This window comes from Euprymna scolopes, chromosome 20 (assembly GCF_053919585.1).
Source record: "Euprymna scolopes isolate OS-2025 chromosome 20, ASM5391958v1, whole genome shotgun sequence".
In the NCBI taxonomy this organism is placed as follows: Eukaryota; Metazoa; Mollusca; class Cephalopoda; order Sepiida; family Sepiolidae; genus Euprymna; species Euprymna scolopes.
This window is the reverse complement of record NC_136501.1, coordinates 39829791-39901879: the sequence shown is the minus strand read 5'-3', so window position 1 is coordinate 39901879 and position 72089 is coordinate 39829791. Positions and strand designations below refer to the sequence as shown.

Sequence of the window (72089 nt, the reverse complement as noted above, 5' to 3'; positions counted from 1 at the left end):
ACTTTATTGAAAAAAATCAATTCAGTTAACTTGATTATGTAGTAGAGCAGACATCTATCCAATGTCTCAATTACCATCTCAGTACAGGTTCGGAACTGGGAACATCTTTTTTCCACAATGCTGGCGGGAGCTCGGTAAATAACCAGCAGATGGCGGGGATCAGGCTGCATTTGGTGTTGTGGGAGATAATGTCGGTGATGTATGACCAAACAAAGTAGTCCAGTGGATTCAGGTCGAAGCTTGAGGAGGCCAGTGAGAAAACGGTACAAAGTCGTAGAACTCCTTCTGAAGCCAAGCCTGAGTTTCTTTAGCCTTGTGTGCTGCCGTCTAGTTGCACCAAGGGATCACCACACTCTCTAGCACATCCAGATATAATTGGTGTTGACTTTCAAACCGATATCGAAGATGTGAGATGGCATAACGTGGACCTCACTTGAACCCACAACAAAGACCATAATGTGGCCGAAAACTTTGTTTCCATCACCCTCAGCATGTTCCTGTCATTCGTGCATTTTGAGGGTGCTGGCAATGGTCCTGTTGTCATAACTTGGATAGGTAGAGAGCATGAGTTGTACACCAGCGCATTTCCGATCTCGCTCGTTGAACATTGTGTCACTTTCAGACATGATAGAAGGCTTTTGGGATTTATACACAACTGGCCAACTAGTAGATGATCTGCAGGAAAAATGGAAACCGTTTTTTTATCAAACGGAAATAGAATCATGTCGTCTTTTCCAAAACAACAATTTTATCGTTCTAGCCTGTAATGAAATGAAAAGTGAATCTGTGAATAATTTAAGCTAATATAAACGAATGTTCTGTGTTCTTTAAATAACAGATTGGCATCGGTAATCATCAAGAATTTTCAAGAACATGTTTGAAAAACAAAAAACGCTCCCACCCTTTTCAAAATATTTTAAGGGAAATGTACGTTCTGTATTTAAGTTGAAATGTAGAGCCGATAGCGAGTCGGAAAAATGAAATACTAGCAATGCAAAAAAGAAATAATGATTCTATAAAGAAGACTTTCCAATGTATGTAGTTGACAGTAGTAGTAGATCTGAGCATGAGAGTGAAAATTCTTCCGACTTCCTACGAGATTAAGTCATAAGCTGTCAATCAGAAAAAAAATTATTGAAATCGAATAGAATAAATGCATATTTTCCAAAAAAACACGCATCAAAAATTGACCTAAATATCTACAAAAGCAACATCGCATATGAGGCTTTTGGATAGAAAATATAGTCCTCAGGGAAATAGGTAAAAATCACTTTCTTTATGAAAAATAAGAAGAAGAAACTGTATATATATATATATATATATATATATATATATATATATATATATATATATATATATAGTCTTTGAAGTTTTTAACCTTTAAAACTATACAAAAAAATATTTTTTATCATTCGTTAGAAAACCATCTAGTCAGTAAGTCATTTAATCACCTGCAAGCACTGCATCAACTCGCTCTCGAATTTACTATAATGCCAATAATTTATTTTTCAAGGGATCATCAGTTGTTTACCATGAAACACTGTTTCGGGAATTTATATATATATATATATATATATATACACTTTCTTCTTATTATTTTTCATAAGGAAATATATATTTATATATATATATATATATATATATATATATATATATATATATATAGAGAGAGAGAGAGAGAGAGAGAGATAGATAGATAGATAGATAGATAGATAGATAGATATTCAAGACAATTTTATTAAATGCAACCGAAACACCTTGCCTTATGATTCTTTTTTTTAATTTTTCAATGTTCCATATTGTTGTGGTTGCAAGGTTGAACAATAATTAGTAAGGAAATACAATGAAGACGCAAACAACAAGATAACGCAATAATAAGTGTATTAAAGAAAAGGTATATTTACAATATGTACAAATGACGGTGTCGAGTCAGAGAGTCTTGGTGGGAGCACATGTACGCTCTTCGGCGTCACTTCCGGTGGCATTTGAGTAAGACACACCAAGGCCAACCTAGACTTGCCATTTATAGTGTTATGTTATTCGCATATGCAAATAAGTGGTTGCCACCACAACACATATAATGTTTTCTATATCAAAATCAAAAAAGTTCCATAGTCGTTGCTGTCACGAGTGCTTTTTTAATCGACTTTTCATCGACTCTATATATTTTTAATTATCATCACCTAACACCGTTTACTGTATATTTTAGTTTTCACTTTTAATTCTTATTTTCGCTTCTTCTCACTTTTACTTCAACACCTGATGATGAATCGATAGCGCTAGTGGCAGCAACAACTATGGAACTTTTATTAATATTTTTGATTTTGATATAAAAAAAGGATTATACAGAAAATCAAAAAATTAAAAAAGAATAATATAGCAAAGTATATATATATATATATACATATACATATATATATATATATATATATATATATATATATATATATATATATATATATAACTCTGAAGTCCTTGATCTAGAAAACCAATTAAAAATATGATTACCGTGATCAATTCACTTATATCCAACACAATCTCTCGGAAATTCTTAATCAATTTGAACTCTCACATAGAACCACTTTACAAAAGAAACTGAACACGTTGTACAAGGGCAACATATTACTCCCCCAACAAACGCAAAGTTATATTAATCTTTCCAACCAAGAACTAACAGAGCATCAAAAAGAATTTCTAGCACTCGGACCTAATTTTCATTTATTTGGCACTTACAACCACCAAAATAAAAAGGCAGAAATAGAATTCCTATATGAAAATCTTGTTAACCTAGAAAACGAACAGAAAATTACTACACATCCAGGTATTAAGGATATGCTTAGGGCTGAGGCTATGAAAAATAGATTTAAATAATCTAAAACTATTTTAACTGATGATTTAAAAAAGGCTGCAAATGAACTAAAAAAACACCCAAATTTAATTATTAAAAAGGGGATAAAACCAATGTGTATGTATTACTTAATAAAACTGAATATTTTTGTAAACTCCAATCAATTTTAGATGATCCCAGAAAATTTAAGGAAGTCAACAAAAGCTCTGTTAATGATCTTAAAATTTAAGTTAACAAACTTATCACCGCTAATAATGCTGTAATAGATAATTTAAAACTCCCCCTAATAATTGGAGATTATAAACCTGGCAACATAAAAACACATAAAACTAATTTCCCACCTCGTCCCATAATTTCACAGGTGACAACACCAATATATAACAACTAAAAAAATCAACGAACTCATCACACCGTATTTACCTTGTAAATACAGTGTAAAATCTATGGAAGAACTTATGCAGATTCTACAAGTAACTAAAATCGATAATAAAATCACTGCCTCTTTAGATGCTGAAAATCTGTTTACAAATATACCAGTGAACGAAATAATTGAAATTATCATAAAGAACATATATAACAATCCGACCCTTTCTCCACTTAAAATGAGTTCAGTAATCCTAAAAAGATTATTAGTAATGTGTACAACCAAAGTCCCATTCTTTAATCATCTGGGAAATATATACACACAGGTGGATGGCGTGGCAATGGGTTCCGTATTGGGACAAACATTTAGTAATTTTTATATGGCTGATCTAGAAAACAAGGTATTTAATTTAATAGAGAACCTTCTATTTACGTTCGATATGTAGACGATATACTAATTCTTGTCAATAACACAGATGAAATAGAATATTTAAAGGATATCTTTCAGAATAATTCAGTTCTTAACTTTACATATGAATTAAGTACTAATAATAAAATCTCGTTTTTAGACGTTCTCATTGACTCTAGTAGCGATGAATTTATCAGATCCGTTTTTAAAAAACCTAAATCCGTTAATTCCTGTATTTTCAATTTTAAAAGGGAATGTCCATTCCGCTATAAAACGAATATAATAAGGAATCTTATACACCGGGCAAAGGTGATTTCCTCCAGCAAAAAATATTCTTTAATGAATTAAAAAATATAAAACAAGTGTTAGTAAATAATCAATTCCCTAACTCTCTTGTAGATAAAGAAATAAAATTAGCCATTAGTAATTTGAATCAAATTAGTAATATTCAAGAAAATTATCAACCTGTTAATATATATTACGGTAACCAGTTACACAAAAACTCAAAAATCGATGAGAGTATTCTTAAAAATATAATCCGTAGATATGTGGCTCCCAAAAGTAATAAAAAATAAAATTTATTATATATTATGAAAAAATACAGACAACAAGCTTTGTAATGAAAAACAATATTTCGCAAACAAATGACCTGTTGGAAAGGAGCAATGTAGTTTACAAATTTAGCTGCCCAATAGGAGAGTGTATCTCCAATATTAGTAGCTATGTTGGTTCAACAAGTAACGCATTGTCGCGAGGATTAACTCTCCACCTCTCTGACTCTCGCTCCATATCACAACATTTGAAGGGACATGGCTGCCAACATTCGGAATTTCGAAGAATTATGGTAGAAAATACAAGAGTATTGCAGAGTGAGAGAAATGTAAATAGGCTAAGAATACTCGAAGCATTGTGCATTAAAACAAAAAAGCCTCAAATAAGTAATATTAATTATGAGTGCAGCCGGAACATTTTGAAATGTTTGGGATAAATGTTTAATAATGTATATATGTGTTTGTATATATAAAACTGTTTAATATATGCAAAAAAAAAAATTCTCCCACTTAACTTGTAACAAACTACCACGTGACTAGGAAATATATATATATATATATATAAGTAAATTAAAAACCAATCCCTACATTTATTTCTACAATATGCCTGAGGATGATAAAAGTACTTCTGTCGAAAGCGCTCGCGATTATGGATACAACATATACAATTTCGAGAAAAAGACAAAAACGACTATTCGGAGATTGGAGAAAATAAAAAGGAAAATTGTAAAACAGAATAATTCCGTGCTATTCAATAATATTTGTCTAAATGAGAAAATGCTGCCTAAATATACACAATATATATATATATATATATATATATATATATATATATATATATAGTTTTAATAAAGAAGAATATCAAAAAAGAAAAGAGTCTTATTAATACAAGTATGCTTTTTCTCTTATTTAATGATTTATTAATTCATTTTGTCTCTCTTTTTCTCTCATGTCAATATTTTTCTTTTTTTAAGAGAATAAAACGTTAACTTGCTTGTAATTATTAGTCGCGTGCAAGCGATTCTATAAGTCGGTCGGTCTGTCAGTCGGTATGTCCGTAACACTTTTGTGCTTGGCCTTTTTGGTTAAGATCAAAGGTCTATTATTAATAGATGCTGTTCTTGGCTTTTTAAGCTTTTCTTGGTTTTTTGGCCAGGATCAAAATGCAGTATCTGTTCTTACTACATGCTGTACTTATTGTGATATAAAGTGGAGGATCACTTTTCTATATTAATTTAATATAAAATGATCGCCCACTTTACAACCTGTCAGTCGCAAAGCCATTCAAGTCATTCTCCAGATCATTCAAGTTGTTTTTGAAGGATTCCAGTTATTTTTTAAACATTCAAGTCATTCTTAAGGTCATTCAATTCATCCTTAAGTTCATTAAAGTCATTGTAAGTCATTTACTTTTTATTTATTTAAGTCATTTCAGCCCATTTTTCGGTCATTTTAGTTTATCTTTAAGTATTTCATGTCAATCCTACATTTACGCATTCATTCAGTACACGAGAGAACGCGACTAATGGCTTTCAGCCTTGTTATATTTTATTCAGTGTGATGTTGACTATGATTGTTATTATTCAATTATTTCTATTATTAATAATAGTAACTATTAGCTAGTGTATTCAAATTTAGTCATGTGTATACTCTTTCCCTACATCTTAAAATCTAGCAATTCCTGACTGAATTTGGCAACAGACTCCCACGACCCAAACACGTTGAAAGCCATATTTAGCAGCAAATCGTCTCTTACACTGTAATGGGCAAACAAATTGCCATTTTAACATGCCAGAACTCTTTGTGACAACGCTAGAGAAAGCGATCACATTTTTGTGTGCACATCCTGAATTTTATCGCAATAACTATTAAGATGCAACGAGGAACTGTCTCTAATTTACCACAAAGGTTCACAGAAAAACTTAAAGCTACGTGTGTGTATGTGTGTGTGTGTATTCTCCGTCTGAAAATAAGACCTAATGGAGAGAAGATAAATCGTTTGTGAGTGCTTTTTCGACAGCTATATAACTTATATATATTATTCCTTAATTGGAATTTATTTTTTTGAGATGAGCATTATATGTTAATTTTATTTTATTTCGCGTGCCAGAGGTAATTAGTCAAAAATGTGGTGAGACGACAACAACTACGGATGGCAGTGATGGCTGAGAATGCAGTTAGGAGATTCGAAGTTCCTATCCGTCGCGGTTACCACCTGACGAAGGCCAGAGGAAGTTGGCTGAAACGTTGTGAACCAATAAAAAGATTTAAAAAAAAAAAAAACAACAACACTAACTAATAAAGATGAGACTAATAGTCCGAAATAAAATAAAATTAGCTATATAACTCTTACCATTTTTTGTCTCTAAATACTCATCTCCCATGAGCGATGTTTCAGACAAAGGGGGAGGTGTATGAGCTTAAACTGAAGAAGACCTTTTCAGTTATTCTTTTTATTTTTACTCCTACTCATCTGGACATGTCACTAATAAGGGTGGTAAAGTTAAATGTTATAAAATAGGCTAGTGTTATCCACCCGATAGTCAGGGATCCGAACCTTGGCTTAACTCCCAATCAGACTGCCCTATCAGCATGTGCATAGAACTGGGGCTGCTGTATTGCTATTTTTTATAGAAGGCATGAAGCCACCTGATGTAAGGAGTTAACAAGAACGAAATATGATTATTGCAAATACAGGAGATTCCTATTGATCTTAGTCTTGAAAAGACCAAAGCTACAGCAAAAAGGAAACAGTGAGCAGTATGAGAGTTCTGCAATTTTGCAGTTTTTGGAAAGAAGTTACTAGAAGCTGTATTACAATGAAGGATTAAAACAACGAATTGATAGAGACCTCTAGACCAACGAGTTAAACGAGCTGTAACAAAGGAAGCAGAGAATAGATCAGACAATTCTGAAGAACGCATGCCATAATAGTATTTGTAGAAAAGTCTGAGATTAGCCACATCACATCAGGTTGCAGTGAATAAGAAAGAATGGGGTTAATCAAATCACAGATTCGTTTCCGTAATTTATCAAGAACCTTCAACAGAATCCCATACATTGTCCGATAGTAGATTAATTTTGGGTGTGAGAAAGTGTTTAGAGCGATGGAGGGAACAGATTTTACGAGACGCAGAAAGAGCAATGAATTCAATATATGGACTCCAGAAAGATTTGATAAGGAAAAAAGACCAAGAAATTTTAGAGTCGATTTCTCATCGACAGCAGAACCATCTATAAGAATCTCAGGAAGAAAAGGGACACACCTCCGATTGAAGGATAATAGTTGAGTCTTAACAGGAGTAAACAAAACAAACCATTTCTTATCCCAGTTCATAACAGAATCCAAATCAATTTCTACATCATAGTGTAGGGGATCTTGATTATTTTTTTTGTTTTGGGGAACAAAAACAGTCCCAACATGTATAAAGGCTAGCAAATCTGAATTTTTGAGATGAGGATTGGTTATTTGTATTATTATTCATTAGACTACTGTTCTCATCCTAAGTGTGATTTTAACAACGTCTCCGTCGATATAACCTCCGACCTTCTTCAAGTGTATCTTATCGAACTCGGAAATGTTTCTGTCGAACTCGGAAATTTGAACAGAATTTCGAGTGAAACTCTTTATTTACTTCACGGGGGTAGCGTGCTCTTGATCCGTCAGCCATGATTGGATAGAGGTCCTAAGTAATTTGCAAATGTATATTTCGGTCGCCCACACTGAAGATGGAACCTTTGATTCTTTTTCCGCTTTTATATTTTCCTGCTCGATTTTTGTGTCTCCCGCCCTATTTCCAGTTGGTATTATTATTGTCTTTATTATACCTCGATTTTGATCTGTTCAGTGAGTCATCTAACTCTTTCACTTTTTACGTTTTAAATTCATTATGTTAAAATTTGATCTATATTCACCTATCATAAAATTCTATACCCCCCCCCTAAAAGATATTCATATATATATATATATATATATATATATATATATATATATATATATAAGTTACTAGCAATCAAGACCGGCTTAAGGCCCTATGTACTGTTCATAACTTTCCTAGCGTGGATGAAACGCGGAATATTCTGTGTAGCTTAATTGGCATATATATTTTATAACTTACTACCACACACACACACACACACACACACACACACACACACACACACACACACATATATATATATATATATATATATATATATATATATATATATATATATATATACGAACATGCGTGCCCGGCATTGCCAAACTGTTTGGAGGTGTGTGTTGAGAAAAAAAAAACCCGTACCGCGAAGGAGGAAAAGAACGGGAACAAAACGTGACGTCGTTTCTGTTACGACCACCGCCAAACCGGAAGTGACGTAGGTTTAAATTAAGGTTAGACAATCGAAAGAGGGAATATCGGCGAAAAAAGCGACCACTCCCTGTAGAAAAGTACCCAGTTTAAGGTGAAGATACTAATGTTTTTAGCCAATTTTTCGGTGTTTGTCGTCTGAAAGGTCGAGCTTCAAAACGATACTGATCTTGTGAAAATCCGTCGCCTCTGTCAAAAGTTTTAGGCAGACATGCAAACAGACATGCATACAATTATATATTGTAAGCTCATATTTTCGACTCAAACCGATTAAAAAGCTTGCCCTATCTCTGAATACCCTTTATGTAAAATTTCAAATGTTTAGACCGGAAATTCTCTGAGTAATTTGGTAGAGACCGCAGAAGTCAAATTTTGTAAAAACTTTGACCCCTATTATGCCCCTTAACATTTATTGTTTTGCGCTCAAATTAAGTTATTAAGTTAGATCCATGTCCAAGGAACCGATATCTAAAATTTTAATTGTTTATACCCAAAATTGGCGGAGGAGTTTGGTAGAGTTTTCGAAGATCAAATTGTTGAACTTTGACCCCTTAACAGCCAAATTTTCTCAAATCTAACTACCCTGTATATTAAATTTCCAGTCTGTAGACTGAAAATTGAGAGAGTTATTTCGTAGGGAAATGTACACACACACACACACAGACACACAAACACACAGACACACAGATACACAGACACGTTCACTTTTATAGATATAGATAGATTGGAAGAGGTTCCCTGGCTCAATAAAAAAACTGGATGTGTCTTCCACGGTAGCAAAATATGGTATAGATTAGTTTAATGTGGGTCATACTAAGTATTCCTATGATGCACGGGAAAATAGTATAATAATAGCTGTGATTGAACTCGTCTGTACTTCCTCGTAGCGGTGACTCAGGCAACAAGCAATTAACCAACACTATCCAAAGAAGGGAATAATACCTGAAAAGATGGCGTCCTTTTCTCAAAACAAACCATAGCTCATTCCGAAAAAGTAAGGTTCTCCAAGAGACGAATTAGTTTCAAGTGTGCTAGGAATATTACTTTTTAACGAATCGAAAACCAAGCTTTCATTTCATCATAATCGCGCTGATCCTCATCACACCTCAATTGAAATGAATGGCTCTCTCTTGGGGAAACTTCACGTTTTAATAAGCTTTTGGGGCTGACCTTCACTTTTTATCTGAAATGGAACACATACATAAAATCTGTTGCTTGAAAAATGGTTGGATCACGCTACCGCTCCAGTAGGTATCTCACTGCCTATGCAATCTTCTATCTGTATAAGAGCCAGATGTGCCCTGAAATAGAGTACTGTTGCCATATGTGGGCAGTATCTGCTCGGCACGCACTATCTAGCCTTGATAAAGTTCAAAACTGCTTTTAAAACCTAATAGGTGATGCCCTTTTCTCTTCCCTGCAAACTCTTTCCCACAGAAGAAGCGTTGCGAGCCTCTCTCTGCTCTATCCTTATCTCATAGCAAGTGTTCGAATGATCTCCAGTTTCTCGTCCCCCTTGCCAAACTTTCACAAAAACACTCGACTAGCTACAACATCTATATACAATTTCTCCCACTCTCTAACTGTGACAAAATCTAAACACAGTTTCCATGAACAAGGCTTCTTTCCCAGAACTGCCCGCCTATGGAACATTGCTCCACTGGCCTGCTTTCCGGTTAAATACAATATGGTAGCTTTCAAATCCAATGGAAACAAGTAATTGTTGATCTATTCCCATAAAAACAAATTCGACCTAATTTACAGGGTTAACAATTGCTACACTCACTGTGGGCCCAGATCGCCGATTTGTGGAAATAGAGACAATGGCAAGTCCTTGTCTAGTACTTGAGGAGTTTTTGAGGTAAAACGATGATTCGAATGCAGAAAAACTACAACATTTCGAAATTGTCAAATGTGGGGGTGTTTACGGCCCAAAAACATAAAGTCGGGAATTTGCTCCCAAAAGTGCAAATTAGATATTTGGGCATATCTTAGTGAAAAATGATCCACTGGCTTCTGTTCTGGGTGTGTTGTACGTCTAATAATGTGAATTTGAAATGGTATATATATTACAACATATCAATCAAGATAACTTAAGCAAAAGAAACCAAATTTATTTGATAGCATGAGATTAAATAGTATGATCATTTGCACCATATTCAGTGCAGTACTTATTAGGATGCAATTGATTGCATCGCAACACCATAATCGGGATGTTCAAGCAGTCTACGCATAACACCAGTAAACTGTTCAATTAGTGATGGTTTCCTTGAAAGGAATTGCAAATAATTACGGATGTCTGTATTGTTGGACTCCAAACAAACCTCGACAATTTTCCTAATCCGCAGCTATCATTCATTGCAATCAACTCGACTGAATGCTGACTCATTCCATGAAGACTGATTTAGCTTCACCCGTTTAAAATGATCACATATATTCCGAATTATACTTTGCTAAAGAATTTTCGTTTTATCAAGGTTAACTTGTCTTGATGAATATACGAGACTGAGGATTGTTTACAACTGGCCATGGAAAAGCAACAAATTATCCCTGTGTTTCACAGGTGTCAATTCTTGTATGCAATTAATAACCCGTTTTCCCTGAGGGTCATTTTTTGATGTCTCATCTTTTCCACCAGTATGATTACATCTATCCGGATAGAAACCTGTTTCCCCGTGAATTTTGATAAGGACTCTTTCTCTGGAGGCGCGAATTGGGTCACCTAACGGTCCATACTTTTCAATCTATTGTTGGTAGCCGATGTAGAAACGATAGATAACTTGGAGGAACCATGTAGGTTACATTGCTACATTGATGTAGGCATGGGTTATGGTGATACTTTTCTGGTCTGGTACAGAAATTGATTTCATTGTAACACCTTGTCTGGTTTAAAGTCACCAATTTAACTAAGAACCACACCATTATCATCAACTAGACTTTTCTTCAACTTCAGAATATCCTCAGTACATCTGTTGATTGGGAATCCATCAGAAATAAATTGTCTGCTTGCTAATAAAAAGAGTCCTGACACATGCTAATTAAACTTTAACTCTTTCATGGTGTTATCAATTCTTATCTTTACATTATATGTTTTATTGCCAACATGTGCACACAGATCACGAAAACGCTTTTTTTTTGTTATAACATCTTCACTTTCAACAACAACAACAACAACAACAACAACAACAGTAGCATCAAACAACTTTACTTTTGTGGTAGCAAATTCAAGCAGGGCTGCATTGCCTTTCTTCTGTCGACTCTTTAAACGAGTGAATTGCATCCATGATGATTTGAAGAATTAGAACTAGTCAGTAGAATCTTGGATTACATTTAATTCTTTTCCACATGTACTGATGCAAGCATCATACCAAGGGGATTTGGTTAGTAGAAACTGTGGTTTTTAATACATGATTACTTGGAAGATTTGTTTTTGTATAATGAAAACTTTTCTGGTTTACTCCTTCTTATGTAGGTCCTGGATATGACCTTAAACTATATCCGATGGTGAAGCCCCAGCTTGCGAGCTTTGGGCAGTGAGGAGCCACCCTTTAATTGCCATTGCTCCCAGGTCCTCTCTGACCCAGAGTGGTAGTACCTTTTAGGGTCCCAACTATGGGTTAGATAGAAACCGACTTGAAAAAAAATATGTTCTATTAAAAAGTTATTCTTCAAAATAACTGGATTCGGCATTAAATAACCTGAAAAGGGTTGATATGCCGTAAAACAAAAGCAACCAACCTTCTTGTGTAAATATATATCTGAAATGTAAATATTGACGTTATAAAACAATTACTGCAACAACAAAAAACATTGATGAAAGTTTAAATGATATAAAGAAAAATTTAAACAAAAAAAAAACAAGGAAATCCCAAACGAACACAGGGAGCTTCTTAATGGACAATTCTCAATTTTTGGTGAATAAACAGTAACAAGTAAACTAATAACGTAGGATGCATTCAATATCCATTTGCAACAAATGTATTAGATTTAAAGACATATAATGGTGAAAAGAATTAGGGAAATCTTTAAGTAGTTCTAAAATTTTTCTTGTAACCATAGAATATTTCAAAGTAAATTATTCTGCAAACAACTAAATATCACATAAATCTGTTTATTGCATTAGATAGTCCATAAACCAAGGATTTCAAAAGGTGTATATTTTAATATGTGAGCTTTAGTACTTTTAAAGATACTTTGCAATTTATGCAAAAACAAATCACCCGATTTGGGTAAAAATGCACAATTTTGACATGCTTTTTACAACGAAGAATGAAAATTATACTCAATTTTTCTGATAATTTTCATTTATGATCAATTTTATGAATTGATGAGTTAATTCTCAACATTAACAAACCTAACAAAACAAGTAAGGAGTGTGTTTTTAAGGATTTTCTTCTGTTTTTGAGAGTTTTTTTGAGGTTGGTACAATTTTGCTTATGAAAAACTGAACCTGACCAAGATTGCTGATTCCTGCAAATTCAAAATCTTATAAAATCGCTTAAAAGTATACAATTGACATTATTATTATTATTATTTTTATTTATTTATTTTTTTGTTTTTTTTGCTTTGTCATAAATTTATTTTACAATTTATTTATCAAATTCAGAAAGTTAAGAAAAAACATCAATTTTTTGCCTATTTCCATTACTGGGCCCTCTGTGTAACCCTTATCCTCGAGTGACTTTCAGGCCTTATTAAGTAGTAGCCCCCAAAGAATAAAAAAGATGCCAAGCATGCTGCTAGCTAATATATAATTTTTTTAAAAAGTGAACTTGCAAAGCAAGTTGAATTTTTTTTTAAGTAAACACAAAAATTAGTCTGTTTTATTTCAACTATATAGTAAATAGTATTAAGAATTTCAGTGATATTACCTATTGTGCACACTAGACTACTGCAATCTTCTATTTTAAAGTGAATATTATTACATTGAAAATTTAAGAAACAGAGAAACGTACAAGCGTAGAGTGGAGAGTGTTAAAGTAAGTAAACTTAGTAAGAGCAAGATAAAATTGCTGTGACGAGTTGGAACCACATCGAGTATTTAGCGAGAGAAAAATAAAAATAAATTGAGTTGACGTCGTTTGTGTCAGTTTATTCCATTGACGAGAATTATGTGTGTTCGATAATTGTTATTAACAATTCAATACTCGAAGTGAAGTAAGTGGTGATTAAATTTCAAATTACCGCTAATCGATTAAAATGGAGATATTTTCACATAACTCAATCCATATATTAAACAGCATATAAAAATTGTCCACGTCAATTCGGTATTTTGACACCTATTTGTAATTCAGCTTCCTATTCCAGCAGCTGAATCCAAGAATCGCAGGTTTGTGGAGCTCTTTTTTCTGCTGAATGTCCTTCTCCTTGCTCTATTCATGACTAATAGGTATTTTATGTATTTGCGATAATTATATTTTATTCTGATTAATTATTTACATCAAGTGGCTTTTTGCTTGGACTGGAACGATTTCAATAATAAATTAGCTCATAGTATTCCACTTAGAAGATAGAATTTTGTTATTTTTGTGTTGTGACAAGAGTTCACTTCTGCCAATTAGCATTGTTTCGCATGGGCGAATTCTCATTGAGAATAAAAAGGTGGAAACGTTCATCTTGTGGGGACCGATAAAACTGCTGTGACGAATTGGAACCACATCGAGTGTTCAGCGAGAGAAAAATAAAAATAAATTGAGTTGATGTCGTTTGTGTCAGTTTATTCCATTGACGAGAATTATGTGTTTTCGATAATTGTTATTAACAATTCAATACTCGAACTTTTGATCATTTTGTGCTTGTTTTAAACTTTAACTATTACATATAAAACGATAAATACATTTCGATTTTAAATTAACAGCAAAACTAAAATTTATAACGAATCCATATAAAAATGAACTAGTAAAACTAGCACAGCAAAAAAAAAATTTAGAAAAATATCTCGTGGTAAGTTTATCAAAATATTGGATACAATATATAATGGGTAAACATTAAGAAGTTTATTTAATTAAAAATAAAATTGTTATTTTCATTTAACAGTAGAAAGAAATCCTCCATTAACTCCTAAAATGGAATTCTTCTTTATTATGCGATTCTAGAATCAAAATCGATAATTCTATCAGAATCGGCAATTTTATCAGAATTGATAAAAATATTACAGTCCCTAAATACTACACTTTGAACCATGTATTTACATTAAATAAATAAAATAAATGCATAAAAAATAAACAACTTTTGTAAATTAAGCACAAGGCTATCAAAAGTGGATAGAGTGGGGGGTCATTGTTTATTTAGTTTTTATTTTATCCTACTTTTAACTAGATGAGAGGTTGACAACTCATTCGATCCCGCAAATAGCCAAAGGTAATTAATGAAAAATTAAGCAAGATTACATATGCAGATCCTTATCAACCCACATATTTAAAATCGTAATGTAAATGGGATTTGGTCGACATTCACCGATGCCTGGTATCACAGCCGTGGCATGGGTATACGTAAATGTTTCCCAATCCCTAACAAAAAAATAAAAAAGCTGTTAAAATCAGTATCAAGGTGAAGACGAATTTAAACGTTCATAATATGGTTTTTATTTAACGATAGAAACAAAAATAAATCAGTTTTTTTTTGTGTGTGTGTTATTGTATTTTTATATGCGTGTGCCGATTTAACAAGCGGAACGGATTTAATCGTTTATTTATGGAAATGTTCTTCTTGAAAGAAGCGTTCTGACTATGTTTGTTACTTGATATACAGTCGCTATGACTTTATTATATATTTTTTAAAGAGTCTGGTAGATTTGAATTAAAAAATGTAGTGAAAAGCAGGAGAGAGAAATCTTTCTCTAACTGAGCCAATCATGTTTTTTTTAAGATATAAAACATTTCTTTTTGTCTTTAGAAAAGTTATTAGTTCACTATTGTGACGATTTGGGCTCCATAAATGTCTGATGCGACACAAGGTCATTTTTTGTGTTAATTACCCAATGAGATTCGAACGTTAATATGAGAGACAAAAAGAAGCAAAAAAAGGAAAATATTAATTCTCGTTCCTATGTTACTTCCATGTTGAGAATTGAAATGTATGATGCGGGCGAAGTTATGTTGGTGGTTTTACGTCGAACCTCGATGGAGTTAGTCGGCGAGTTTCTTACTGCATCCTGAATTAAACTGGTTTGAGTTTGGTGCGTAATGTTTTTATATAGGTTCCAAACCGGCTCCAGCGAAGACTGCGAGAAAAATAGTTTATAAATTCGCTTTCTTTGAGTGTCAATTGATAAAAAGTGGACATCATGTCACGTGGTGTAGCTGTGTACTACATCCGTGCGAAAAAAAAGTTTTAGTTTTTATGTCCACAGAATTTGCGTGGGTTTGCATAGCTGAAACGTTCATTATTCATTCATTTTAATGTTTCTTGCGTGTCGCTACATAAGCATTAAGAAGTCAGAAAAACAAAATAAAGCCTAAAGTAAAAAAAAACACATCTAACAAAATCAGTTTTCCTCGAGGAACATCAAAATATTTCAAAGTGAAAAAAATTCAACCAAACTTCACATACACACGAACAAGACTGAACAGGGCTGTCTTACAAATGAGGCTGGAACACTAAACAAGCCTGTCACAGAAATAGCAAGAAAGAGTCGGCAGAAATATACCGAGACCTTCCCAAAGAGGAACCTTAAAGAGTGGGACCAACATCAGCGTGCAAAATATTTTCTGGAGGAACTTTCCCAGAGATACATAGACAAAGAAGGTTCCTTGGATTGGCTCAAAAGGGGATCCCTCCACCACGATCAGGAAATGGTTATAATGGCTGCTCAAGATCAGGGATTTATGACCAATGCATTCAAGAAGATGGCAACAAATGTAAATCCTGCCACATGGAATTGGAAAGTGTGAGTCATCTAGTATCAAGCTGCAAGGTTCTTTTAGGGGATCGCTACTACACTACGAGTACATCCACTGGACTATCTGTAAAAAAATTAAACATCCAATGTAACAGCAAATCCTTGGAATATCAACCTGAAAAGAACAGATGGAAATGACTTATATACCATACATTACGACCATGTAATCCCTACAGCCACCTACCTTGAAAATGCTGCTGTGAAACCTGACATAATTATATGGAATAAGTCACAAAGAGTTGCAACCTTGGTTGAAGTGAGTGTTCCTAATGATGGAAGTCTGAACAGAGCTGAAAACGAGAAACAGACCAAATACCAAGGTGCCATGTATGATATGAAAAGAAACTTGAATCTTAGAGAGATATCAATCATACCAGTTATTATAGGTGCCACAGTGCTTATGAAGAAGAACCTGAAGTCCTACCTAACTAATATTCCTGGTGAACCAAGTGCAAAATAGATCCAGATAATTGTACTTACGGGAACAACGAGAATACTAAAAAGAGCTCTCGGTTGGTTTCAATAAAAAGCAGGGCAATGTTGGCAGCTGGTTTGACCGCCCCATACCCAGCGTTACAATCTTTAAAGGAGGAAAATTTAAAAAAAAAAAAAAAAAGTACAAAGAAAACACGGCTTCTTCTCTCATAATATGGACTTTCAAAGTGTAGTATCTGTTCTGATGCTTGCTACACTTCAGCTATTCTTTTCTCAGTCAGCTGTTTTCTTCTTCTAGTCCGATGGAATATATACTTGCGTCCCATTTCAGAGTGGGGAGCAGAATTGTTCAGTTTTTTTTTTTTTTTTTTTTTTTTTTTAACTTGTTTCTAACACTGCTTTCGTGCGTGAGGGGAGGGGGCAACTAAATAGAGACGGTTTTCTGAGCAGTAATGACTACTAAGGGAGGTCACTCTAATGAAACCACTCAAGGGAGACAATTTACGTAAATAGGAAACTTAATTGTTTCCTTAAATCCTCGTTTTCTCTCATTTGTTGTTGTGTGGTAAGTTTATGTTATTTCGTTAAGGGAGTCAAAGTATGGATTAGAATTTCTCATTTACACGGGAATATTGAGTTTATGATTGTAACAAAATGTAGTATTTTCTATGTTTTTTTGGTATTATGTTAATTCACACGTGTTCAAAGATGTGATCGAAAAATGTTTTCGTTTTGTTGTCTCGATTCGAGGATTGAAGAATCCCTCAACGAATTACCAGTAATACAATTCGAATTTATATTTGGTAATCATTATTATTAGCAACATAAATTATTTTTAAAAAAAAAACAATACACTTGATAAATTAGTTTTAAAAAAACAATTTATTTCTGCTTTCTTATTTGTGACATATTTACGTAAAAAAAAAAAAAAAAATTTAATAACAGTTCTAAAGCAATTTAAGTCCCGAAATTATCGGTTTGGACCAAATTAACTACTTCTGTTTACGTTACAAACTGACTAAATAAAGATGGACACTTTGCTCAAACCCGATATTTACAAAACTTCCCAGGCTTATATCTACTATCAAATATTTATTTTTATTATGCAAATAGATCGCATAATCAGATAAAGACAAATAAATTGTTTTGTTTTGTTTTTTTTTAAATTAATTTCCTACCGATGTTTCATTTAAAATAATTTGATCCGTAATAGTAATGATTATTACATTTTCAATTGTTTAAAAATTAGAATAGCTTCCAGCTTGTTCATTTTAAAACTCCAAACATGTTTTGCGTTACAACTTTCTAAAAATGTGCTCTTTCAAGGTCATAGTACACATATTGTCACTTGTTAAGAGGTATAGTCGACAGATCGATTTTATTTTTAATATGTTTTCAGCAAAAACAATATAACGTACTTAATTGTCATACCGAAAATAGTAATATTTTAAAAAACTACGAACATTCATCGAGTAGAAAGTTATTTATGGTTAAAAGTAATTTTTACGGAAAATTAGGTAAAATTGCATTTTTCTTAGGCATTATAAAATAGACTGGGGAGAGTTCAAACACAGGGGACATAACCCGGAACGAATATTTCAGATTACTTATTCATGGCGTGTAATATTTTTTGTCTACAGCGATATACATTTTTCTTTTTAATTAAAAATCTAATATCAGTTGTTCTCCTTTATGGATTTTCGTAATTTATGAATATGTTAATATATGGATATGTCATGACAATTAAGTATTAATACTATTTTTGCGTAAAACGACATTTTTTTTTTAACTCGATCTGTCGACTATCTTAACAGACATCCATATGTTTTTATGAGAACAAACCATTTTAAAGAAATAATTATTTTATGTACTTCTGCGGAATTTAAACCAAACTATTTTTTATAAATCGGCATAAAGACGATTGAGTATGATTTCCGCCTACTTTCATACCTTTTAAACCAGTTGTTTTTTAATTTTTAAACGTCCTTGAATTTATAGTTAAAATCGAATAATTTCTCTGAAAATATCGGATTTATTTAAATTTTGAAAATATAAAAAATAACATAAGATATGCATCAAGTGTGCTTGAAAACCAAATTACATCGCTATTTTACGCAAATATACAAATATTTTACTTGCCTAAAATTTAAAACTCACACCCCAAAACACACACCCCCCCAAAAAAAAAGAAAAAAAGTACATAGCAAGCATACCCGGTGAACCAAGTGCAAGTGAAATACAAACGATTGCACTGAAAGGGACGGCTAGAATCCTGAAAAGATCTCTTGGTTGGACTCACTAAAATAGGGGTAAATGTCAGACATCTGGTTGGATGTCCCATCCCTTAGAAGAAAAAGTTTAAGAAAAATGAAAAAAAAAAGAGAGAAACCAAAACCTTGTGGAAGTCGACTTTGATGCTCAGTTACTTTTTTTCTTTATTCAACATTAATCCTAATCCTAAAATCATCCCAATACGTTTTTGGTTTAGTTCGGCAAAAGTTTGGTTTGGTTTAAATTTTATAGAAGCGCCTCTATGTAATCCCAGTCGTTAATTTTACCTGACCAGATGTATGGTTTGATCATTCTCTCAGACATTCCCTTCTTCTTCGATCGAAGTGGAGTTGGTTCGTTTTGCTACTTCTATAATCATCTAGACCTCGCTTGTTTGCGGCGGAGCTGGGTTCCCAACTATAAACTGGCGATATGACTAACTTTTCTGGAATGGGAAGCAGGTAGATATATTTACTCGGAGTTGTTGGTGGTTCTTAAAACCATTAGACGGGTGTACAACGTACTTTTCTTCACACACACACGCATGTATACACACGTATACACACATGCACACACACGTGCATGTATACACGCATGTTCACATACACACACACATGCACGCTCGCGCTCACGCAAACATGCACACATTGGTGACGTCACTTCCGTTTAAGTGAAATCCAGACATGCGCAGTTAGAGTTAGAATACTGATTCCGGTATAAAAGCCAACAACACGTTTCAACTACCTTTTTTGCCTTGGCTCTCCAACCAAACAAGGTCGCGTCCACAGCTTGTGGTCTGAAGACACTTCCATGTAGCCGACTACTATCATGCAAGCGTGAATTTACTGAGGTCAATTCTCCCTCTATTTTTTCTACCTGCTGGACTGCTGTTTCTCTTTCTACTACATTATCCCTTTTCCACACACGTAGTCGTTAATGACTGAACTGGACACGTGTTTCCCTAAATCATTTTTCCAACGAAAAATAAACGACATGTTTGTTTATTCGACAATTGTGTTCCTTCGTTCCTTCCATTCGTTTCGTTAATATATTTTATTTTGTAGTGGTTAGTGTGTAAATAATATCACGCTAGTCCACAACAAAGTTAGTGACCCCCTCAATTTTTTAGAAATAGATGTTTTTGAAGGAAGCGCGCGTTTTTTCTAAAAAAAAAAAAAAAAAAGAAAAGAAAAACAGAAAAGGAATTTCAAAACACAAAAGGACAATGGAACTACAAGTGACAGAAACCCAGCACAAAACAATGACATTAAACATTCCACCCTTCAACCCGGCTAATACAAAGACATGGTTCGTTCAGATAGAAGCTTTATTTGACGCCAAACAGATAACTTCACAACGAGCACATTATTGCTACCTCGTCGAAAAACTGCCTTTGGAGATTGTTGAAGAAGTTTTAGATGTGCTTGAAAATATGCCGGAGGAAAACCCGTACAACACACTCAAGCAGGCAAATTTACAGCAAACCGGCGTTTCTAATGAAGTCATGCTGTGAAACCTGTTCATGCAAGTCGAATTGGGAGACCACACGCCGTCGCAGTTACTCCGTCACATGAAAGCCTTGCTGGGAGACAACAAAATGTCGGACAGCATTATGCGATGCCTTTGGATGGATAAACTACCCGCAACAACGAAACAAATCCTCGCACCAATGTCGGAAGAGACGATGATAGGAAAACTCGCCGACATAGCTGACCGGATACACGAAAGTTCCCAAAGCCAACAGGTATACGCACACCAATGGCCACCAGTTCAAACCCGAGATGTGGAATTAACGGAATTAAAGTCCACCAAGGAAAAGCTTTCGCAACAATTGGTGGACATTCTCCAAACGCATTGACGTTACCCCAGAAACAACAAAGACACTCGCCAATGGTACAGAAGGAGAAGTTCCAGCAGAAGTCGACCTGTTTCACGTGATAGACAAAATGTATATTACTATCACAGAAAATCTGGTGCTGATGCTAGACGATGTGCAAAACTTTTTTCGCTCAAGAAACCAACGCAGGGAAACAAATTTTCCAGCCAGTAATGACGACGACTGTCACTGGAAGTTCTAGAAAAGGTTGTTTTATATCCATGACAAAATCCACGGATATAATTTTTTGATAGACACCGGAGCAGAAATTAGTGTGATACGTCCGTCATATGGTCATCTAACAAAGACCCAGTTTTTCACACTACAAGCCGCCAATGGAACGAAAATACCAACTTTTGGTGATAAAACATTAAACATAAACCTGGGAATGCGAAGGAATTTTTTATCCAATTTCACCATAGCCAGCATTTTGGGGGCAGACTTTTTATCCAATTTCAACCTATCTGTCGACATGACTCATCACATATTGATTGACAACGAAGCTAAGGTTTCAGTGAGAGGAACCACCTCGAAATTTTTAACCACTGGAATCAGCACTGCTTTACCCGAAGATATACACGTCCGCCGTTACGTTACTTCAAAAATATCTGCAACTTTCCCAGCCATTTAAAAATACTGACCCCATCAAACATAGCACTAAACACTACATTAAGACCACAGGACAACCCGTCTATGCCACTCCCAGACGTTTGAAATCGGATAAATAGAAGCTTGCAAAATTCGAGTTTCAAAACCTGTTAGACATGGGAATAATCTGACCCTCGAAAAGTGCTTGGTCATTACCACTACACATAATACAGAAAGTGGATAATACCACATGGCGCCCTTGCGGGGATGTCAGACAGTTGAACGCAAAAACGGTCCTGGATAGATACCCTATCCCCCATATCCACGACTTCGCCAACGGACTGCAAGGCGCCACTATATTTTCCAAGCTGGACCTGGTAAAGGCATATTATCAAATACCAGTAGCAGAAGAAGACATTCACAAAACTGCACTACCACACCATTTGGTCTTTACGAGTTCCTACGGATGCCTTTCGGGCTTAGAAACGCCTGTCAAACCTTTCAACAGTTAATTTCTGCCATTCATATTTGCATATGTGGATGATATTTTTTTCCCTAAACCATTTTTCCAACGGAAAATAAACCATGTTTGTTTATTCAACAATTGTGTTCTTTCCTTCCTTCCATTCGTTTCATTAATATATTTTATTTTGTAGTGGTTAGTGTGTAAATAATATTACGCCAGTCCGCAACAAGGGTATTAGAAATATAAAGTGTTAATTTTATCCCTTGTTTCAATACTTTTAATGAAAAATTAAAAACAAGATTGCCATTTTCTTTTCTTTTTTTATGGTAAATTTTAACTGCAACTCAACACTCACCTTTAAAATGACAACGTTCTTAAGACATTTATTTCCAGTATATTACTTAATGAATGTCAGTGGCCGTGAAATAAAGAGGGGGAGTGTTTTTGTAATGGGCATTAGTACTTATTCAGTTGGGAAAAAAACATGGCTCCAATGAAAACATAAGGGATTATATTGGATAATACAGGTTTTAATATAGAAAACTACTAGTCTGTCTCAAATCTAAATATGATATTCGTTTTCAGCATACCCGAAAACATACGGAAGTCGTAAATTTAACAGTGGAGTTTTAATTAATTTAAGAATTAAAATTATTTTGAATATGTTTGATTTTTTTTTTTATTATTCAGATCGCTCCATACAAAGCATGAAACTATTTGATGTAAGAAGCTAAAACTTTACTATTACATGATAAAAAAAAACAAGCCAATGATGAGTGTGAGATGGATAGTTCTGACCCAGAAAACAGCAATTCTTTCCCCTTTGTCAGAATCATCGCTCATTGAATGGCAGAACTAAAGGACAAAATAAGAGAAACGAGAGTAACAAGGCTGCCAAATAATCTGGATTGTGGATTATACTAGATTCGTCCTCACACATCTCATATTCTGATAAAGTAATAGTTGATAGTATATATCATCACAGTGGTTCCACAACATTTTGAAATCATGACACCCATTGTATATTTTGTTACATATCTTTAATAAGGAGTAAAAAAACAATGCACAGCAAACAATTCTTTCTTTTAATGACATACAGTACTTATCTATTGAATTATTATGAACAGCATCATTGAACTACTAACATTACTTATTAAAATACCTTAATTCCATGGGATTTGCATTTGCAGAGATAATTAGATTTTTATTTTGATTTCAGTAAAACGAAGAAGGCAATATGTTGGGCCTCCGGATAAACCTTGCTCAACGTAGAGCCATCCCTGCAATATGGAATCATTTTTTGGGAGCCACTGTCACTTCCTTCATCGTTCAATCACAGGTATGTTGCTTTCATTGAAAACTTTCTCATGTTTCAAACAACACACTTTCAAACCTCTACAATATCCTTCGTATATACTAAACTCAAAATTAAAAGCTGTCCAGATTTACTCCAAAACGCAATCAAGACAGCTCCCAAATTAGCCCGACATTTAACAGAAATTTACCTCTAATAACTAACACTAATAACAACCTCATCTACCCAAGAACTAACACTAATAGGCATCAAAATATCTGAATTGACCTCCTCTACAATTGTAGATATAATATAATCTATAAATATAAAATCGAAAATGTATGCATGTGTGTTCGCTTTTTCTGTATGTCTACAAAAGGCTTCTTTCAGAGAAGCGGTCGCTCGCCTAAAAACTTTTTATATCACATATAAATCATGATACCTCACAGTTAACAACGAAGCTCGCCTGTCTATTTAATTTGCTCGATTTCAGGAAGATAAATATTCAACATTTGTCGCTTGCCGCATGTAGGTTAGTCTTTTTCCTATAACATCTTGGGGGGAAAAAAAAAGCGTTCAGCAGTAAATGAAGGTACTATCCCGCAGTCAAACTTGACCTTATTAACTCATTAAAACGGACACCTGCCAAATCCAAGTAATTAAATAAATTCAAACGTGTTTCCGTTAGCATCTCGCGGTGGGGCAATGGTTAATGTCGCACGTTTTTTTTTTTCACACTTTAATTTACAACTTTGCCTCAACGGTTTGGGTTCGATCCTCATACTTACTTTTTTTTTTAACCCCCCTACACACCTCCAAACACCCGGGCAACACCGGGTACCCCTCACTAGTCTATATATATAAAAGGCAAAAGTAGCTTGTGCATTTTTGTATGTCCAAGAAAGGCTTTTTTTGTGGGGTTCTCAAGAGGGTTGCTATTTTTGACAACTTTTTATATACTCCCTAGATCATTATATCTACAAGTTGTGAACGCACGTCTTCTGTACATTTATTTTTGATCAAATTTTATACAATTTCCTCTATTCCGTCCTTTTGCATGTTTGTTGGGTTTTTTTTCATGTAAATAAAGCGAAACTAATCGAAAGCGAAGTAGGCCGCCTGGCTTTCCTGCCAGGAACATCTTGAAAGCAATTAGCTTTGATCAATGTTGGGAGAACCCTTCATATCAGACAATTGCTATTCATCTTTTGGGGGAGCTGTTGTTCACCAGCATCGTGGGGAAACAAATGCGGCGAGAAGCAGTTCATTTCTGTTCCTGCGTGAACTCATTCACTTAGCAAGTTAACTTTTTAATCGTTAAATTTCAATACTTTTCACTTCCTCTTGCTTCATAGCGTAGCGGTAAAATCTCAGCTTTACTCTCACTTTCTTTTCAACCTTCGTGTCACGGGTTCGAACCTGCCTCCTAACATTTCTTTTTCCAAACACCCGGGCAATGCTGGACACGCCCGCTAATATAATATAATGTAATTCAAAGGCCTAAATCTGACACCACATCTAAAGGCAAGGCTACTGTATACTTCATACTGTCTTAATCGTGATAAAACTATATTGGCGAACGCAACAAAATCTGCACAAGATACTTTGTAGTGGTGGGATGATTAATCAAAATCGGGAATCGAAAATCGGACATTCTTGGGGTATCGGTATCAGAATCAAAAAAATTTGTGCCTATTTTTCGATTCAAAAAAACGATTCCTTTCATTATCTTTTTTATTTGATTTTGTATAAAGTAAAATCTTCTACTGCTGGTAGTAATGATGTAATAATAAATATTTATTGATTTTAAACTTCCAATCAATTTAAAATCTATAGATCATGCCCCACAAGTGTATTTTTACGTTTAAGAAAAAATGTGTCCATTTAACATGTGTTTTTATGGTAATCAGGAGTAAATAACAACTTTTCAGTTAATAAGGAGATTTATAAAGAATCGGAATAAGTAAGTGTATTGGAATCGAGAATGTAGTATGGTATCGGTAATTGTATTGGAATTGGGGAAAAGATTCGAACCATCCCATCACTAATAAAGAAATAAAAACTAACAAGTTCAGTGTCATTTTCTCTCATATCATGGAGTCTGGTCATCAAAACGATAATCAATGCATAATAATTCCATTTGTTGTTTAAGTGAATTCACTCTTATTCCCCATTCCATGAATACAATAAAACAAAGGAAAGATTTCTAGAATAGCTCTCCCATCTAGTAAAAACCATCGTTATTGAAAAGTGTGTACATACTGGTTAATTATAAATTTGTACCTCCGTATATATATATATATATATATACTAGCAAAAATACCCGTCGTTGACTGGGTTCAAAAAAAGCCTACAGAAAATGGACTCTGATTTATGAAATTATGATAGGTTATGAAAAGGAAGGGTTGTAAAGAGATAGCTTCGAATTTGGGGGTATCAAAACCAAAGCAAAATATGATGAAAGTAAAAATAAAATAGATAAACCCCATAATTTATTATACACATACCTGTTCACACTGAAACACTTATCACAATATTCAGTGGATCTATATTAAAAAACCTTGGTAAACTTTGTGACATATTTCCATTCTATGGAGGTCAGGCGCGAACGAACACCCCCATAATTTTGTTACACCATATTTCTTCAAACTGAAACATAATTATCAAAGTATACTTACGCAGATAGATATGAAAAGTCTTTATTAAAGTTTGTGCCTATTTCCATTCTATGGAGGCCAGGCGCGAACGCAGACCCAACAATCTTATTATACTATCCCTATTTAAGTTAAAACATACTTATCAAAGTATTATTATGTACATCTATATCAAAAACACTTGTAAACGTTTTGTTTTAACTTTAAAATTTTTTATTTCCATACTTTGTGGACCAGGTACGTACGCATAACCCACAATTTTAATGAATCATCATTATGCCAGATCAAACATACCCATTCCTGTGTCTCGATACATCTTCTATCATTATATGTGATCAGTTTTCTATAATAGGAGCCTATTTGTGATCAGACACACATACAGACGTTCAACTTTATATTATAAATATAAAAACAAGTAGTTAATAAAACATGTTAAAAAACACTTTGAAAAAGAGTTAAAAACATATTTAATTTAAAAAAAGGAAGCACAAAATAAGTGGATAGTGCTTAATCTGCGGAGTTTCGAGGAAATACTTTCCTTCTCATCAGAGGGTAGGATTTAGCAAAATGTGGGATCAGATTTTGCTTGCAAAAGTATTTAATGAAACTACAAGTAAGTCATAGATCTTACTTGGTAACAAATAGTGAAGCAGAGGGGATACGGTGAAGAAAAAGGTGATTTCACGTGAATGGATTGTCTGGTGAAGGGTAAAATATCAAATAATGGTAAAATCCAAAAAAGTTAATTAAATTTTCATTTCCACAAGTAAAATCCAAGGGAATCGCGTGATTGGAAGATGGTCCAAAGTAATCCAAAAGGCAAGAAATCCGTGGAATAATTCATAAATTCACAAGGAAAAAGGGAATGAGTTCAAATAAAATTATTAAAAGAAAGATAAGATGTGCATAGAAAAAAAGAAATGGAAGGATTTAAAACATGACTGTCAAGGCTGGGCTGATTTAAGAAAACAAAAAAAAAATATATATATATATATATGTAAACTCATTCATATAATTTCCTAATTTACATAAATTTATATATGTTACTCTCTTTTTGCATATATACTCCTGAAATAATTAACCTTCTTAGTGAGGCAGATTGCTGAAACAATCTTTCACTTGGTGCTTGTATCACTAAGTGAAAGATTCTTATAGAATATTAAGATAACCTGCCCCACCACCTCATAATGGACCAGTTCTATCTGTTCTTTCTCTTGAAAAAGCCAGCGAAATAGATGAAATGTTGAGCATTTAGGCCTTCTGCTTCCATGTTTAAAATCATATCATTGGATTTTTGCGCATTTATCATTCATATACATATATATGATTACACTGAGGAACACTGAAGGTACAGTCACAAATTTTGTTCTTGCAAAAAAAGTTTTTTTTTTTGTTTTTTTTGTTTTTTTTTCAAAATAGCATAAACCATGTCACCCAACAGGAAACAAAGAAAATATATATATTTTTAACCTTTGCACATTCCTTTTTTATACATTCTCATATATATATATATATTTTGGAAAAAGAAATCCAGCGGAGTGCTCAATTAAAAAGAAAATCCGAAAAATAAGAGCGTATTTATATTTTGTATTTTGTGTACAGAAAATTGTTAGATGAGTTAAGTCATTGGTGCCATCGGTTTCAAGCCTGATAATTAGGACCGTTTTAGATATTCATATCAAGCTCTCTTCAGATGAGTATTGGCTGAAGAGAGCTTGATATGGATATCTAAAACGGTCCTAATTATCGGGCTTGAAACCGATGGCACCAATGACTTGTCTCATCTAACAATTTTCTGTACACAAAATACAATATATATATACATATATATCAACTTGTATGTTTGTTTTGTTATCTAAAATTGAAATAGGGTTGTTGATTAGGGTAATACTAAATAAATGAAATTAATATTTCAGGTTTTTTGTTCTACAACAGCAGATGAAGTAAGCAAGGCCCAGGCGGCAGCAAAGAAATACCAATACAATCAACCAACAATCTTTTCAAAAATTCTAGACAAGTCGATTCCAGCCACAATTTTATATGAAGATTCCCAGGTAAATCCTTTTCTTTTACTCTTTAAAGTTTTCTTTTTTACTAATAATTTCCGTCCCATTTGAGGGTTCTTGATAAACTGCAGAAACGTATCTAATTTGATTGGGTCCACCCTTTCTTCTCTGCAGCCTCTCTCTTACAGACAATGTTGCTTGCCTCAGTCATTTATATAAATACTAGTCTGGCAAGTGTTCTTCAGAATTGCCTGATCTGTTCCCTACTCTCTTTGTTTCAGCTCGTTGGTCGTGGTCTCTATCAATTCGCAATTCTGATACCTTATTACAATAAAGCTTCCTATTCCAGTAATCTTTCGAATGACTGCAGTCTTGTGGAATTTTCTATCTTCTGCCTATTTTCCTTCGATCTATAGCCTTGGTTAGTTCAAGACTAAGACCAATAGGCATCTGTCTTTGTGAAAATAATTCTTTTATTTGTGTTAACTCCCACTTCCCTCACGGCCCTGTCGGTGGGGCATTAGAATACGCCGACTGCCCCCCTGCAGAGGGTAAAAGTCCCTCAATGGGGGTCCTGGATATGACCTTAAACTATATCCAGTGGTGAGGCCCCAGCTTGTGGGCTTTGGGGAGTGTGGAGCCACCCTTTAATTACCATTGTTCCCAGGTCCACTCTGACCCGGAGTGGTAGTACCTGTTCGGGTCCCAACTATGAGTTAAATAGAAACTGACGTGAAAACAACAAATATACTCCATTAAAAAGATTTTTCTTCAAAATCTTTGGATTCGGCATTAAATAACCCGAAAAGGGTTGATATGCCGTAAGACAAAAACAACCAACCAACCAACCAACCCACTTCCCTCAAGTAGCTTCATGCCTTGTCTGGAGCGATTTATTGGGCGGACATTTAGGTAATTGCCCCCCCCCCCCTTTTTAAATTCCACTTCTTATATCATTTCTTTTTCTTTTTTCACACTAATCTCATCGATTATAAATTTTAATTTACAGATTAAAAAAAAAAGTTTGAAAAAAAAAAATTTTATGACTTTTATCATTGGGAATCAGTTTACAATGTCTGTGGCGATTTTCTATAAGAAAAATACATATTTAGTTTAAATATTGTGTTTTTATTACTGGTAAAATCCTAATTGGTATTAACTATATAATGGCCCCGAACATGGGAAGTAAAATGTGTCTGAATTGACTTGTTAGTTATCAATACTTTCCAATTCACACTAATTCAGAGTGATAATATGAGTTAAATAGAGTCAATTCTAAGTAAGACACTAAACTGTCTGAGACATCTTTAAGGAAAGGGTTCACATAGACTCACCCAACCACAGCAAAATACAACTTTATCAGCAATTTCTATTTTTTTCTAAACTCTATCAGATACTCAAGCTCTCAACTATCCTGAATGTGATATAAAATTGCATCTGATGATAAAACTCCAATTTGACAACTTTGAAGAGTGTGGTGTCACCCTCTTAGTTGCACATACTCCCAGATGCCTCATGACTCCAAGTGATCGTATCAGAAACTGATAATATAAAACACATTTTTTTCCATGTGTGTGTGTCTGGCTGCCTGTAACCATTTTTTAAACAAATATTTTTACTTTTTTTTTAGAAATGGAAAATATTAAATTAAAAATAAATAATAAATTACCAATAGGTCAAACGCATATCATGGTTGGAAACCAAAACCTTTGGGGAGCTGGATTTTCCCCACATTAAAAACCAACTTTGTCTCTAACTCTACCCTCGTGGGGAGGCAAGTAAATAGGAGCTATTGCACAGTAAATAAAATTGAATTAAAAGAAAAATTCATTTGGATGTTTGTGCATCTATGTTACTGCGCTATTTTTTTTTTATCGTATTTACAAGTTCAATTTAATTTTTTATTATATTTTTTTATTACATTGTTAGGGGAAAGTACAACATAGTTACAAAACACCCTTCCCTCCCCATGATAAGAATGGCTTTTTAAATAACGGTTTCAATGCATAAGTACCATCATTTTTTTATTTCAAATTATTTACTGGAGAACCAAATTTGATGGAATATTTTTTTTTTACTTTTTACCTATTTTATAGTGATATGAATTTCTGCACAGTAAAAATAATAAAATTAAAACGAAAATCTTTTTTTCTTATTTTAAATTATTTAATCAAGTAAAAATTCCATTTTTGTCTGGATTACTATAGTAAAAAAAGACCTGGTGATTTTAGAATTGACCGGGGGATGGAGGTAAAACAGATAATTAGACCCTAAAAATTAATCCATAAAAAGCTTATTGAAGTGTTGAAAGTTAAATTTTAAACTGCCGAATACCGTTTTGTGCACAAAAAAATCCATCATTCTTTTCCCCCACAGACACACAAAGTATGTACAAAATGACTTTGAGTGAGCAAAAAAAATCTTCTCAATAAAAGAAATACATGCTTTTTACATGCTGAATTCGTCATATTATTGCATTTGAGCATATGTCGCCTTTTCATTCCTATCGGTCAGGTTTTGAGTGTCACACAAGCCACTCTTTGCCACTTGTTTGCGTGACTGTTGTTGCACTTGTATTATAAAAAAAAATCAAAATCAAAATTATTATTTGATTATTGAGTGGACATTTAGGAAATTGACCCCTGCCTCTAAATTTCACAATTTACCATTTTTTTTCTTCTTTTTTTGTGTTAATTTCATCGATTATAAACTTTAACTTACAGATTTTAAAAAAAAATTATGTCTTTTATCGCTGGGGATCAGTTTACAATTATAATGTTCTAGTAAATTGAACACATACTTTGTGACTATCACCAAGAAAAATATTGTGACTCTCTCACACGACCGATGATTTAATTAAGTCTTTAATGGTACATGATCAAATCTTAATGTAAGTGTTTGATTATGTGATGAGATGTTTCTTACTGATGTGTTTTTTTTTAATTTTCAACTACGTTAGAATTTCCATGGGTTCTGCTAGTTATTATTATTATTATTATTATTATGTTTTTATTTGTTATCTAAGAGATAAACAAATGTTTCAAGAAAATAGAAGCAATATTCTACACAATCTTTAGAACCGATCTCCCATATGGTTAAACTTTTTTTTAATTGAGTAATATTTAGTAATAATACTTTTAATTAAGTAATATTTAGTAATAATATTTTTAATTGAGTAATATTTAGAAATATTATTTTAATTGAGTAATATTTAGTAATACTATTTGTAATTGAGTAATATTTAGTAATACTATTTGTAATTGAGTAATATTTAGTAATATTATTTTTAATTGAGTAATATACATATGGAAGAAATTACTAATCAAATTTTCAATAGCTTTTATCTAAATCCTTTTAAAAATAAATTAGATGAATTTAAATATGAATTTGCACCTTTGGCGTTTGTTTGATTAGATATTTAGGAGAATTTGATGTGCATATCGTATTATATGAAATGATTTGTTTTTCTTCTTTAATCTCTAGGATGTTGTGAACTTAAAGCCAGAGATGGACAAAGACAATGGGTAGGAATTATCCTAGTTTAAAAAAATTCCTGGGAGTTATCTCCCCTTTACTTTGATTTTAAAATTTTTAAAATATTTTGCAGGAATTATCTCCCTTTGACTGTTGAAAATAGTTTCGGAGGACTTATTTCATCCGAGCTTTCGAATAAGTATTAACGTTCTCCGGTATACAGGGTAGGAATGGGGGAGGGAGGCATCTTGCTATGCATGACCTTCTCCTTTGGGTATTATTAGGGTATTTTTTGGTCTTATCCAGAGTGCCGTTTTGAAAGGAGCTGAAATTTCTCTACGTACTTTGTGTCTAACTTATTCCTCATAAGTAGACATTCAGATTCACTGTTTTCTTATCCAGTCTTCCGGCTGTTGTCAAAATATACTGTTTTCGGTCTACAGACAGTGGTGGTGGTCATTCTACCGGGTATTACACCCTCTTTACATTCCTGACTGTGCCAATTGGAATATACAGGTATTTCTTTTCAAATACTAAATAATAAATACTAGGCTAGCTGAATTTTTCCCACATCAAAAACCGGCCTTGTGTTAAATGTTACCTTTATTTTTTCTTTTTTATCTTTACATGGGGGTCACCACTTATCAAGGCCCGAAGGCCACTCAGTGATAAGGGTTATTGCGTGTACAGTAATCAGTTTGCGAAGACATTAATACATTTACATATTTTCAGAAAACTCGTACAAAAAGAACCATGATATATTATTTAGATTTTTCAGACTCCACTTCTCATGTTTTTTTTTGTTTTTTTTTTACATAGGCATCAACAAGGCCCAGATACCACTCGAGGATAAGGGTTAAGAGTGTACAGTAGTCAATTGGACAATATAGTATAGTTAGTAATGGAAATTTCACAAATTTGTTAACTTAAGTGGAATGGCTCATCAAGAACTTGTTTACGTTGGACTTGAAGACAATCGGATTATAGTCAGCTGGAAAGCAGGAAAACGGAAGACAGTTCCACAGGCGTGCACTTCAAGGACTCTATGTTAAGGTTTAGGCACAGATAAAGAGTGGGGGGAATTATTGATAGTGATTTCAGCTAGACGAGTGTTTCTTGTTTGGCGAGGAGGGACTATAGATTGAAGCTCAATTGTGAAAATAACGATAAAGCAGAGACAAACTCGCAACATCTCTTCTGTGAGATAGAGGTTGCAGGGAAGAGAAACCGATTAATGTTCTCATCTTGAGTGTCATTTGCACAACGTTTCAGTCGATGTTAAACTCTGACTTTCTTCAGGTGTATTAAGTCACCATGTTTGGTAAAGGAAGAGGAAGAGTAACTCTACACTATAACCTCGAAGGTGTAGAGTTACCTCCCTTTCGCTGTATTAACATGGTGACTTATACACTCGAAGAAAGTCGGAGGTTATGTGGACTGAAACCTGGAAATGCAAAAAAAATATTTTTTAACGAAATTTCATCTTTTAATGATCCACAAAAAAGTAGACATGTTCGGCATTAGTTTAAAGTGAATCAGTTTTTGGTTACAAACATAATCTACTTAAATAAAACAGTAGATGTATGTCTGTTTGTCTGTAAATATTTAACCGATAAACTCTTAAACTACTGGTCACATATCATTGAATTATCAGGAAATAGTAATCATGTACAAAGAAGTGTTTATAACAAGTAAAATCTTTGTTTGGATGGATGAATAATGCATACAGAATTATATCAGCAAGTCGAAATGTAAACTGTTCATTTGGAATCAGAAACTTCATGTTGATGTTTTTTCAATTTCAGAAGTTCTTGAACTTATTTTTTGGGGGTGTTTATTATGATTACATATTTCAGCATATTTTACAGTCTGGCAATGCCAGGCGCCCTTGCTAATTTCTAATAATTTTTGCCAATAAAAGCATGAAATTGCATTTATTTTAGTTACTTACTCTCGCATGCAAACACTAAGTAGTATTTTTTCCACAAAATTTTACGCACATTTTTTTTTTCATACTAAGTTATAAAATGATAGAAGCTAGGTAAAGATGGAAATTAACATATTTAGGTACTGTAGCCTTTTTTTTTTTTTTTCAAATTATTCAGTAACTAACAGGACCTGTGGAAATTTTACAGGGGACTGATTCATATGTAATATATTGATGTTGGTATTCCGTAGATATTCAACGTAAATGGAGACACTTTGATATTATTATAGCTATTTTGTTAAAACTGTAAAAGTATTTATTCAAGCTAGCAGGGGCACCCGGTGTAACCAGGTGGTAAAATATGCTTAAATATGCTATTTTAATTCTTGCAGATTTCGTGTATATTATTATGGAGTTAATGTTCTATCGATTTTTATATATTATAAAGTTGCAGTTTCAAAAATAAAAAAAAACATTGGGGCATCAGCTTGAATCGAAATTGAATCCCAAATTTATGAATATATATATATATATATATATATATATATATATATATATATATATATATATATAAATATAATTCCTTCAGCTATACCCAAAACCGAAGCCAAAATTATAAAAAATTCTTGATAAAATTATTTATAAAAAATATAGATTACTAAAATGCCATCAGCTAATATCAAAACCGAAAACAAGACTTAGGAAGAATTTTTGATAAAATTATTTTTTTAAAAATAGTTTATTGGGGTGCTATCAGCTATAATCGAAACCGAAACCAAAACTTATGAGAAAGTCTTGGTAAAATTATTTATGAAAAAATAGATGACTGAAGTGCCATTAGCTATAATCAAAACAGAAACCAAAATTATGAAGAATTCCTAGTAAAATTATTTATAAAAAAAATTAAATGACTTGAGTGCTATTAGCTATAATCAAAACCGAAACCAAAACTTATGAAGAATTCTTAGTAAAATTATTTATTACAAGAAATAGAAGTACATAACAATTAAACGACCCGGATGTAAGTGTGACACAGAAGATAACACACCCGCTATCGTATTAATGTATAGATTCTTTATTTTAACTCTATAAAAATTACTATGATTAATATACTATTTTTTCACTTCTTAACCTAAATATTTATGGATGTGTAATTTTAAAATAGATGCGGGTTTTATGATTGAAAAATTATTTTTTGTAAAAATCATTCATTTTCATTTTAGCATCAGAGTGCACCAATTCTTTGATTTCATTTAAATAGCTGGCCGGAATCATCTTGTTGACAGAAAACAAATGTAGTCTAGTTGAAACGTTGTAAATAGTTGGGTAGTGATATTAACAATCATCACAGACTTGATAATCGATTTTTTTTTCTCTTTGTAGTTGTAATAATGGAAGCAATTAGAAATAACAACAATGACATGATTACTTACTCTAGGCTGCATCTTAGTTTCTGCATTACTTATTTTGTTTACTTTTTAGAGTAAGAAGATTATATCTTCTTACTCTAAAAAGTAAACTAAGTATATCTAAGTATAAATGTATCTTTCCGGCATTTAGAGATGATAAAAGAGCCTTGAAAATGATTTCCATTGATTTTAACACTGAATACCTAACACTATAATGGTTGATTATTATGATTTTAATTGTTAGATAGAAAAATGTTGTCAATATGAAAAGTTATGTTAAGTTGAAATATTTACATTTAATAGTTCTCAGGAATATTAACTTAACAGATGGAATTTGAGCTAATGATAATATAAATAAAGATACATGACAAAAACCCAGCAAGTATCTTCAGGCTACGTGCAGTGATGACGTAATGGAAAAGATAGATTTTGAGACGTAAAGTTTAGTTATGAGAGAGATGAATTTGATATGCAACGTTTTAGCAGATGGTCAGAGTGTTTGGACTGAATGCTTGTGGAAGTCAGAAAGGGTGGCTTAGCAAAATGTAGTTTGCTGCAATGCGTGCCAACTCTGGAAAGGAACCTAGCAAGAAATAAATGAAACATCAACATATAATTCTGGCTTTGGCATTTTCACTTCTTACAGAAAAGCAGTTTTGATTTCAGGACACATGAAAGAAAGATTTGAGGTATGACCTTTTGCTGGTGTTCCAATGATGTTTGTCTATTGGTTGTACCTGTTTATAAACTATTGACACATATATATATATATATATATATATATATATATATATATATATATATATATAAATTTAAAGGAGATTAGAACAATAGTCTAAAGAGCTGAGTGTATTTCAATGTAACAGTGAAATTGCTAGTTTAATTAAAATACAGGAAAGAGAAAGTGATCGTTGTAATTTAGATATATAATAAGCTCGATAGGTAAATATATATATATAAATGTGCACTAGACGAATCACATTCAACACTCATAAGTTAATTGAATATACATTGACAATAATGTTATACACACACTGGCTACATTACACAACTAGTCTTTGAGAAAGAAAACTTTAGAAATGTTACCAGTTCCCTTCTGGCTAGGATTGTCAGTTTTAATTTTACAAGCCATAAACTTATCCTCATACAAATACTCTTTCCTTCAGAAAATGGAAGGACTTTGTTTTAGGAAGAATTTCTTCCTTGTGCTACTTAAATTTTAATTTTACTCATATTCACATTGTCACTGAAATGTAAGGACCTACAGAGACATTCTAAGTGGTGAGTCGAGCAGTGAAATATCTGTTCACATTACATTAAAATTTCTGTACCCTCAAGAAAGCAGAAAACAGAGGGAATTCCAAAGCCTAGCATTCTTACCATTTCTTTTCTTTGTTTACAGTGTATCGCCTTTGAAGATGTTCAACCTCAAGCACCTGTCCACTTTTTGGTGATTCCACGCAAACCAATTCCTGGCATCAGTGATGCTGACGATGAAGACCAAATGGTAAAAATACAGTTTTTCTATTGTTTTACAGATTCCTTACAAATGCAATATTTGAGGTTATTTCAAATAAGATAAGTAACGTCTTGATTTATTTATCAGTTGAGTAATTTATTATTTATTAATGCAGTGTCAGTAATTTATTATTTGATAATGAATTGTCAGTAATTTATTATTTGATAATGAATTGTTAGTAATTTATTACTTGTTTATGAATTGTTAGTAATTTATTAATTGTTAATGAATTGTTAGTAATTTATTACTTGATAATGCATTGTTAGTAATTTATTACTTGTTTTAAATGCATTGTTAGTAATTTATTACTTGTTGTTAATACATCGTTAGTAATGTATTACTTGTTAATACATCGTTAGTAATGTATTACTTGATAATGCATTGTTAGTAATTTATTACTTGTTGTTAATGCATTGTTAGTAATTTATTACTTGTTAATACATCGTTAGTAATGTATTACTTGATAATGCATTGTTAGTAATTTATTACTTATTGTTAATGCATTGTTAGTAATTTATTAATTGTTAATGCATTGTCAGTAATTTATTACTTGTTGTTAATACATCGTTAGTAATGTATTGCTTGATAATGCATTGTTAGTAATTTATTACTTGTTGTTAATGAATCGTTAGTAATTTATTACTTGTTAATGCATTGTCAGTAATTTATTGTTGTTAATACATCGTTAGTAATGTATTACTTGATAATGCATTGTTAGTAATTTATTACTTGTTTTTAATGCATCGTTAGTAATTTATTACTTGTTAGTGCATTGTCAGTAATTTATTACTTGTTGTTAATACATCGTTAGTAATGTATTACTTGATAATGCATTGTTAGTAATTTATTACTTGTTTTTAATGCATTGTTAGTAATTTATTACTTGTTGTTAATACATCGTTAGTAATGTATTACTTGATAATGCATTGTTAGTAATTTATTACTTGTTGTTAATGCATTGTTAGTAATTTATTACTTGTTAATGCATTGTCAGTAATTTATTACTTGTTGTTTATACATCGTTAGTAATTTACTACTTGTTAATGCATCGTTAGTAATTTATTACTTGTTTTTAATGCATTGTTAGTAATTTATTACTTGTTGTTAATACATCGTTAGTAATTTACTACTTGATAATGCATTGTTAGTAATTTATTACTTGTTGTTAATGCATTGTTAGTAATTTATTACTTGTTAATGCATTGTCAGTAATTTATTACTTGTTGTTAATACATCGTTAGTAATGTATTACTTGATAATGCATTGTTAGTAATTTATTACTTGTTAATGCATTTTCAGTAGTTTATTACTTGTTGTTAATACATCGTTAGTAATGTATTACTTGATAATGCATGGTTAGTAATTTATTACTTGTTAATGCATTGTTAGTAATTTATTACTTGTTAATGCATTGTTAGTAATTTATTACTTGTTAATGCATTGTCAGTAATTTATTACTTGTTGTTTATACATCGTTAGTAATGTATTACTTGATAATTCATTGTTAGTAATTAATACTTGTTAATGCATTGTCAGTAATTTATTACTTGTTAATGCATTGTTAGTAATTTATTACTTGTTAATGCATTGTTAGTAATTTATTACTTGTTAATGCATTGTTAGTAATTTATTACTTGTTAATGCATTGTCAGTAATTTATTACTTGTTAATACATCGTTAGTAATTTATTACTTGTTAATTCATTGTTAGTAATGTATTACTTGATAATGCATTGTTAGTAATTTATTACTTGTTGTTAATGAATTGTTAGTAATTTATTACTTGTTAATGCATTGTTAGTAATTTATTACTTGTTTTTAATGCATTGTTAGTAATTTATTACTTGTTGTTAATACATCGTTAGTAATGTATTACTTGATAATGCATTGTTAGTAATTTATTACTTGTTAATGCATTGTCAGTAATTTATTACTTGTTGTTAATACATCGTTAGTAATTTACTACTTGATAATGCATTGTTAGTAATTTATTACTTGTTGTTAATGCATTGTTAGTAATTTATTACTTGTTAATGCATTGTCAGTAATTTATTACTTGTTGTTAATACATCGTTAGTAATGTATTACTTGATAATGCATTGTTAGTAATTCATTACTTGTTTTTAATGAATTGTTAGTAATTTATTACTTGTTAATGCATTGTCAGTAATTTATTACTAGTTGTTAATACATCGTTAGTAATGTATTACTTGATAATGCATTGTTAGTAATTTATTACTTGTTGTTAATGAATTGTTAGTAATTTATTACTTGTTTTTAATGCATTGTCAGTAATTTATTACTTGTTGTTAATACATCGTTAGTAATGTATTACTTGATAATGCATTGTTAGTAATTCATTACTTGTTGTTAATGAATTGTTAGTAATTTATTACTTGTTAATGCATTGTCAGTAATTTATTACTTGTTGTTAATACATCGTTAATAATGTATTACTTGATAATGCATCGTTAGTAATTTATTACTTGTTGTTAATGAATTGTTAGTAATTTATTACTTGTTAATGCATTGTCAGTAATTTATTACTAGTTGTTAATACATCGTTAGTAATGTATTACTTGATAATGCATTGTTAGTAATTTATTACTTGTTGTTAATACATCGTTAGTAATGTATTACTTGATAATGCATTGTTAGTAATTTATTACTTGTTGTTAATGCATTCTTAGTAATTTATTACTTGTTAATGCATTGTCAGTAATTTATTACTTGTTGTTAATACATCGTTAGTAATTTACTACTTGATAATGCATTGTTAGTAATTTATTACTTGTTGTTAATGCATTGTCAGTAATTTATTACTTATTAATGCATTGTCAGTAATTTATTACTTGTTGTTAATACATCGTTAGTAATGTATTACTTGATAATGCATTGTTAGTAATTTATTACTTGTTAATGCATTGTCAGTAATTTATTACTTGTTGTTAATACATCGTTAGTAATGTATTACTTGATAATGCATGGTTAGTAATTTATTACTTGTTAATGCATTGTTAGTAATTTATTACTTGTTAATGCATTTTCAGTAATTTATTACTTGTTGTTTATACATCGTTAGTAATGTATTACTTGATAATGCATTGTTAGTAGTTAATACTTGTTAATGCATTGTCAGTAATTTATTACTTGTTAATGCATTGTTAGTAATTTATTACTTGTTAATGCATTGTTAGTAATTTATTACTTGTTAATGCATTGTCAGTAATTTATTACTTGTTAATACATCGTTAGTAATTTATTACTTGTTAATGCATTGTTAGTAATTTATTACTTGTTAATGCATTGTCAGTAATTTATTACTTGTTGTTAATACATCGTTAGTAATGTATTACTTGATAATGCATTGTTAGTAATTTATTACTTGTTAATGCTTGGTCAGTAATTTATTACTTGTTGTTAATACATCGTTAGTAATGTATTACTTGATAATGCATTGTTAGTAATGTATTAATTTTTAATGCATTGTTAGTAATTTATTACTTGTTAATGCATTGTCAGTAATTTATTACTTGTTAATGCATTGTTAGTAATTTATTACTTGTTAATGCATTGTTAGTAATTTATTACTTGTTAATGCATTGTCAGTAATTTATTACTTGTTAATACATCGTTAGTAATTTATTACTTGTTAATGCATTGTTAGTAATTTATTACTTGTTAATGCATTGTCAGTAATTTATTACTTGTTGTTAATACATCGTTAGTAATGTATTACTTGATAATGCATTGTTAGTAATTTATTACTTGTTAATGCATTGTCAGTAATTTATTACTTGTTTTTAATGCATTGTTAGTAATTTATTACTTGTTTTTAATGCATCGTTAGTAATTTATTACTTGTTAATGCATTGTTAGTAATTTATTACTTGTTAATGCATTGTTAGTAATTTATTACTTGATAATGCATTGTTAGTAATTTATTACTTGTTAATGCATTGTCAGTAATTTATTACTTGTTAATACATCGTTAGTAATTTATTACTTGTTAATGCATTGTTAGTAATTTATTACTTGTTAATGCATTGTCAGTAATTTATTACTCGTTGTTAATACATCGTTAGTAATGTATTACTTGATAATGCATTGTTAGTAATTTATTACTTGTTAATGCATTGTCAGTAATTTATTACTTGTTGTTAATACATCGTTAGTAATGTATTACTTGATAATGCATTGTTAGTAATTTATTACTTGTTAATGCATTGTCAGTAATTTATTACTTGTTGTTAATACATCGTTAGTAATTTACTACTTGATAATGCATTGTTAGTAATTTATTACTTGTTGTTAATGCATTGTTAGTAATTTATTACTTATTAATGCATTGTCAGTAATTTATTACTTGTTGTTAATACATCGTTAGTAATGTATTACTTGATAATGCATTGTTAGTAATTTATTACTTGTTAATTCATTGTCAGTAATTTATTACTTGTTGTTAATACATCGTTAGTAATGTATTACTTGATAATGCATGGTTAGTAATTTATTACTTGTTAATGCATTGTTAGTAATTTATTACTTGTTAATGCATTTTCAGTAATTTATTACTTGTTGTTTATACATCGTTAGTAATGTATTACTTGATAATGCATTGTTAGTAATTAATACTTGTTAATGCATTGTCAGTAATTTATTACTTGTTAATGCATTGTTAGTAATTTATTACTTGTTGTTAATGCATTGTTAGTAATTTATTACTTATTAATGCATTGTCAGTAATTTATTACTTGTTGTTAATACATCGTTAGTAATGTATTACTTGATAATGCATTGTTAGTAATTTATTACTTGTTAATTCATTGTTAGTAATTTATTACTTGTTAATTCATTGTCAGTAATTTATTACTTGTTGTTAATACATCGTTAGTAATGTATTACTTGATAATGCATGGTTAGTAATTTATTACTTGTTAATGCATTGTTAGTAATTTATTACTTGTTAATGCATTTTCAGTAATTTATTACTTGTTGTTTATACATCGTTAGTAATGTATTACTTGATAATGCATTGTTAGTAATTAATACTTGTTAATGCATTGTCAGTAATTTATTACTTGTTAATGCATTGTTAGTAATTTATTACTTGTTAATGCATTGTTAGTAATATATTACTTGTTAATGCATTGTCAGTAATTTATTACTTGTTAATACATCGTTAGTAATTTATTACTTGTTAATGCATTGTTAGTAATTTATTACTTGTTAATGCATTGTCAGTAATTTATTACTTGTTGTTAATACATCGTTAGTAATATATTACTTGATAATGCATTGTTAGTAATTTATTACTTGTTAATGCTTGGTCAGTAATTTATTACTTGTTGTTAATACATCGTTAGTAATGTATTACTTGATAATGCATTGTTAGTAATGTATTACTTGTTAATGCATTGTTAGTAATTTATTACTTGTTAATGCATTGTCAGTAATTTATTACTTGTTAATGCATTGTTAGTAATTTATTACTTGTTAATGCATTGTCAGTAATTTATTACTTGTTAATGCATTGTCAGTAATTTATTACTTGTTAATACATCGTTAGTAATTTATTACTTGTTAATGCATTGTTAGTAATTTATTACTTGTTAATGCATTGTCAGTAATTTATTACTCGTTGTTAATACATCGTTAGTAATGTATTACTTGATAATGCATTGTTAGTAATTTATTACTTGTTAATGCATTGTCAGTAATTTATTACTTGTTGTTAATACATCGTTAGTAATGTATTACTTGATAATGCATTGTTAGTAATTTATTACTTGATAATGCATTGTTAGTAATTTATTACTTGTTAATGCATTGTCAGTAATTTATTACTTGTTGTTAATACATCGTTAGTTATGTATTACTTGGTAATGCATTGTTAGTAATTTATTACTTGTTTTTATTGCATTGTTAGTAATTTGTTACTTGTTGTAAATACATTGTTAGTAATTTATTACTTGTTGTTAATGCATTGTTTGAGATATTCCAACCCATATCATCCAGCCCTGACACCAACACCTCAGATTTTGTTTTTATAAACACCTCATAAAATTTAGGTAAAAACTAAGAGAAATCTGCATTTTCAGCTTTATTTGAATAGAGAAACCCATTTTTTTTTTTTTCAGAGGGTTGATTTTGGTCCAGATTTTGGAACCTAGACGTTTTAGAAAATTAGCAATTTTTGGGCTAAAATCTTGGGCCTAAATTTCATCCAAGTATGTTTTCAAGGGTGAGGAATCCAAAACTCATAGGTAGAACAGCACTAAATTAAAGGAAAGACCATGTTTTGATGTTCCATCACGGCACTTTTAAGGGGTAATTCGGTCCTCCAAATAGAGCAGCAAAAAGGGTAACTGTGGGTCTTTTCCTGAAACAAATTTTGGATTTTTGAAATAATATAGGATGAAACTTTCATAAAATCAAAAAATATTTCTTGGCATTACCACTATTCTGCTGTATTTAAACTCTTAAATTTGGTATTTTTCAAAACATTTCCAGGTTTAAGTAAGATAATTGCGATATTTGCAACAGACTAGTGTGATCTCCTTGAGTAGTAGAACAAAAACACAGCTTAGCTGAAAACGTAGGTCAGAATGTCAAGTGAGAGATTGTAGACCAACAAATCTGCTCTTGTTTCAGGGCTTTTCACTTTAGTGGGGGTAAGGGGATCCCTCACCTCAGCCGGAAAATTTTTGTCTAGCTTTTAAAATAGCTTTTAAAAGACTCAAAACAAATTTAAAACAATTCCTTTTGGTCTAAATATCTAAAAAACATTGCTTTATCCCTTCCACACAGGGTTATGGATCTCAAATGGGTGTCCAAAAAATGTGTCTCCTCCCATACCTTCGGAACCCAAGTGGGAACCCAAGTGGGAAACCCTGTATTTACAGAAATTTGGACTTTGTCATCTTAAATGCCAGAATTTTGACAATTCAACAGATTATGTATGCATCACTGTGAAATATGTACAGTATGTCTAAGTCTAACGACTTTCAACATTTATCAAAGTAGTTCTGGGTTTGTTCTTTTCCTCATCTGTGATGAAATATGTTCTTCAGTTTGATGACGTATTTGGTGTCGTGATCTTCATGATTACCTTGTTCAATAGAATCCATCCCTTATTATCTGTACCAGGCCAGTGAAATTGAATTGATGGCCCATGTGGATGCAGGAATTTGCAAGTGAGGTCTTGTTCATCCTTATTTATAATCTCAATCAATGCCAGCCACGAAAACCTGTCAAAGATGCAAGTGATGTAGTTGTTCCATGGGCAGGAAGGAACAATCAACAAACATTCTTGTGTCGATACTTAATTGTTTTCCCTAGATTGTGGATTGTGATGTTGGAACAAAATGATGAGAACTTCTAGTGCTAGGGATGGTATCATCGAGCTGGTACTAGAGATACAAGACTTCTCGTACCATGAGTTGTCAATGGTCAGGAAAGTAATTCCCTCAGTTGATGTTTTGCAGTATTCCTCAGTTGCTCGAAACGTTAAAATTTGGTTTTTGATAAGCAATGATGGGATGTTGCAAACTGACTAACAGTATCTTACACTTAGCAGTACCCCCAATTCCATCACAAGAGAAATTTCCCGTTACTAGCTGCAAAGAATGTTGAGGTTGCATCAAAACCAAAATCAGATTTGTGCTAGCAAATATTAAGAAATGCCTTGTAACTTTTATATTGACTTGCACAGCCATCACTGCAGTATTCAATTCTTTTAATCGATCGCAAATTCTCCTTGATCCATGCCATGACAATTCTCTATAATTCATGGATGAAAGAGGTATCATGGTTAAGATCATTAGATATGATGTACAAAGAAATATGTGTACAAAGAAACGTGTTGAAAATTTCCATCTTGTTTGAAATATATCACCACGGGATGCATGGTGCACTGGTCCTTACTGCAGTTATATCCCTGGATTTCAACGTAATGGTAATTTTCTGCAAAGTCCATAAGAATGATGCACTCTTCCTCAGTATTTCATCTTTTCTTTGTGTGAAGAAGTAAGCCTGACTCTTTCCTACGAAAGAGTGGGTCGTAAGGTTATCTATGCTATACACCAGCAACTCCATGAAATCTTCAACATCAATTGTGTGTCTTTAAGGTTGATGCTGGCTATAAGGCATCATCAATTCGGAGTTCAATGAATTTATCACAAATGCACTTTTCCAGAGTAGTATATCCAGGACAGTTTTGACAGCAATGCACCATGCATTCAAGATTTGTGGTGTCACACACTACCATAGCCATCAAGTCCTTGTAGGCGAAATTGAATTTAGGGAGTTGGGTGGCTTCACTCTCGGAATTCGCATCTTCAGAATCTTCAGCTTTCCTTTTCAACTGTGTTCTATCAGCAGAGTTAAAACAATCAACTAGCAGTTTTATATTCTGATGCAAAATGCGAACGCATACAGAATGGGAACCTGACAATGAGACAATGACACATCATTTTGGACAGAGCTCGCAAAACTTAGAAAGTCCAATTTTGTGGTCTGGATATTTCTGCTTGTAGTTTGCATAGAGATAAGATTGCACATGAATTTTGTTGCCAATGCTCACATAATCTTTACCCCCGGTATCATTCTCGATTATTCGTCATCATAATAGAATGCTTGAACAGACTCAAAACCTTCTTAGGAGAAACCTCTTCCTTTCTTCTTGTCAGGTAATGAAAGACTATTGCAGCTTTGTTTAAGTGCTCACGCTTCACAGACTATGTATTCAGATACATTGAGATAATCTGCAACCTTCTTGCATGATCAACCTTCGTGCTCAACTTATTAGTTGAAATTTTTCACTTGTACCATTCTCCAGTTTGGGATGTAGGTGATCCTAATCAGCTGCCATGGCAACGAGTTCTCTTTCACTCTACTTGCTTCTAGTAGTGACTTCTTCAAGTTCAAGTCTTCCAATGTCAAGAATTTCAGCAGTGACTTCTTCAAGTTCAAGTCTTCCAATGTCAAGAATTTCAGCAGTGACTTCTTCAAGTTCAAGTTTTCCAATGTCAAGAATTTCAGCAGTGACTTCCTCAAGTTCAAGTTTTCCAATGTCAAGAATTTCAGCAGTGACTTCTTCAAGTTCAAGTCTTCCAATGTCAAGAATTTCAGCAGTGACTTCTTCAAGTTAAAGTCTTCCAATGTCAAGAATTTCAGCAGTGACTTCTTCAAGTTCAAGTCTTCCAATGTCAAGAATTTCAGCAGTGACTTCTTCAAGTTCAAGTCTTCCAATGTCAAGAATTTCAGCAGTGACTTCTTCAAGTTCAAGTCTTCCAATGTCAAGAATTTCAGCAGTGACTTCTTCAAGTTCAAGTCTTCCAATGTCAAGAATTTCAGCAGTGACTTCTTCAAGTTCAAGTCTTCCAATGTCAAGAATTTCAGCAGTAACTTCTTCAAGTTCAAGTCTTCCAATGTCAAGAATTTCAGCAGTGACTTCTTCAAGTTCAAGTCTTCCAATGTCAAGAATTTCAGCAGTGACTTCTTCAAGTTCAAGTCTTCCAATGTCAAGAATTTCAGCAGTAACTTCTTCAAGTTCAAGTCTTCCAATGTCAAGAATTTCAGCAGTGACTTCTTCAAGTTCAAGTCTTCCAATATCAAGAATTTCAGCAGTGACTTCTTCAAGTTCAAGTCTTCCAATGTCAAGAATTTCAGCAGTGACTTCTTCAAGTTCAAGTCTTCCAATGTCAAGAATTTCAGCAGTGACTTCTTCAAGTTCAAGTCTTCCAATGTCAAGAATTTCAGCAGTGACTTCTTCAAGTTCAAGTCTTCCAATGTCAAGAATTTCAGCAGTGACTTCTTCAAGTTCAAGTCTTCCAATATCAAGAATTTCAGCAGTGACTTCTTCAAGTTCAAGTCTTCCAATGTCAAGAATTTCAGCAGTGACTTCTTCAAGTTCAAGTCTTCCAATGTCAAGAATTTCAGCAGTGACTTCTTCAAGTTCAAGGCTTCCAATGTCAAGAATTTCAGCAGTGACTTCTTCAAGTTCAAGGCTTCCAATGTCAAGAATTTCAGCAGTGACTTCTTCAAGTTCAAGGCTTCCAATGTCAAGAATTTCAGCAGTGACTTCCTTCTTTTTTTCTCCTCTCCAGTTTCTTCTGTACCATGATAATTTGCATTCATTTCTGCACTCCATGAGTTTTTAATGGAGAAATATTGAACTTATCCAATTTTGTGTGCTTTTCCTCTTTCTCCAGCTCAATATTGCAATCATCACTTTCTACAGTCAAACTTTCTTCCATATCCTTTGCAAGTATGGTACAATGACGGCATTTCACATTGTATCCATAACTGTTCAACATCTGAGCCATCTTTAAACTAATCTAAAAAAGCAATGAACCCAAATCAAAACTTAGTTACTGATATTTTATGCTCAATGCAGTAGTATGTGGCAAGTGACAAAATGTTCCAGATTTTAGCAATTACTTTTTAATATAACTTATGTGATATAAACAATTTGCCTCCAGCAATACCCACAGATCCTCGCCCTCGCTTGATGAATAACTATCTCATTATGGTACAAGAAATTATCTAATTTGAAAGTAAATACTTGCCAAGAATTTTTTACATTTGTGACATTCTCTGGATTTCCTGAAAAATAATCAAGAATGTAAAAAAAAAAAAACGCTTTTTTCTGAAATGCTAAATTAAAAATCTGGTGCACACAAAAGTAGCCTATCCATATAAGGAACAAATTCTATGAGTCAGATTTTCAATTTTGCCTTCGAAAAATGTTGTTTTTTTACATGGATGTTTTGCCAAAAAGTGCCCAAAATTGAATTTTCCCATATCTTGGACCCATAAGGTTATATACCTACATCTGTGCTTCGATTATATCAGCTCATCAGAGCCAAAATAAAGTAAGCAACCTGAATATTTGTATAATAAAGTTCTACCTAGTATTAAGCACTTCTGAAAAAATGTTGGTATTAAGTTCATTTTGTAAATATATCTAAATTTGATTATCTATTTATTTATTTATCTATCTATCTTTATATATATATATATATATATATATATATATATATATATATATAAGTGAACGTGTATGTGTGTGTGTCTGTGTGTGTACATTTCCCTATGCAATAACTCTGTCAATTTTAAATCTACAGACTCGAAATTTGATATACAGGGTACTGAGATTTGGGAAAATCTTTGTGATCGGTTTTCGGACAGAAATTTGGCTGTTATGGGGGTCAAAGTTCAACGATTTGACCTTTGAGAAATTTACCAAACTCCTCTGACAATTTTGGGTCTAAACACTTGAGATTTTAGATATAGGTTCATTGGACATGGATCTAGCTTAATAACTTGATTTGAGCCCAAAAGAATAAACGTTAAGGAGTCATAATAGGGATCAAAGTTAAAAAAGTTGACCGCTTTTTTTTTTGTTTTGCTCAACATACACCTCCAAACACCCGGGCAATGCCGGACTAAAATGCTAGTATATATATATATATATATATATATATATATATATATATATATATATAACAAATAATTATTTGCTCTGTAATAACATTGAGCTTCTTAAATTAAGTATTTGTATGTATAAAAAGTTAAATATAATTGATAAAATCATATTTCCACAGAAATATAGTCATTCATAGAGAAACTGTTTTGCTGTATCACAGCTTTTCAGTATGGCTAGACTAGGAACTATCTCAAGCCAGGATAGAAACTCAACCACATAGGCAACAGTAGGCACTTTAACCATTAGGCTATTTGGATTCTGCTGAAATGGGTATTTGAAATTACAATGATCAAACATTGTTCAAACGCCTAAGGTCCAGTTGTTTACACAAAGAGCATTGCGTTATATGTTAGTGGCAGTTTGTTATTTCACTCCCCAACATGCTCCACCCAAGATAGGAAGCATTTATGTATATATTTATGTACATATTAAAACATATTTAAATTTATTTTGCTTTCATTGCTATATATATTCACTTGACATATTAATTACAGGTTTTCTCATATTCGCTATTTTTTTTTTTACTTTTGTATGTTTGTATGTCTGCTAAAAACTTTTACCATATGCATCAGACTGGATCGAAACTGGTACCATCTTAAAGGGCAATCCCTCGGATGCATAATATGTGAAAATTAGAAAAAAAAAAGATTCATTTTGTGGCTGACAATTGGACCACTTTTTGGAAGTGTGGGGGGGGGGGGTCGGCTCTCTCTTTTCACAAATCACGCATGCGTATCAAACTAAAACTATGTTTAAAAATCTTATTTTGTAAAATCATAACGTCATAAGTACTTGTGGCCATGTGGTCGTGTGGGCAAACGCATTTGCCTGTAACTTTTTACCTTCTTCTTTCTAGCCCGGCTGCCGCAGCTCATTTTTTTTTTTTTTTTTTTGGTTGTATACGCACTTCCTTCTATTTTGATTGAAAGAAAAGTTGTTTTGATTCATTTATTGGGAGGGGGGATCCAACACATGAGCAACAAAAAGTGCTCAATATCTGGAGAATAGCTTCTTCTCTTCGTATCCCTTCTGCCAAAATATCTGGTTGGGAGGTTGTTATGTACTTCTTCTTTTTTAGGGCGATTACATTTTTCATGTTTTTAGCTATTCTTAGATTTTTAAAATTGTTGCGGGGGTATCGATGAAAGTGCTCAATATCCTTAGTATAGAAGGTGTGTCCAAACTGAACTTCATGCCAACCCAGGCAACGCGGGGTATCCATGCTAGTCTAATATAGAAAAGCAAATGTATGTGTGTTTGTATGTCCAGCTAAAAGTCAAAAAATACAAAATCTCACCACCATCAAGTGATGCTTTAGATGTATACTATCTTAAATGAAGAAACAAATTATTAAGGTAGAAATCTGTGAGAGAAGAGGCGTTTTTTTCGTTTTTATAAGAATGGAATCATTGACTGAGGATGCGTCCTAATTTTCAACTTCCTTTCTAAACAATGAAATGCTGAAAATCACGTTTTCTTTTTTCTTTTTTTTTTTTCTTTCTTTTTTTATTATTATGGTATTACATTCATCCAAGAAACTTCAGGTAAAACATTTTACTGAAACTTAATTAATTATTAAAACAAAAATGATAACTTGAAGAGACTATAAAACATATTCCTAATTTTATTTTTACTCTTGATAAATCACACAAAAAAAAATGTTCTGAGAATCTAATTAAAAGTATCTTCACATTTCTTTTCGTGAGCAAAAAAAAAAAAAATGTATGAGTCAACATTTGTTTTACAACTTTCGATGTGAAAAGGTAATACCAAAACGGACAACTTCATGTAATATTTGACTTACAAAACAAATGAAGTGATAGAACTCAACAAATACTCATGCTTCTGCAAAAATTCGAATAAAAAGAAAACAATGTTAAGCATCGCTTCCCCCATAAAAAATAAAAACTTTAGTTTGACTAGCACACATTTTTCAATTTATTAAATTCTTAGGTGAAATAAAAAAAATAATTAACAAAGTCAAATAATTATTTGGTTTTACAACTTTCAATATGAAAAAAAACAGAAAAAAAATGCCACTATGTAATATTTTACATATATTTGACAAAATTAAATTTATTTTCCTGTTAAAGGTATTTTAACTCATTTTAAGTAACTCCAATTACTTAATTCAAAGACAAATCTTGCATCCCATCAAATTATTTTAAAAGGGTTTTGAATTTAAAGCCATGTTTAATTTCAGAAGAGTTTCCGATGGGTAGCTAATCTATAGAAGTCCTACAGATGAAATCTATATATATGATTATATTTTGCATAAATGTATTTTATGACAAAATATTATTTTATTAAATATTTATTGATTTCTTTTAGAAAAAAATGTTTACAACTGAATGGTTTACATCAACACAATGAACGCCTCTCATATGGACACTTATGTTGCGTGAGCAAACCAGACAATCTTTATAACTACACAAAAAATAAAACAAACAAAAATATTGGGCAATCTCTAACAATTGTGCTCCTAAAATAAAGATGGCTGAAATAGATACAGGTAATGCAAGTATGGAACAGAAGCCACTAAGCATGAAACGAAACACAAAACTAGTGTTGGGTTGATTCCTAATCTTTTTCTGATTTCGATTCCAGGAAAATGTTTATTAACAATTCCGATACTAATTCCCATGGAATTGTTGTTTTGAAATATACCATTATATAATCGAAAATTTTTGTGTAACGAAAAAATGGAAATACAATTAAGGGAATTTCGAAAACGATTTGATTTTTTTCGTAAAATTTCTTTCATTGAAGATAAAAATCAAAACAAATATTTTAACCATGAATTAAACATGCACCATGAAATTAATAACAATCAATTTCAGGAGTTATTTTATATGTTAAAAAATATAAAGAAAAAGTAAGTTATGATTAATTCAACAAAAATACAATAACATCAAATTTCAAGGGGAATAACATGTTTTGTTTATCTTTTGATACTCATTTTTTTGGTTAATTTTCTTTTTATCTTCGTTAAAAAGAAAATAAACCAAAATACACCCGGTCAATATGCAAGCCTCCTAGACCTTTTTCTCTAAACTTCCCCTGAGCTATGTCACATGTTCCGTTCATTCTCCTCTAGGATCCTCCGACCACTCCGTAGTATCAGTTAAGATAAAAACGAAATGTAAGAAGCCCCCAGACGTACCCCTCCACCGTACTGTATACCGATACTCTATGGCTGACTGGGATAGCTTCCGTACATTCATATCTGATTTACCTCTGTACTCCATGTTTAAAAAGGAAGTGTCCTCTATAGTATCAGATCTGACCAAATGGTTAATTGTAGGCATAGACCAATTCATACCATCTAAATAATTCCAACAAAAACCTAACAGCCAGCCATGGTTCTCCCCAGAATGTGCTGCTGCTATTGCGCACAGAAATCACTTTTTCCATAGCTACCAACGTAATAGATGCACTGAGACTAAAGCTGCTTTCAGGACTGCCAGCAACCACTGTAAAAGAGTAATAAAAAATGCAAGAGAGCTATATGACCAGTCTGTTAAATCCAAGGTAGCTGATCAGCGGCTTGGTTCCCACCAGTTTTGGCAAATAACAAATAGGATCCTGAACAGAAGGGTGCGTTCTATCCCAACCATTATCAATGGACCAGAGGTCATCTCGTCAGCGTCAGACAAGGCGAAACTATTTGCAAAGAACTTTGCAGTTAATTCTACCCTATGCAACGAAGGCCATCAACAATATTTCCTCCTATAACACAGAACACGCTAGGTAATATACAAATATCTGTGCATGAGGTCGCCAAGCTAATCAAGAACCTAGATTCCAGTAAAGCAACTGGCCCTGATGACATCCCAATTATAGTGTTAAAAAAGCTTCAACCAGAACTTGCTCCCATACTTACGAAACTATTTAAGTGCTGCCTTAAGGAGAAGTGCTTTCTGACTCCCTGGAAGACCTCATCAGTTTGCCCTGTATTTAAGAATTCAGGTGATAAGTCATCTCCCTCTCAGTACAGACCAATAAGTCTCCTGTGTGTTATGAGTAAGTTGCTGGAATCCATATTAAATAGAGAAATAGTCAACCACCTCAGCAGGAATAACCTTCTTAGTGACACACAATATGGTTTCCGCTCTGCAAGATCTACCGCAGATATGCTGACGGTTATATCCCACAGGATTAGTGAATCTCTTGACAAAGGTTTCCTTTCTAGGGCAATTGCTCTTGACATATCAAAGGCCTTCGACAAGGTATGGCATAAGGGTCTACTTCACAAGATTTCCAGCTACGGTATAGCTGGAAATGTTTTCTCAATCATTAAATCATTTCTCTCCGATAGGCTCATAAGAGTAGTGGTAGATGGACAAAAATCGGAGGCCTGCAATATAAATGCTGGAGTCCCCCAGGGGTCAATCCTGGGCCCAACTCTCTTCCTGATCTACATCAATGACCTCCCTAAACACATATCATTCGTTGACATCTATGCTGATGACACAACCATTTATGGCAACACATCAAAGGCTGTAAATGACAAAGTTCTCTCTCATTCTCTCTCCTCTGATCTCAAGCGCGTGGTTCAGTGGGGGAAAATGTGGCTGGTTACCTTTAATGCATCCAAAACCAAACTCCTATCCTTACATCATCAACGCTCTGATCCCCATCTGGCATCAATTGTGATGGATGGCTCTCGTCTGGGTGAGGCCCCGTGTTTTGACAAGCTTCTGGGTTTGACCTTTACTCTTGATCTGAAATGGAACACGTACATCAAGTCTATTGCCAAGGTCACTGGAAAGATGGTGGAATCCTTCTACCACTCCAGAAGATATCTCACTACTGATGCAATTCTCTATCTATATAAAAGCCAAGTACGTCCAAGGATGGAATACTGTTGCCATATCTGGGCAGGAGCTGCTAAAAACAGCCTATCATGCCTTGACAGAGTACAAAATAGACTTCGTGGCTTAGTGGGGGATGCCCTTTTCTCTACCCTGCATCCTCTCTCCCACAGAAGAGACGTTGCGAGCCTATCCTTGTTTTATCATTATTTCCATGGCAGGTGCTCGCCTGAACTCCAATCTCTGGTCCCCCTTCGCCAATCTTTCACGAAAAACACCCATCTAGCTGAATCCACTGTGAAAAATTTCCCCCACTCTATATCTGTGCCTAAATCAAAACGCGGATTCCATGAACAAAGCTTCTTTCTTAGAACTGCACGCCTGTGGAACTCTGCTCTGTTTGCCTGCTTCCCACTGGACTACAACTTGGATGTCTTCAAGTCCAATGTTAACAAATTCCTAATGAACCGCCCCCTTAAGTAAACACTTCATCAAATCTCCACACTAACGTAATGTACTTGCAATAACCCTTATCCCTGAGTGGCTTCCGGTCCTTGATAAGTGGTGATCACTGTGTAAAAAAAAATTTAAAAAATAACTCTTTAAAATTCAACACTTTTTTTCAGCTTCAATTGCTAACTGATTTTTATTCCACTTTGTAGAATATTCTAATTTCTAAATGAAATTTAAAAATAACTAAATCCTTGATTAAATTTTTAGCCTTTTATATTCAATCATCTTCAATTATTCCTATTTATTTATTTGACTTTTTAAAAAAATATTTTAAAATCTAAATAAATTGGTTCATTTCTATATTTATTTTTATTATATAATTATATACTTATCGTCCTTTAATGTTTATTCTTATTTAATGTCTTAATTTACTTTTTTTATTTTTATATAAAAAAGTAAATTTTTTGTAATTGTTTATTTCTATTGTTAAATAAAAGTCATTTATTGAAATTTCGAAATCGCCTCCGCCTTAATGCTGTTTCTGACAACCTTTTTATTTTTATCTTTTGTTTTGGGGTTGGGAAACATTTACCTAGGCTCACATCACGACTGTGATACCAGGCAGTGGTGAATGGCAACAAAGACCCACAGTCCTTTAGTTGAACGGCTCTGAGTGACTAGTTAGTTTGTAAAGTTAGGGTTCAAAGGATTAAAAAATAAGTTAAACTTTTTTCCTTTTTTAATAAATTTTTCACATTTTTTTTTGTTTTTGTTATGCAAAGAAGTTCCTAAAGAAATGTTTAAATGCTTCATTCGCAGAATATTTTAATGAAATGTAAATTTCTAAAAGAAAAAAAGATACTTCTACACTTTATCGCCGAAACTGGAGATGCTATTTTATTTCACGTACCTGCCGTTAAAATGCAAGGGAGAAATCAGTATTTTAAACTATGGCCGAAGTTAGAAATAAATAACAAAAAAATTAAACTAGCTAAACTTCCAGAAAGAACTATGAAAAAAAAAGTAAATAAAGAAAGTGAACGAGAACATATATCCATAATTGTTTAATTAGAAATATTTCGATTTAATTAATGAAAACGGGAACGTTTTTCATGAAACATATTTTTTTTTAAAAACAGAATATGAAATGACATATTCATGATTGTTTAAACTGGGCGAGCGCCATTTGAAAACCAAAACATTTATTGTATAAAAATAAGTACCAATTGTTTTATTAAAATTGTATTTCCTTATGCAAACTTTTCAATAAATGTTTTTACAATTATATTTTGACAAATTTGTATACAATTTTAAACTATGACTGAAGTTAGAAATAAATAACAAAAAAATTAAACTAGATATTAATTACTTCCGGAAAGAACTATAAAAAAAGTAAATAAAGAAAGTGAAAGAGAACATATATTCGTAATTGTTTAAAACCTTTACTGTATAAATAAAGTGATATTTTGATTAATGCAGATTTCGTATTTATTATTGTATTATATGGAACCCAATATATAGTAATGATTTAAAAAGTTTAAAAATAATTTTCAAAAGAATGACTCATGCGCCATCACAAAAAAAAATATTTGAAGAAATGTAAAAAATAAAAGTTTATTTTTTTATTGTTAAATCAAAAAACAATGATTTAAAGAAATTTAAAAAGTAAAAGTTTTTTATTTGTAAACAAAAAAAATATAAAAAATGTAAAAAGTAAAAATGTATTTTTTATTGTTAAAACAAAAAATATTTAAAGAAATGTAAAAATTAAACATTATTTTTTATTGTTAAAAAAATATATTTAAAGAAATGTAAAAATTAAAGATTATTTTTTATTGTTAAAACAAAAAATATTTAAAGAAATGTAAAAATTAAACATTATTTTTTATTGTTAAAACAAAAAATATTTAACGAAATGTAAAAATTAAAGATTATTTTTTATTGTTAAAACAAAAAATATTTAAAGAAATGTAAAAATTAAAGATTATTTTTTATTGTTAAAACAAAAAATATTTAACGAAATGTAAAAATTAAAGATAATTTTTTATTGTTAAAACAAAAAATATTTAAAGAAATGTAAAAATTAAGGACTATGTTTTATTTAAAAACAAAAAATATTTAAAGAAATGTAAAAATTAAAGATTATTTTTTATTGTTAAAACAAAAAATATTTAAAGAAATGTAAAAATTAAGGATTATTTTTTATTGTAAAAACAAAAAAAACTTTGAATTTATGTAAGGATGTAGAAAATGTTTAACGATTTGTTTCAATTTTTACTCATTTTTCACCCTTAAAAACAATTTTAACCAGCTAAAGACGTATAAAAGAACGACCAGTAAAAAATCCAATCATTTGAAACCCCTAGTGCCAATCTGCGACTTTTAGTTTCAGAGGAGATAGAGTTTAAGAATATGGAGACAGACAGACTGACATATAGCCGTCTATATATTATACTAGCAGAGCGTCTGGCATTGCCCGGCCACAAAATAAGCTTAAATATAAATTTTGATTAATACAGATTTTGTATTTATTATTATATTATATAGAACTCAATATATAGTAATGATTTAAAAGTTAAAAAAAAAAAAAAAAAAAAGAATGACTCATGTGCTACCACCGAGAATCGAAACCAGAAGGTCTAGCTTGTGATTTATTTAATCCTCTATCGTTATTGACTGAGCTATGAAGACATGTTTGATGCAAGGCTAAAAATTCAATCAAGAACCATTAGCTAATACGTTATGCATGCATATTTGTAATGCTGTCATTTGACCTTCATCTGGCAAATTTCATTTTTTTTTAATGTTCACACTTTTGTGTTGATTTTCCCGAACTAAAACCCAAATATAAAGTAAATATATATGGAAAGAGTTTTGTGGTTACTGTAACAATTTAATTCAAATATTATGCAAGTATAAATCACATAGATTATCTGCATAAATATAATTGCACGTAATATTTAACTAAAGATGACCATCCCATAAGAAAACCGAAAAACTAATAGGGAATTAATTAAAATGAATATTTAAAAGAATATGCGAATTAGCTTAATCTTTTGCAGATGAATGTAATTCCACGACCCATATATAACAAAGTTGTATTTTCTTTTTAATAGATAGGAAAAAATGTTTTTAATATGAACATAAATACACACACAAAAAAAGAAAATTTATAGAAGTATAAAAATACCATCGCCCTAAGTATTGCAACTCATAACATATATATATACTAGCGTTTCAGCCCGGCGTTGCCCGGGTGTTTAGAGTAAAAAAAAAAGTAAAGTAAAAAAAAAGTTGAGTAAAAAAAAAACAAAAAAAAACGGTAAATTTTTTTAACTTTGATCCCTATTATGACCCATTAACATTTATTGTTTTGGCCTCAAATCAAGTTATTAAGTTCATGTCCAAGGAACCTGTATTTAAAATTTCAAGTGCTTAGGCCCAAAATTGGCGGAGGAGTTTGGTAGAGTTCTCAAAGGTCAAATTGTTGAACTTGGACCTCTTAACAGCCAAATTTCTGGCCGAAAACCGATCACAAAGATTTTCTCAAATCTCAATACCCTGTATATCAAATTTCGAGTCTGTAGACTGAAAATTGACGGAGTTATTGTGTAGGGAAATGTACACACACACACACACACAGACATGTTCACTTTTATAGATATATAGATTACGAGTTGCAAAGGTATTTATATGTGATGGTATGTTTTGGTTAAAATCTACTAATTTTGGTGCTTGTTTGTAACACTTTTGCACAAATATTTATATCAAACAGCCCCCCCCCCCATACCAACACCAACACCTTTAAGACAAATGCTCATTATGCAAATAAATAATTTTTCTTTCTCATATAATTTTATAATATTTTAAGCCTGTATACTTGTGTCTTTGGAGTCATACACTTAAAGATTATTTCTTGGGAATCACCAAGTTACCCAGCAGACCACTGTATGACACAGAAAGGAATTCAAACCCCGGAAGTGTTCAATCAGCGGAAACAACAAAACACATTTTGTTTTAATGTTTTTTAATTACTATGAAAACCTTAATAAAAACAAAACAAGAATTCATTTTGTCTCTTCATTTTTTATACTTAGCTGCTTGGACATTTGTTATTGGTTGCTAAGAAAGTTGCTGCGAAACAGAACTTGGGAGATGGTTACCGTCTTGGTAAGTTTTATTGTTTTGTTTTGTTTTGTTTTTTCAATGTTTTTAGATGCATCTTTGCATTTCTTTGGGAGACTTTGTCCGTCAGGCATCAATCATTCACACTTAAATTGGAAATAGCATTTTAATCACTAGATGCACTGGTCGAATCCGAACATCTCATGTTACGAACATTAAAAAATCTCTATAAGTCTTTGTCAGTCTGTCACACATAAATTTAAATAAATGTAAAATACTATTTACTTCAGTCTGTCACACATTGAAATGCTATTTATTTTAATTTGTGTATGCTTAAGTTTGAAATACCATTTTCTTCAACATATATTTAAGTTTGAAATACTATTTTCTTTAATCCGTCAGACTTAAGTATGAAATATCATTTTCTACACACACTGAAATAATATTTTTTCGATCTGTCACACTTAAATTTGAAATTCTGTTTTCTACACATATTGCAATACCATTTTCTTCAGTTTTTCATGCTTTGTTTGAAATACCATTTTCTACAGTTTGTCATACTTAATTTGAAATATTTTGTTAAGGCTGTTATCCTTAAGATTGAAATACTATTTCCTTCAGTCTGTCAAACATTGAAATACTATTTTCTTTAGTCTGTCATATGTTAGTTTGAAGTACTATTTTATTCAGTCTGTCGCACTTTTTTATTTATTGCATTTTTATCCCAAACAGCAGTGCCACTTTGGTGTAGAGGGCTACTATCTGGGATATAAATGGCAGGGATACTGTGTAGGGAGTTGAGCAGGAAGATGTCTGTTTACATTACACTTAAACTTCATGTTAGTACAGTCGGAGAAGCAAGAACCCAGAAGGGAATTCCAAAGTCTGGAGAAGAAACTATTAGAGTACTGTAGAACCCTGGGATACATTTTTCAGGTTACGATGTGGAATACTATGTTTTTCCAGACCCTAGTTATGGTATTTGCCCTAGCTTACAGTATTATTTATAATGTTATTTTATTATATACATGTGTATTATATATTGTACCATATTTTGTTAATATGTATTGTTTAAAATTATGCTAAGGACCTGCCATACAGTGATTTCACCTTACGATCCCAACCCCAGAACAGATTAATGCCATATACCGGGGTTCTACTGTAGAAGGCTTTCTGACATCTGGGGATCTCTACTGTGTAGGAATGGACGTTTGTTGTTTGTGGGGGGTATTTACATCGAAGGAGTACATTGGAGCATCTACTATTACAATACATGTAAAATAGGAAGAGGGATGCAACATGTTGTCAATGGGACAGAAGCTGGAGCTTAGCTAACAGTTTGGGACCTATTAGGTTGGCAACTCTCTTTTGAACTCTGTCCAGGAGTGAGAGACTAGTAGAAGATGCACTAGCCCAAATGTGACAACAATACTCCATACATGGGCGAATGGTGGATTTGTAGAGGTGCAGAATACTTTCAGGCATAAGCAATTTTCTAGCATGGTAGAGAGAGCCCACCTTCCTCGCAGCAGACGTGGCAATGCCCTTGATTTATCTGTTCTAACTCATGTTCCCTAAGTTTGACATACTAATTTCATAGTTAAACTCCCTGAGGTTTATCTGTTTTTAAGGCTGGATGAAATAATAAATCCAACAAAATATCAGATCTATTTAAACTTTCATGCAGTCATTATTCTTTTCCTTAATCTGTTTCTAGCTATCAATAATCTTTTTAATTAACTTCTTTAAATTGTTTTGCTTTAAATGTGAAGGAAATCATTGTATGTTTACCTCTGCTGAGGAGGTTATGTTTTAGTCAAATTTGTTTGTTGGTTTGTTATTTTGTTACCAGCCTAGCATCCACATCACTTAACCGATCAACACTAAACTTGGTTAAAATAGTCTAACTTTATACTAATTGAATTTTGAGATATCTAAAAGTTACATAAAAGGTGAAAGTCACATTTTTAGCAATAACGTCAGTTCTTAGACTCGCTACTCGGTCTATATTGTAGCCAACAAGATCCCATATTTTATATAACCTTGATCTCGAAGAGTTGGTGGAGGTCAAAATTTTTATGGGATTTCAACTTCTGATCTTTCAAAATTTGATGTATGGGTCTGATGCTTTTTGGTTACATTAACGACTATTCAGGGTGGAATGATAAATTTGTTGCCCTAAATAGCATAACACTAGAGCTTTATTTTAAAACTTTTATTTCAAAATCAATTCAGGTAACTTGATTATGTAGTAGAGCTGACATCTATTCAATGTAGCTACCTTTTGTCTCAATCACCAACTCGATACAGGTCAGGAACTGGCATGTCTTTTCCACAAGTGCTAACAGGAGCTCAGAGAATACTCGGTGGATGGCAGCAATCAGGCTGGCTTTAATGTTGTGGGAGGTCATGTTGGTGATGTTCTCAATGTATGACCAAATGAAGTAATCCAGTGGGTTCAGTTCGAGGGAGGATTGGGCCAGTGAGAGAAGGATACAAAGTCATAGCACTCCTTCTGAAGCCAAGCCTGGGTCTCTTTGGACTTGTGGGTCAGCACCGAGTCCTGCTGCTACACCCAGTCTTCCAGCGGCCACCTAATTGCACCAGGGGATCACTACACTCTTCAGCACATCCAGGTACACTTTCATGTTGACTTCGATGATGTGAAATGGCATGATGTGGCCCTCACTTGAAATCACACAAAAGACCATAACCATAGCCTGATACTTTGTGGAGCTGTGCCCTTAAACATTGAACCGTCCAGATTTGCATTTTGTGGGTGCTGGCAATGGTCCTGTTGTCATAACTTGGATCAGTAGAGTGCATGAGTTATACAGCGGCCTATCTCCGATCTTGCTCGTTGAACATTGTGTCACTTTCAGACATTATAGAAGGCTCCCATTGCTCTTGGGATTTTTACACCACTGGCCAACTAGTAGATAGTCTGCAACAAAAACAGAAAACTGGTTTTCCTCAAATGGAAATGGAATCATGTCATCTTTTCTAGGGCAACAATTTTATTATTTCACCCTGTACAGAATTCCAGCCTGAAGAAATGGTTTTTGAATTATCAACGTTTTCATTACATAACTTTGGAAATATTAATACCTCATACATGAAAAAAAAAAGTAAGACCCAGATAAGACATTGGCTCTTCATAGTAGATGAAAATATGCAATTTGACAACAAACTTCTGTTCTTATTTAATCCCATGAGTTGATATTAGCCACAACTCAATGAGTATATTGTTTTGCATAGGTTTGGTCATACGAGGTGCCATCAATAAGTTTCCAGGCTTTTTTCATTTGGACACTTTTATTGATAGTACACACATGAAACTCTAATCCTTTTTGAAGTAATCTCCTCTGGCTGCAATGCACTTGTTGTACCTACCATTCCTATGGATGTCCTCTTGGGTGATCCTCATCACAGCCTCTTTCATCTTCTCAATTGTCTAATAATGACAGCCTCTAAGGTTTTCCTTGTGCTTAACGAATAAATAAAAGTCACAGGGAGCAAGGTCTGGACTATAGGGAGGGTGAGGAACTGTTTTGATGCCCCTCTTGGTCAAATAGTCTGTGATAAGGATGAAGTTGTGGCCTGGTGCATTGTCCTGGTGGAAATGCCACTGACCCGATGTAGAGAATACTGGCCTCTAATGACAGAATCTTTTCTAGAACTCCCTTAAAACCTCAACTTAGTATTCCTTGTTGACTGTTTGTCCCTTGGTAACGCAGTGTATGTAAATCATGTCCTAGCTGTCAAAAAAAGGATCATCATAAGTTTTGTGGTGGATTTGCTCTGTCTGGCCTTCTTGTATTTGGGAGAGCCAACATGCTTTTACTGGAAACTCTGTCTCTTGGTCTCTAGATCATAGCAGCTTTCATTGCCGGTCATTAAGAACTGCAGGATCTGAATTGATCAACTCGACCATCTCCTTGCTGTCATGACAATGTCTTTTATTCTGATTTTCTCTGAGCACCCTTGGTTTCAAACTTTGCACAAATCTTCCACATCTTCAGTTCCTCATGAATAATTGTGTGTACAATTCCTGCACTGACATCAAACTGTGCACTTATTATCTCCATAGACACACAACGATCCTTATCCATGAAATTCTTTATTTGGGCAATCAACTCTGGTGTTCTGACTATTCTACTACTCACAAACCTCTCATCATCCCTCACAGACTCCCCACCTTCTTTGAATCTCTTATGTCACTCCAGAATTATGCTTGATTCATGCAAGATGATTCAAACGCAGTTTGAAGCATTTTATAGGTTTTTGTGGCATTTTTTCCAAGTTTAAAACAGAATTTCATTGCATATCGTTCTCCTAAATTGTCCTCACATCCAGAGTGCATTTTTGAAATTCACCAGCTGTGACAATCAGGCTTTAGTAGAGTCTGTTCCAATACCTTTGGCTATAGCTGTTCATTTAAACCTGAAACCATAAAAATTGGTCAGTCATCTCATAAGATGTATAGCAATAACATACTGAATTTTCAAGAGTCTATGACAATTTTAAATGTGTGCAAAAAAATATTTGGAAACTTATTGAAGGCACCTTGTAAGTGGGGATGTCCAACTAGCGCCCCTAAAGAGAGGCACTCTGGCCTAGCAAAAATTGGCTGGGAATCCCCACTGGCATACCTCGGTTGGGACACCTCGAGCAACAAGCAATAAACTTGCCCCACATGAAAGCTGGATAGCAAGGCCTGGAAGGGTGGACCTCCAGGTGGTGTACCTCCATCCAACAAGAACTAGGTCAGTTCCTGGCCCCACACCTGTCAGGCTAATTGTATAGAATGAATTCTTGATTGGTACTTTCTACCCAGTATTTGAGAAGCTGAAGAAACAAGGAGACTCATCCTCATCATTTAAAGAATTAGTGAAGGTATCCTGTACAAAGGTAGCTATGCGTGTAATTGTGAAGCAAGAGATGCACAATCTCCAACCACACTTCTCCTGAATCAACACTACATGATTCTGGTGGAAGGGAGAAGTTCAAGATAACCGGAAACAATACTGACATAAGTGGGAAGCACATAAAGCACCTGGTATTTCCAAATGGTCATCCAATTAGTATTGACCAGGCTCAATGTTGCTTAACTTTGCTAGCAGGAACTGGTGTGTCACTATAATTATCCTGTATATTTACAAATTTACTGATACAAAAAAAAAAAACAATTGGAATAATGCAATTAAAGATGGACAAAAGAACAATATATTAGAATCAATAAGATTGGTCTTTCAATTCAATTAATTTGAAAAAAATAATAAAATGCATATGCTTTCAATTGTCATGTGGGGAAAAAAATGGTACAAATTTATGTGAAAGAGGATGCAGTAGCCCTGCATCTGTCCACATTCACCTTTAATTATTGTGTCTGTTGATATAGGGTCCAGAAAATATGGTGGGTGATGCATAATTTCCCCCTGCATATTTTTCTAGAATGAGATGGATCATGCTGAACTCATTTTACAATCAATTCACACTGAATTTGTAAAATTCGCATTGAACTCTATATCTATTCTTGGTTTCCATTAGATTGGTTTCAGATTTACTAGAATCCAACCCTCTTGTCAATGCTTCTCTTGATTCATGCTGCAGATTACAGATACCATGTCTGAATTATAAAAAATGATCGACTTTTGGAGTTAGTTTTGCTACTTCATCTGTATTATTACATTTCTAAAATTCATAACAAATAACATGTTTGTTTTCATGGAAATCGCTCCAGACAAGTTTGAAGCTACTTGATTTTAGTGAGGTAACAAGAAGGAAAAATGTGAATACATGAAACAACAACAATAGTAATAATAATAATAATAATAATAATAATAATAATAATAATAATAATATATGTATAAAATTTAAGATTTAATGATTGAAAGACCAGACAAGTCCAAAATTAATTTTCATAAACATTTCTATTTATTAAAATTCAATTGAATTTTGTTTTTCAAATTTTTGAATAATAAAATATTCTTCAGGAAATACAGACATTTTTTTTCTCTTCTTACGTGTCATGGCGGGGGTAACTCCCAGCACATCCTCAAAGGTTGGAAATTGAGTTTGAATGATGATGATTATATATATATATAAACTAAACAAAACAAAACAAAACATTCAGTATTAAATTTTTCTTTCTTCCTTTTTTTTTATTACAGTGATAAATAATGGAAAGAATGGTGCCCAGTCTGTGTATCATCTTCATATTCACGTTTTAGGTGGCAGACAGATGACATGGCCACCCGGTTGAATCAACAAATACTGAGAAAGCCAGCAACCATTTTCTCACTTTCAAATTTTTATTAATGTTAAATTGACAAAAAATCTAATAAATTCTTATAATTTTGCATCAGTAATTATCTTTCAGTTTTTATTCTTTTTCTCATCTGCATCTTTTATTTGACTTTGCATCATCTCCTACATAATTTTTTGATGGAAGAAATTCCCCTCTGGACCAAAGTACCATAGGTTTGTAACAACAGATGCCACATACAAATTCATTATGTCTAGACTATTAGTCACTATCTTATGTAACTTTAGAATGCCATTTTAGACACATTTAGTCGTTATAATGAAATCCTACATTTCATCCTAGGAGCAACATTATCACAATCGCAACCATGTTTAGAGGAAGTAGTTCCTATTTTTCCCTTTAGATAACAAGTCCTTCTTCTGCGCCCAGTCATCACCGGGAGGAATTCTGCACTTTCGACAGATATGGCATTGCACCCTTATTAACTGGATCTTATACTCATAGATATAACATAATCTTTCCATTTCCAAATTCAAAAATAATGAATTCTCCCTTCTTACATTCCGCCAAATCTCATTGCCTGAGAGCTGACAATTCGTTCATTCTAGAATCTAAATCTTATTATGAAAACGAGCGCTCCAGAAATTTTTTAATATAGGGACACTCTTTACAAGAGGCAATCGTTTTAAATAAAATAAACCAAATTCAAACATAATAACAACTGCAATACATCAAGACATGTTTATAAGCCAAGAATTATTTTATTTTTACATTAAATATACCCTAGATGTTAATTTTTCTTATACAGTTACGCTACCGTGCTTAATCTTTTGTGTTTACATAAATCGTACATCTTATTAATAAATACTTTTTTTCAACACATCGGCACATTATTTCTTCTTTTTTTAAGCTAGATAAATCTTTTTTTAATGTTAAAGTATAATTGACTAAATATCTTTTTTTATATGCTAAATAAAAAAATAAAATGGTTTAATCGAAAAATATAGTCGAGACCTGGATTTTGTAAAAACCTTACACAGTGAACTATATTGCTTGACTGTAACATTTAATCGTAACCAGAAATTTACAGTTTATATACTTAAAAATCTCCTTATGTGTGATTGTGAAGCCTTTACTATGTGCACAGTGTGTGTGTGTGTGTGTGTGTGTGTGTGCATGTGTTTGCTGATGTCTGCGTGTGCATATTTATGTGTGTGCGTGTCTGTGCTATACAAATCAATCTAATACTTGCATCAACCAGACTCAGCTACAGCAACACGTGGCTGAGCGGGTACGGCTAGTTAATAAATAAAAGTGAGTTTAAAGATATTAGTACTATCTACTTCTAAAAGGAATAACTTTGAATTGACACCATATAATGACTCGATCAAATGTCATACAATGAATTTTCAAACTAACTTAGTCTTAGAATAACATTTACATTGACTCTCTTCTGCTGCATTTTAAACCAGGGTTGCAGATTTAGAAAGTATGTTCAACTCCAACTCTTAGAATTCCAAAAATTCTGACAACATCTTATTTTCAAGTCTTCAAATATTCAGGCCATTTATGCTTTGGAAATTAAAACATCCAACTCCAAGTATTTTTACAAGTCTAATTCCATTTTTTTTTTTTTCAAAAACTTCCTGACTAAAACGGAAGTATAAACCAGCAAAAATTGTATTTTCATGGAAATCGCTTGAGACAAGGCATGAAACCATTTGATGTAAGGTGCTAATGAGAACTTAGATGGTTATTGCGAAGACAGAAGATGCTCATTTAAAAGACCAAGACTGTAGGTAGAAGGAAAATAGTGAGCAGGGATAGAGAGTTCTACAACCTGCAGTCCTTGGAAATAAGCCACTGGAATAGGAAGCCACAATACAATGAGGCATCAAAACGATGAACTGATAGACCTCTAGACTAACGAGTCAAACGAGCTTGAATAAAGGAAGCAGGGAATAGATCAGATAATTTTGAGGAACATTTGAAGAAAGACTAAGACTAGTAACATCACGTTGCGTTAAATAAGAAAGGGGGGAAGCCAATCCAATTACAGGTAGGTTTCTGTAATTTATCAAAAACATTCAAATAAGACATAAATTTACCAAATCTGAACACAGTACTCCATACATGGTCTGATAATAGATTTGTAGAGATAGAGAATAGCTGAGGCTGTGAGAAAGGGTTTAGAACGATAGAGAGAACCAATTTTACGAGAAGCAATTGATTTAATATATGGACTCCAAGAAAGATTTGATGAGAAAGAAAGACTAAGAAGTTTTACAGTCGATTTGTCATCAAGCGTAGAGCTATCCATAAGAATATCAGGAAAAAAAGGGACACGTCTGCGATTGAAGGACAATAGTTGAGTCTTAATAGGATTAAACAAAACAAGCAATTTATTATCTCCAATCCATGAAAGAACCCAAATCTACTTCTAAATCAACTACATATTTCAACTGATCCAATTTTATTAACTGTAGAAAGTGAATTTACTACACAGTTTTGAAAAAAAAGCAAACTTTCTTAATGCTATCAAACAACAAATTCATTATCAGCAATTTTGAACATTACATCAATTTTTAATATTCGTTTTATTTACAAAACAATTTTTCACAATTTTCTCTTCCAGCAACCAAATATTGTCATCTTCACACTTGGTTACTTTTCTTTCATTGCTGGCTGGTAACTTTAGCATCAGTTGATGTAGTAAGCTGTTAACAGGAATTCCAAACCAACGTGATTCACACCCTTCGGTAAAGGTTTCACAGCATCATACAAAATGACTACTCTCCATGCTGTGTGTTTTGGTCTAGTTAAGAATACTGTGCCACATCAATGGTGGAAGACAAGCACATTTAGAAAGCAAAAAAAAAAATGTTGAAATGAAACAAACATTTAAAAAAAAATACAAAATCGCAACAAACTCTTAATAAAATGAATTCTTCAAACTGGTATTTACAACGAACTATGTCTTTTAGTAGGTCGAGGAGATAGCTTCTTTGCTTCTAGATTCTACTTTGCGGATTTTTTTTTCAACGTTCAACTCACTGGACGATTGACTATTCTTTCTAAGCTTACGAAAAGCGAATCTACTCAATTCCAGGAGTGGGGCTGACAGAGTTTAGCGTCTTACTCTAACTATTTCTCTTACTATATTTCTGACTGACTTTTGGTACTTACTGTTAAATGTACTCCACACAATTCTTTATATAATTAGACTGATCACTTGGCATTTCCCAGATAAAATCCTTTTGTTATGGCCAGTATACAATTCTTTCGATCAGTGGATTCTTCAGCTCAGCTTTTAGGGAAGGGCTAGCCACATCAATAACTTAACCCTGCTTTCATTTATCTAAAACTAGCCTGGGTGCCCGGTGTTTGGAAGTGTGTGTTGAGCAAAAAAAAAAAAAAAGTGGTAGTAGGCAGGCAGGCTCGAACCCATAGTGCAAAGGAAGAAAAGAACTTGAAAAAAAAGTGACATCTTTTCTGTTGCACCTATCGCCAAACCTAAAGTGACGTAGGTTTAAATTAAGGTTAGACAATTGAAAAGAGGGGATGACTTTCGAAAATATCAGCGAAAAAAGCGACCCCTCCCTGTAGAAAAGTGCCTAGTTGAGGGTGAAGAAATTAATGTTTTTAGCCAATTTTTCGGTATTTGTCATCTGAAGTGTCGAGTTCAAAACGATACTGATCTTGTGAAAATCCGTCGCCTCTGTCGAAAGTTTTAGGCAGACATATAAACATACATACATACATTTAAACAGACAGGTGATATTTATATTATAGATTATTTCACATATTAATTCCTTTTAGACAACATTTTCAGCTCATGATAATTCTTCACATAAGCTGATCCATTTATGACCTTTTTTTGGGTTGCATCCGGGTTTTTTTGCTATCAGTGCTTCTACCTAGAGTCATAGTCTAAATAATTATTTAGCTTACTTTGCATAACATGTGTGACTAATAAGTCATAATTTTTTAGTTCACTCTTTCAAATGTATATAAGAGCCTCTAATTCTTGGTCTGTAAATTTTAATAAGACTTTTTTTTTTTTTAATATTGAGGTCACCACTTATGAATGATACTAATTCACTGAAATTCTTTGTAGGGTTCCAGCACTTCGTCGTGTTCACAAATTTCATCAAAATTTTTAATTCTTGGTCTGTAAATTTTAATAAGACTTTTTTTTTACTATTGAGGTCACCACTTATGAACAACAAGAGCCACTTGAAGATAAGAGTTAATGCAATGAGAATTATCGCTGATGAAAAGACACAGAACATTCATTAGTGATATAAACTCTGATTACTTATGATATGACATGAATTTGTATACATATGAAAACCTCAATAATGCCACTTATATCGGCAATATATTTGATTACTCAGTGTTAGTGTTAAACATTTTACATTTACTTAATAAATATCTATATTCATCTGATGCTTCAGTGATGTCATATATGGTGTCATGCTAAACATGTCCCTCGCGACTACTAACATAACTTGGAGTGCTAAATGTACATTTGGTCCAATAAATAAAGTTATGAATATACCATTGAGTGGGACAATGATGCTTACAACATCTATATCAGCAGTTGCATCTACTATGTCAGCAGTTGCAATTACCTTAACTATGGCTTTCTAGTGTGATAAAGATAGCATCTGCATGAATTTTAAAATGAGTTCTATATTTAACAAAATAGTTCACCTAATTCAATTGAAAACAATTAATTTCACATATAATTTTGAAATATCACGTATACACAGGCAAATAAATCGACATCTATAAAAAGTGATATATTTCTTTCTCTTCTACTGACAGGGTTTGCCTCAATAGTAAAGCATTTGACTTCAGTCTTTGGGGTCCATGTTTCGAATCTCACTAGGTTAGCCAAGCTGATGAGTCATAAAATGATTAAACACATGTCCATGGATATTTATATTTAAAAAAATATATTCACCCCCATGTGGAGGGCCATTATATTGGTGAAGTGAAAAGTTTTTTTTTTGTTGTTTTTTTTTTTTTTTTTTTTACTTTTTGAGAGGCTCGGATCATTTTATACTTGCCAAATTTGTCGTTTTGGCTTGGGGCATCTTACTTGATTGTTGAGGTTCTTGAAACTTGAGCACAAAATACTTTAACGATTTCCTAAATTGTGAGTAATTATGACTTCACTTTTCAAGCGACATGATTTAGTTGCATCCACCGCTTTAATGGCCAAGTTATCTATTATAATATAAACCCAAATCGTCTTGCTTGGGCATTGAAACAGTCTATTCAGTTTACAGCTTCCGGTTTGAAAAATTCTGCACATGTGTAAATAAATAAAAACGAAGCCATGAAAGCTTTTTTTAATCAACAATTATTTCGCAGTCATTGAAACCGTGATAATAAAAAGAAACTTCTTACCATCAACATATAATAACATCTACCTTTTATTTTATAAATGGAACATAACAAAAAATTGTCATCAAAGGCAATAGAAATTACTTATCATGGTTAACCGGTTGGTTAAGAAAAATGAAATTAAAAACAATTATCTGGTAAATCCTATTTCTCCCTGTAACTGTAACCAAACGCAATAGCAGTTACTTTTATACATATTTTCTTTTGTTTTTTACAATTTAAACTATTTTTAATTTTTTTTTATTGCATTACATTCCGTAATTAGCAGTTTAAAGAGGTTAAAATTACTTGCAAATGTTTATTAATTCTTTGAAGCTTATGCAAATAATAGACATTTTAGCTCGTTAAAAGGGGCAAAAGTTATAGCCGTTGACTTGTGATAAATGCTATATGCCATGCTGGCATTCATTAAGAGTTGCACGTCTTTGTTTACAAGGCCATTTGGTGGAAGTGACATCAGACAAACTTTAAGGTACGGATGACTAACACTGTATATAATGTAGCTTTTTTTTAAGCAAATATAAAAAATAGAAGTTTTAGTAAATTTTTACTTGGTCTCCACCTTAACATTTTCCTTTGAAATGACGACTTTTGTAGGCTTTCCAGTATGCTAAAAACGAATATCGCATTGAAAATTTCCGTAAATCAATAGTTTTCCAGATATTATGCAATGTAATTCCTTATGTAAAAATTGTGGGCCATTGTTGTATGCACAAGCGCGCATATTTTTGGCATAATTGTCATCAACATAACCCTGCATAATCCCAAACAACTCTGTCGACACAATCCAACAGGATGCGAACAATTCTGTCAGTACGACATAGCACACTACCAAAGCAACCTTGGCAGTTACTCGCTGAACGACTCTGGCATCATCTTTTTGTAGCTCTTTGACAAACTCATTTTTGCCATAGGTGATCTCGACTCAGACACTGACACACAAGCCTTGAGTGCTTCTGCATATGCCGGTCACATTTAGGACTCCCCAAAGTATTATGGAACACGCGAGAGTCATATACTCATTTCAGTAAATTTAAATTAGCTGAGAGTTGCTTCCAACAAATTGTTGCAAATAGCAACAGATGCGTAATCTCTACCTCAACCATCATCAATGGACATGAGATGATTTTCCTCAGCATCCGACAAAGCCAAATATTTTTCAAAGACCTTTGTATCAAATTCTGCCCTTTGTAATCAGGGCTGCCTATTTCCTGGTCGCTATCCACCGAGTATTTCTCCCCTAAGATTGAAGATACTCTGAACGACACCCATATATCTGTTCAGGATGCTTCTAGATTTATCAAAATTCTTGATGTCAGCAAAGCAACTAATCCTGACAACATTCGAATGATAGGGCTTAAAAAGCTTCAACCAAAACTAGTTCCTAATCTTACAAAGCCATTCAATAGTTGCATAAAGGAGAAATGCTTCTTATCAACTTAATCAGTCTGTCCAGTATTAAAATTACTGGAGATAGCTCCTCTGCATCTCTGTAGACCAATCAGTCTCTTGTACATCATAAATTGCTTGAATATGAAATAAATGAAAAGTTGTCAGTCACCTCAGTAAAACAACCTACTCAATGGCAATGGTTTTCATCTTGTGAGATCAACAGCTGGTAATCAGTCTTTATTTATTCATTACTTTCATGACAAGTGGTCCCGTGAGATTCAATCTATGGTCACTCTCCCCCCTCATCAAAACATTCACAACAAAACTTATCTAACTACAACCATTATCAATAATTTCCCTTTCTTTTTCTCTGTGCCTAAAACTAAAAGGAAAATTCTATGAGCAAATTTTTTTCCCCTAGAATTACCAGTCCGTGGAATGTAATATTGCAGGTCTGCTTTGCAGCTGACTACAACATTGTCGTTTTCAACACCAATGTAAACAAACGTTGAGCCGCCCTCTTAAATAATCAGATTCTGTCAAACTTCCATCATCATTACCAATTATCATGGTGTTGTCTCATCGTCCACCTGGCAATAATTAATCTTTATCCTCGAGTAGTCTTTTGGTCTTGATAAGTGGTGAATCTTTAAGTTAGCATAAAGTGGAAGATAATATATCAATATTTCCTGGTCGTCTGGTTAGTAATGCATAATTTATAGCAATTTCAGATGACGCCATCTCAAAGTATGTTTTACCAATCAGTAAGTTACAATCATAATTCAAAAATAGAGGAATAAAATTTGTGATTTTAGGTGAATTTATCTTATTGATTGACATAATGATATCCCATTGCTATGAAATTGGATTGAGTGAGATTGTAAATTGTAACAGCTGTTGCTGCAAGTGATTCTTCATCCACTGGTATCAATATCTCTTCCCCTGTCTCTCATATATATATATATATATATATATATATATATATATAATTATTTTTTTACTATAATAATTAAATACCTACAGACACTAGTGTTTCATCCTTTCGGGATTCTTCAGTGCAGGGTGTCACGATTACTACCAGTCGAACGATTCAAACCCCGCGACACGAGACATCTCTGGCTCGATTAGCGGAGGCCATATCCATTCGGCTACCATTAACCGTGTGAAATAGCGTTGAATTTTAAACATTTTTGATTTAAATGTTCATTACGTCAGACAGACAGTGATCAAATCGTTATACGATGATCTACGCATAAGAGCTAAATTGACCGACTTTTAATTCAACTGAAAGTGCTCAATGATAAGAAACGAATTTCTTAAAGGGGCTGTCATAATTATTTTTTTACTATAATAATTAAATACCTACAGACACTAGTGTTTCATCCTTTCGGGATTCTTCAGTGCAGGGTGTCACGATTACTACCAGTCGAACGATTCGAACCCCGCGACACGAGACATCTCTGGCTCGATTAGCGGAGGCAAAACAGAGGACATTCAATTGTTTTTCTGAGCATTTTACAGTCAACGGAGAAAAAAAGGCCAAAGTGTTTTGATGTGATGTTTTGAATATAATAAACTAGTTATGACCAAAGTTTCATTTCATTCGTACAAAACACTAAGAAACGGGGCCTAATTAAAGCTGGGGCCCGTCTTTTTGGGTCACCTTGTATATACAGCCTTAGCCAAAATTATACAGCACCAATGAAAAATCGAAATTATAATTCAAACTTATACATTTAAAGATTAAGAATAGTAGAGGAAACATTAAAAAATCTATTCTAGCAACA

At 32.6% G+C, this 72089-nt stretch overlaps 1 protein-coding gene across 2 annotated transcripts; it reads left to right on the top strand.

Moving 5' to 3' along the window:
- Window positions 1-17296: 17296 nt before the first annotated feature.
- On the top strand, window positions 17297-63598 carry LOC145241399 (putative HIT-like protein slr1234). Of its 2 annotated transcripts, none has more exons than XM_080104326.1 (6): window positions 17297-17426; window positions 23282-23401; window positions 27927-28064; window positions 36229-36333; window positions 57200-57272; window positions 63401-63598. In XM_080104326.1, exons 2-6 carry the CDS (start codon window positions 23300-23302, stop codon window positions 63490-63492), a joined length of 510 nt encoding a protein of 169 aa, XP_079960452.1. In that variant the 5' UTR covers window positions 17297-17426; window positions 23282-23299; the 3' UTR covers window positions 63493-63598. The 2 variants fall into 2 exon arrangements, with proteins under 2 accessions (XP_079960452.1, XP_079960453.1); XM_080104327.1 differs by having other exon boundaries at window positions 17419-17664.
- Window positions 63599-72089: the final 8491 nt, after the last annotated feature.

Bases quoted from the DNA above. Each gene is read 5' to 3' on its own strand.
- LOC145241399 (XM_080104326.1), top strand. From the start codon at position 23,300: ATGTTGGGCCTCCGGATAAACCTTGCTCAACGTAGAGCCATCCCTGCA. The intron at 28,065-36,228 runs GTAAATCCTTTT...CTTTGTTTACAG, and splicing joins TTTTATATGAAGATTCCCAG to TGTATCGCCTTTGAAGATGT. The intron at 57,273-63,400 runs GTAAGTTTTATT...TTTTTATTACAG, and splicing joins GGGAGATGGTTACCGTCTTG to TGATAAATAATGGAAAGAAT.